The sequence below is a fragment of the Rhyacophila brunnea genome, unplaced genomic scaffold, assembly GCF_057557595.1.
Source record: "Rhyacophila brunnea isolate RB1 unplaced genomic scaffold, BYU_Rbru_1.0 scaffold_2, whole genome shotgun sequence".
NCBI lineage: Eukaryota > Metazoa > Arthropoda > Insecta > Trichoptera > Rhyacophilidae > Rhyacophila > Rhyacophila brunnea.
The window spans coordinates 5,007,171-5,079,259 of NW_028232859.1; the positions used below are offsets into that span (position 1 = coordinate 5,007,171).

Here is a 72,089-nt window from a genome sequence, read left to right on the forward strand (position 1 = left end):
GCACATGCGTATTAAAAAAATCGTGTGTGTAACTATGTACGCGCGTTAGAAGTTATACTTCTTTGGCGTAACAAAACAAAATCAAAACTTGTGATAACATAGATTCTTCGACTAGCTCTTAACCGCTTATTGGAACGCCGTTGGTTTATTTCTATACACTTTAACTTATATTACTAAATTATATAATTGTTGTTTTTATTTTTAAACTAACAACTGTCAATATTGTTTAATAGTTTGTTTACGTAAGGAATTGCAAATGGCCGACAATAATAAATTTGCTGCCTAGGCAACGGAACAATTCTAAACTATAATATTATACTGTATAATCGCCATGACTGCAGTATCATACTGTGGTGGAAAGGTAGTGCGTTCGGCTGATAACCGAACAATAGGTGGTTCGAATCCAATCGAGTGAGTTTTTTTTCGTGTGAAAAAATAAATTATGTGTTATATGTCGCACGCCAAAAATACACTCTGATCTGATTTCTCAAACGCGTCAAAAGAAGTATAACTTCAAAAATATTTTGGCTTTTAATATCGGTCGGTATTCATTCAATATCCGTTCACGTGGTATAACTCTATTATACATGAACATTACCGTTTTAAGGCTACAATTTTTTTAGGTTTCGATATGATACCGAAATTTCTCGATATGACGGCCCTACCTATAACATTACTTACCTGTACACAAAAAATGAACCACTACTATAATATAAATGTATTAATACATTAATATAACCGACTGGATAAACGAGCGCATAAAGTTCAGTGGATGTAAGTGGCAGCAAAGAACTAGGGACCGAGAAGAGTGGAGATAGTTAGAGGAGGTCTTCTACCAGCGGTGGATCGACCTTGGCTGATGATGATAATGATTATGATGATGATGAAATAATGGCAAAGGGTGGAGGTAGGCTGTTAAGATCCACCATAAATAGTGCATACTAAACTTTGTCAGTCATACGTATTTTTTTTCATTGAAATAAGACTACAATAATTTATTTACAGATAGTGTTACTAGATAATAGTAAAAAAAATCCCGTCTATCTATAAAAAATCTAAAATTATGCAAATAAATCAAACATAACTTTGGCTATTTTATAGATAGAATAATATCTATTGTAGTTTGGCTTAGGCGAACCAACAATATACTTATTGTTTAATATGTATTTTTAATCAAACGAAAACAAATAAGTATGAATGAAAATGTGTGCACGAAAGCTAATTATTTTATATCGATGTTATTAAAAACATTATTAGCTATAATACCTACCACATATATTATGTAATTTTATTAAATCTCAACTTTCTACATTAAATAAATAAATTGACGATTTAAGATACCTACGTGTAGACCACAGGCGCCGACTGATTTCGAGGCCTACTATGATTAGACCAATATATGGTTGTTGAATAATTATATTCAGATTGACGAACGTACTATGTTCCTTGTGTAAATTATATTATATACCTATAGTCTATTTAACACCCCCCACTAGGTACCTATTTACTTTTCTATGCATATGCTCTGTTCTTATCAAATGACTAAAAATAATAAAAAAAGAGATTATGCTTTTTATCTACTTATGTGTTTCTTTTTTGTATTTTGCAATGGGGCGGAGAGGCATAGAATACATAATAGCTACAATACAATAAAATAGCTTCTCTCATCCTACCATTTCTGATAGTTCCCACGGCATGTTTAGGCGGTAAAATGGCCAGTCTTCTCTCAGAGCCGTTAGATGGCAGTCGTTGTCGCTTCCCGCTCCGAGAAAATCGCTCCGAAAAATCGTGACGACTGAATTAGTATTGTTTGAAACGTAATAATGGGAATTCATCGAATGCACAGAAGTATCTTATCATAAAATGTACGTAGTCGTGTGAAAAACAATTTTACTGTTTACTCAATCGTCGTGAGAAAGCGAATTAAAAATAAAGTAAGTTGTATCATTAATACTGCTCATTACTATCATTACCAGTGGGTCTATTCTATACTTATCGAACACTAAATTGATAAATAGTATCAAACTTAGGGTAGGTTTGTATCAAAATATTAGCACTTATTGTAACAATTACACGAAGCCGGTTTTTATTGTTGCAATAAGTGCGATATTTTAACAGCAGCAAGATAGGTGCTGTTAAAATATAGCACTTATTGCAACAATAAAAACCGGCTTCGTGTAATTGTTACAATAAGTGCTAATATTTTGATACAAACCTACCCTAAGTTTGATAATATTTTTCACTTTATCACTTTAGCGGTCGATAAGCATAGAATAGACCCGCTGAATGTGTAAGTTTTCCAAATTTGAAATTGTAATATTATTATTGACAGTTAAACAAGTGACAAACGTCAGTGTATTTTCATTTGTTTCACGTACCTATTATGATTTTGACAGCTGATTCAGATACCGCTGCGAAAATCATTATGCTAGTGTTTTTTTTTTTTATTTAATTTTGATGTAGGAAATAAAAATCTGCTATTATTTTGCTGATATTGAAATAATAAATAAATAACGTCAGTGTGTTGTGTTGAAAATTTTCGTTTACCGTGATTCCGAAATTTGATAATTCGATTAAAAACGTTTTGTGATTTTAAAAATATATTAAAATTAAAGCTAAAATGTGACTAATGATACAGTAATTCAACGAATTCAAGGTAATATTAATATTATTGTAAATGTTTAGTGAGGCGCTTATTAATCTGTAACTACTTATTGGCGAATAAACATGTTTTTATGGACGGCTTTATTGTTCGCCTATTAGCCACAGCTTCGTTTATTTTGATTTAAATAAAAAATATTTATTATTCCCGCGTATCCTTATATGGTTGATTGGAGTTCGAATGCGAATCAATAATATATCGCGTTTTCCTGTTTTCAATGTATCTCAAACTTTTAAAATGAATAAATAGTGAGATATTTTGATATTAAAAGTTATGGTAATTGTGCCGCAGAGGTAGCCATGAGCTTTCATATACATTTTTTTTACGAAAACAGTTTATTCCATGTAGACAATTATAATAAATATCTTTATTTGTAGGCGCATTGGCTTTTCGATCCAAAAATCGTTAATTGAAAATTTGAAATTTTCATACATTTTGATACACCATTATCACAAACTAAGATTATATGAGGTAATATTAGGTTGTGGTAGGCTAGATTAGGTTAGGTTAGGTTTGGCTTGGTCTAAAAAGAATGTTGTAAAATCTCATGGCCACCTCTGCGGCACATTTACCAAAGTTATTTCATATTGTAATCATTGTAAGTACCTAAAGCAATCGTATAAATTATGTTTTATGCATCGAAGTAGCTAATAATTAAACTTCGTAAAACTTCTACTAATACCTCAATGGAAATTGTGTGTTTTAAAGTATTTATATTCTGTCTCCGCAGTGGAGTAGGGGTAGAACACCCGCTTCTAAAGTTGCTCGCATTGGGATTTTTAAACGTGTGTATGGATCCAAAGGAATGTCACATCCCAATAGTTTCTTTGAGTGAAAATATGGTAATTGTATAATACCTACTCCATATCAACATTGTCGTTAATGTCTTTTGAGACCAAAAACCAAACCAAATCCTAACACAACCTACTGTAACTCAAACATAAGTTGGTTGTGTTATATGGAATATGGAATACTATAAATAAAACCTTGGGTCTAATTCGTCTTTTTTCGTTGACATTTTCGTAAAAAACCGTCTCTTATGTTGCGTTCACACTGTGAGCAGAAAAAATGGGGATTTAAATACCTTTATTGGATAATATCTATTTTACTATAAACTATATGCGATATACTTATTAAAATTACCTTATTTAAGAGCCACCAATATCCACACCGAATTGTAGACAGAAATAACAATAAACAATTTAGTACCTATATGGGTATTCGAGCAATCTTGACAGTGGTGTAGCTATAAATTTAATATTGGACCGCTATACAAATATATATACATAGCATGCACGATATAAGAGGACTCCTAAATAAACATGTTGATTTTACGTTCGCAAAATCTTAATTACAATTGCATAATTAAATATGTTATGACTAAAAAAATAAAACATATTAATCAACAAGGTTTTGAATCACGGAAATATGCTAACTTTCTTGGTCATGAAAATATTTGATTCCCGGGATTTCCGATTAAAAAATCACCTTACTTTCTCGGCATCATAAATCCAAAGATATGGGTATAAGTATACAAAACTTTGTTTTTACTAAATTCAATCAATAAATTTCAATTAAAATTGATTTTTTTAGCATGGAACATGCTTTTGTCTTGACCATCGGGCGAATTTGTTGCGAAAACATCGCACACCACAGCGGTAACGAAAATGAAAATAAAGTCACGAAAGTAGCACGGGTCGCGAGTCGGCCGCAAACAGCCCATCACAATGACGTGTGATCCGCGCCTCACAATTCAAATCCTTCGATAAAATTGATTCAAAAATTACATAACTTATTTCAGCTATCATTAACCTATGCCCATTACTTCTAACGATTATGTGGAGCAAAAATAAGAAAAAAAAGAACAAAGCACCGAGTTTTATTATGACGTTATACAATAAATTAAGAATTATTTCGATTGGAATAGTAAAATGCTTTTTGATTTCATAGAATTTCATTTGTAATCAATATAATCCATCGATAAAAATATCGCACTGAGAAAGAAAGAGTTGGACCCCACTGGGTCACTATACATTTCATACGTTTAGGTACCTACGCCACTGTATCTCTGTATGCTCGGCATCTTTGCAACATGTTTTATGACACATTATAAGTACATATGTTTATATAAAATAGCACAACAATGTGACACACGCAATAATTGAATCATAAAAATACAAAATTATATTTTATTACACAGATTAAGCTTGGCTTGCTGTTTTAATTTTCATGAAATTATTTTCGTATTAAGGTCTTACAGGCTTTAACCGTCACTTAACCATTACACCACAAAAACTGAAGGTGACATGTTGATATTTTTCAAAAAAAAAATCTAATGACATAATTTTCTTGCCTATTCCAAATTACACAATATGTAGCCATTTTGTACGGACACTATGAAGAGATACCCATTACCTAGTATTAACTAATAATAAAATTGAAGTGGTGTGGTTTCTAAATCTTTGCCCTTTGATCAGCCACCATGGGAGTTTGGGGGGGGGGGTGACAGGACTCCAGCCTGGGGGGCCGGCGTGGCGTATCACAAATTTTCTCTAATAGTAAAAAAAACATTAACATTTCAAAATATATGGCTGTGCGATGCAATTATTGATTATTAGGCATATGTGTCGATATCCAACAACTCCACAATTCAAGTGGATTTATTTAGATATACAAAAAAAATCGCTAAAATTCACTTGTGACTCTTAATTTTACCTCGAACACCATTTGGAACACGCTTCTATAGAGCGTCACACTTAGAGAATATGTCATATTAAAAGAAAAGCTATCGATACCTAGTAATATATCGAAATATCTGGGTAAAAGTATCGAAAGGTATTTTTTTAATAACCATAGTCACATCGAATTTAACCTTAGCGATTGGTAGGGGGCAAAGATCCTGACCTGGGGCCCTTCTTCATGAAACTTGCAAAGCGTATGAACTACATTGTTGTTACCAATTAGGAAGCTGGGTTTCTTCTCGAAAGGAGTTGATAAAAGTCTCAAAAATAATTTTATTTAAATATTTTGAATACTAAAAATATATATATATCACGTGTCGGTAAAGTGGTCAGATAATAGTGGTGGCTTGGTGAGGGGAGATACGGGTAGAGGAGCGTTCGCCTAAATCCAACCGTTTTCTATAATTGTACATGGATAAATTACATTTAAATCGAACCAATCTAATTCTTAATTGTATATGTATATTATATCTGTCTACTTTTTGTTTCCGTCTTTCACGACGGCAAAGTCGTGGGCGATCGCTAGTAGATAATGAGACTCTAAAATAAATAAATTAAGACACAAAATCATTAAAATTTTAATCGAGCATTTTGTTTGACACAGTGTTACCTACTTACTTACCTGTTGATTTTTCTGTAAACTATTGTGATATCACATCAAATAAACCTGTATTTCGCATACGAGTCATTTCAATGTTTTATACATAATAAATAATAATATTTATTATGATCTTTTTATTTTCGACGTTACAGATTTACAAACTATGTGCTTTTTCGAAATAGCATTTTGGAAAACATAACACAATTGTTAGATTGGCGCCTCATTTGAATAATCTTATTCAACTCTTGGCTATAAATAACGAAAATTTGCATCGATAACTATGGGAAATTCTTCAACTTTATGTTGGGAACGCGTTAATTTCGACAGGGCATGTCATTTTCACAGATAGTCAGTCGTTTATCTGATCACTTCCGAAGATAAAATTATTTTAGTTTATAACATTCAATAAAATCTCGCTGCCATTGACCTTGTTTTATTTATCTTCACAGTGGGCATCTGAACTGATTTAAATATTTACAGAGATGTCAAATATATTGTGACTTTTGTGACTATATTATAAATGTAATTTCCATTTGTATTTTAAGATGGATCAAAACACTTCGCAAATATGGAGATATTTTAATAATCATTTTACAGGGACCTTTTTTAACATTCATACTACACATTCGACACATTAATTTGATCAAAACACGCGTCCTTATGATTTAAAAAAAAAAACACACCGAAAGTCCTTCATGAGGCAGAAAAATCAGTCGGTTTGTCAGAATTCGTGTGTTGTCTACACAATGTGAGTGTGAAAACTCGAAGACTTTTTTTATATCCTCAAAAGATAACTATTGCTATAATTTTAAGAGCCGATGACGATTGAATTCACAAGAAGCCTTTTTGAATGGAGGTCTCTAAACCTGACAGTGCCTCCGGCGTCCACATAACTACCTAAATCTGCCACTGAAAACACTACACGTTATTAATGTTACCCACATAGCGGATTAGAGCCCACAATCCTCGACTCAGGATAATACACTTAAATGATAATTACATTTACAGAAAGATTATCAGTCGCATGCACAATTCCTCATGAGTGATAAACAATATGTGTACCTATACATCGTAAACTACTAATAGATTATAATACTATGTAAGTGATAAGAACATTCACTTTGATATTGATCTTAGGTTCGGAAATAAGTACATACGTATAGATACTTCCTTACGAAGGTATTCGGCTACTGTTACGGCGTCTCGTGGTAGCGTTTCGCTCTATGCCCCGCGAAGGCCTCCACACTGATTGGCTTCTACATTTCCTACAGTGAAGTTAAGTGCCCTCCACCGAAACCCGCCCAACCCCACACTCGCACACACAACCCCATAATCGAGGGTATTGCGGGACTCTACAATTGGTGGTGTGGAGCATCTGAAACAATTGGACTGGGAGTGTCCTCCTGGGAGATGATGCCCAAGACTTAGGTTGCTACGCTCAAAGTAAGCTCTGACTGAGTTTAATGAGTTTACTTTAATGCAAAGTGTCGTTAAAAATGAAGTTACGTTGTGTATATCTATAGCAAAGAAAACGAAGCTAATCATACGGACATCAAAAAATATGTGAAGAGATCTTCACGCCCGCAGTAAGACGCCGCAATTTTTTTAAAAGCCTTAGTAGCTACCAAGTCGGACGGCCCGATGGGCCCAACAGCTGGTTGGACCTACTTGAGCATTTCCTGTCCTTCGGAGCACATACTCAGTCATTCCCAGAGGATGTGGTTAGCATCCTGTATTTCCCCTCCGCATGGACATGTCGGACGGCTTGCAAGTCCAAGCTCAAAGAGCCTGTCAGCGAAACCACCGTGTCCAGTCACAAATTGACTGGTGTGATGGTCAGGAGTCAGACATTTGGAGATCTTACAGTGGAACTTCTGCCGTGGAAGGGTTGACAGGCGAGCGTGGGGTCATATTATGCTTCATTCGATGGTTCTTTGACGTTTGTAAGCATGTTCCCCACATCCTGAAGCAGGCCTCCAGGCCAGGATGGATGGTGCCCCCCCTACCTATCGCTAAAGATTTTCGACAGTAGTGTTCCTCAAATGGTTTCCGCGGAACCTCAGAGTTAAGGTGATTCTGTGTATTTTCAGCGATAAATAAATCCAGTTCATTTATTTCATGTCATATTATTATGAAGCATTGATCGCGACCTCCTTTTGTAGTAGCCAAGTAACATGCAACCCTTTGCCATATTGGGTAAATAGCCATTTTTTGTAAGTCAGGAAACACACTTAAAATAATTATAAAATAAAATTCTACACATGAATTATCATTTAATTACATTAATCATCACAATATCACATTAAACTGCATCGCATAAACATGTATATAAAAATGTAAATATGTCTTGAAGGAAATAGCGGCGCATGCGCATTTTTTCTATTCAAGCAAATTTGTGGTGTGTTTCTCTCACTTACCTGGTCGACCAGCCACGCCGGGCCCCTAGACTAGAGCCCTGTCAGCCTCCCCTTTGTGAGGGCCATGTTTGTAAGTCTTCCATAGTATGTCAACTAAATTGTTGAATTTATCGCAATTATCAGAAGAATTATTACTCAATTTATTTACAGTGTCAATGGGCCATTAATAAACCAATAAACATATATATTACAACAAATTGAATAATGTGCCCTCACCATATCATTTGGCACATCATGATCGTCACATTAACGACACGGAACAATGTCACAATGAAATGACTAACGACAATAATCACATACATTATACTTTCAAAAAATTTCTATTCATGACCTGACAATAATATACGAGTATTATGTTGTACTATAATGAACCGAATGAACATCGGTTGACAGATCACGCTCACGAACTCAAAATGCAACTCTTAACACAAAGGTAGACTACCGATATACATACTAAACATACTTTTAGGTGAATAGGTGAGTACTTACCACACAATTCCAGTACCTCGTACAAGATGCTAATTTCTTAAATGATTCATTCATTATAATATTATTCTGGTAGTCAAAAATATAGATACATTGTGTTTTCTACGCATGTAATACTATAAGCCTTTATGTCGTCTATTAAAAACCTTTTTCGGATGTGTGGTAATATTCTAATGAGCTGTCGAAATTGTGCTATTTACATATTATTATAATATTGTACTCAGAATAGCTAGCCTCCTTTTACGCATTCATTGTCTGTCTATTATTATCTGTTACATTCTGCTCAGGAAGTCTTAATATTACCAAATCAATTTTATCACGTTGTGCGTTATCCAGTTTTAGTTAAAATGCAAATGTATGTTGAATTTCAAATAATGTCTGCAGATGCCTACCTCACAACAATTCTAGAAATTATTCGATTGAGTTCTACCATAAAGTGATTAGAATCTAAAAATCGGCATATTTTCACTATGTCGGATCTTTAGCACGTATATCTAGGATCGGCTTCAGCCCTAAAAGTCCGCGGATTGTAATCTCGAGCGGTATCGAAGTACATAATCCTAGCTAGGTGAAGAGCCTCTAGTGGTCACGTCCTTCGTCTAGGACTGACAAATTGCTTACGAAAAGTATCTGTGACGCGGTCGTACCAGTGTACAGCAAGATCCGGTGGAGATATCGATTTCTAAAACTCAAAAGTCGAGACCCTTGAGGCTCGGTCAGATATCACCTCTGAGGTCATGATATAGCACGTACCTGTTGGACAATTATATACATATAAGTCCTCACGGAAAACAATGACAACTTGCGATCGACGAAACGGTGTCTGTTTACTATTGCAAATAAAATAACACAAACCGTGAATTTACGAAATTGTTTAGTATCTCTTTTTATTTGGACGTAAATCATGTAACTGATTGCTTTAAACAATATTATTGAATTATATTATTATCCAATATTTCCGATTTCGTAACGTGAAAATAGATCGTAAATAAAATTGAATTGAATTCTTATATAAGTACCTAATGAAATTGGCAATCAATATTGGAAAACATTATTTCTCAAAGCATTCCCTGGGTGGTAACTAATAGTATTTTATAATAAAACAATATAACTAAAATGTATTTAAAAATTAATCTATTCTAAATTGTTATAATATAATATGTACATAATTGTCTGCCTAGTTTGCTAATAGTTATACAACATAACATATTCAGTGATTTATAACAAGAAACACTTTTGATAAAAATAATTATTTGAACACAATTAAAGTGTGAATAACAAATTCATCCATCATGCATACAAAATAAATAAATACATATTCAGATAATATTTAAACCAAAGACGTTTGTTTATGCCTTATGGAGTGTAGAGACTCATAACATAAATATTATATAAACGTGAAGTGGGAAAAAAATATTACCATGTCTGGTGATTAGGTACATTGGCTGTAAGTGATGTCGTTTTTCAGATTTATTTTTAGACAATGGTCACATAATATTATCACCCACATCTGTAAACAGTCGCAAGAATTTCAACACAATTTTAGATTCGCCCAATTAATTATTAATTCCATAAATTAATAATCAATGTAGATGATATATCGACAAGATAAATCCTGAAACTTGAATTTATCAAGAATGGATGTTTTTTTTTTAATTAATTACTACATTGATTGACCTAATTATGAATACGGAACATGTTCGCTTTGTACCGGAACCAAAATATTCACATTATAATTTAGCAGCAATATCATTTTTTTCTAACATAATATGCGAATAATTACCTAGTCTGTTAACAGTGAGACATGTTATCTATGAGTGAGACATGCTAATTGTTATAAAATTTGAAATACATTTTACCGCAACAGACATCATTGATATACGCCAGGGTTGGCGAACCTTTTTACGTGCGCGTGCCAAAATTTCCCAAATAATATTTTTCGACCGTCTGGCGTGCCAAGCAGTTTTTCAAGGTGAAAAAAAAGTTTTCTATAAAATACTTTTTAAGAATTCCATTAAAATAGCTTAAAAATTACAATTGAGTTCTTGATATTCTACCTTTCATCGTATTTCTAGCCAAAGGCATAACTTTTATTCTTTGAATATTTTGTTCCTTGTTTAAAATAAAATTCTCAAAGAGATCGTGAAAGCATTTTAAACCACTCTTCTTTCATAATAGTATATTCTCCATCATTGAACGGTGTTCCATTTTTAGAGATTATGTTTGAGGCAAAATAATAAGCAGTTTTTGAATGACTGCCGATAATTAATTTCCTAAGGTTTGTTGGTTTAATATTTCTATTTTTAATTGCCCGATCGTGAGGACAGGCCTATGCAATTGTATATTTACATTAAACGAAATGATTATTCTTGATAATGATTTCCCTGCTATTTTGTACGCAATGCGATTTGTCATTTATGCATGAATTTCGTCGTTTCTGTTTGCGCATCGACTGGTAAAACATACATATGAAAAACCTAGGGGCGGCAGGTTATATGAAAGTATGGTGGGGCGGGCTGGTAATCAATTTGTGGTAAAATTTGAACGTTAACATTATATTATATGGGTACGTTATAATGACCAAAGTAAATCCTCCGTACTGTCCTGAACTTATTTTATCGCGTCGCTATTTCTCGTAAGTTATCGGCTATTGTAGGCCAGCTTTATTCAGCTGTATGAGAAAGCCGATTCCTTGCCCCTCTTTTAATTTAATACCTTTATGTGAAAAACCGAAGGAAATACGCATGGCTATGTCATCATTATTTTTTAATATCACGTAAATAGTACTCATATTATAGGTACCTATTTAAGTATTTGTAAAACTTTTTTTTATAAAAAAATCATTTTTTAAATATATATAAAATAGTAATTTCTTTTCTCTTCAGAATGAAACATTCGCGTGCCGTGCAAAATCATCTCGCGTGCCATAGGTTCGCCATCCCTGATATACGCTGTTTTAGTGATGGGTATATCGCCGATGCTATATGTTGATGCATCGCACATAATAATATAATGACAAATGTGCATAAAATTGTAAATTTAAAAATAAACAATACAAACTTTTGCTTCCTTTCCGGAGAGAATCTATCATTATCCACGACACTTATACCGTATGCGGCCCAAAATGTATACATTGGTCATATTGATAAAAAGGTTCTACGCTATTGATTTAAATGAACGATTTACAAAAACGAATATTTCAACATACAAACTATATTTTATAGTACTCATTTTTCAATACGCCAACGCAGTGAATATTATTTTTTATATGATTGAACCAAACCGAATATGTTGTTGTTGAGGATTCGCCATGGTATATACAAAGTTCGTAGACTTCCTTTAGTTATGTCCAAACTCGTTTGACACAATCATATTTCCTGCAAAACATGGACCACGCCATTATTCGTGGTATACGAATTATAAAATTACGCGCTGTCAAGCATTAAAGGAAATTATTATCAATCTTAAAAATGAATTAGATGGTGATTTTTATTTATGTAGCAATTTTGAAAGATTTCCGTTACATCTTTTTTTGTAGAACAAAAAAAAACGTAGCCTCAATAAATTGCTCGACATGAAGCGGCTCAATTTCATGTACCTACCTACTTAATAATACGCTATAATATTACTAATGCAATCTTTAGAATTCACAGCTCGCACCATAATGCAAAAATCGTAATAACTTTAATTATATTAATATATAGGTCAGTGGCGCACCCAGGATTTAATATTGGGAGGGGGGCCCAAGGAGGAGAATGTAAATTAGTCCCATAGGCTCTTTTTCTTCTTCACAGCTTAATTTCTCGTTTATCGGTCTTTTGTCTATTGCACTCGGTGTACCTATACTATGGTCCCCACATCCTGAAACGGGCCCTCAGGCTAGGATATTTGGCGGGCCCCCTACCTACCGATAAGATTAAATGCAGTGTGAAACACTACATTAACGTTTTTCAAATTGTGTTTTAGTTCAAATTAAGGGTACTTATACAGTGAATTATTGGCGATTTTCAATACATGTACTTTAATGATGGAGCTGTCGAGTATCGACACATAATAATTAAAAAATATATTGCACAATTATATAAGTAATTGAAAATGTTCATGGCTAAGAAGTGTAATAGCACCGCAGGCGACTTTTTTACTATTAAAGCTAATTTATGATGTGTGTTTATCTCACATATCTGGTCAACTCGACACGCCGGATCCCAGGCTAGAGCCCTGTCAGCCCTCCTCAGCCATGACCTACACCACTCCGGAATTCGGGAGGACTTTGACAGTTCCCTTAGGTATTGGGTTTCTAAAAAAACCTGACATAAGTGTTTCGAAATTTTTGTGTTAGAAATTAAAATCTAAGAAATTTTATTGGCTTTCAATGTCAATGTTTAAAATCATTCTGATAATTTTCATGTTTGGGGGGTGCCAGGGCCCCTTGCCCCCCCCCCCCCCCCTGGGTGCGCCACTGGTGTACACCACTCTGAAATTCGGGTGGACACCGAGAATTTTTTGACATTTCCATTAGAGATTGAGTTTCTAAAAAAACCCGACATTAGTGTTTCGAAATTTTTGTGTTAGAAATTAAAATCTAAGAAATTTTTCTAAAGAGGGTGCTGGAGAATTTCAAATCATTTTTTTGCCGTGTTTTTATTTGTCTAATCTATTGGCTTTCAATTTCAATGTTTTTGGGGGGGGCAAGGCCCCTTGTCCCCCCCCCCCTGGGTGCGCCACTAATATAGGTATATACATAAATGACTAATATAAGAAGCGATGTCTGGCTCAATTTCATGTACCTATTTAATAATACACTATAATAATATTATTACTAATGCAATCTCTAGAATTCATAGTTCGCGCCATAATGCAAAAATAGTAATAAGTAATAACTTTAAATATATTAATACATATGTATATAAATGAATAATATATTATGACGATTAAGTTTTATAAATATGTACTCAGCAGACTAGTTAATACCATAACACTTCTTAGTTGGATTTCGTGATCCGAGATGACTTCTGGATCAATTATGTTTATAACGCGGTTATCAAAATTGCATGTTAACAAATGCTACGTGTGCGCAATGCCACTGACATTTTTTTCGTCACTTTAATGTTTGCTTAACCTAAAAAAATCGTCAAACTGGAATTATTGTGTATACGCTATATTATTATATCGAATGAATGCTGTATTATAATACCGCGTTTATAATATAATGTCAAGTTTGCTTCGTATATATTTCACTGTGTATTTAACATAGAGCAAAGGTATTTTGCCTATTCAATTTATTGAAATTATTTCGCGTACTCGATAACATTTGAGAACTTGTGAGTGTGTAATACGACAACTATAACTTGACGCGTGGCGCAGTAGTTTTAGTGTTGCGATGTGTGTTATGACCATTGTACTTTATCTTGCCTATCTAGTTAGCGCAGTTGCCGGGGTTGTTAAAGTGATGTTACATTTGATAGTTCGTACCTTGAGAAAGTTAACTCCTAGAATGCGTCGTAGCATTTTTATCACTGTTTTTATTGATTTTGGAGTTAACGGCCCACGTGCTCGTCGTAGGTCAAAATTGAGTTTTTATTGTACTTTCAAACCATGATCCTGGACACTCCTTAAACGTTGTAGATAATCTATTTATATAATTTTGAAGCCTTATTATCCTTTATAGTTATTATAAACATTTGATGACTGCATAAAGTATTTTTGTTACATAAAATAGTATTCTTTTAAACCTCTCGCTCTAATGTTTTAGAATATAGTCATTTTTTACGAGATAATTTTTGTAAAATATTCACAATAAAAAATTATATTGATAATCTCTGTGATCCCAAATTTGACAAGAATTAGGCATTTTATTATTCAAAAAATCGGCAAGATTAACACATTTGAAGATGATTCTAAAGATATTTATTATAAGCTATGTCTTTGACCATTCAAGTGTGATAAACATCTTATGAATAATGATTGCTTTATAATAATTATTGACCTAAGAATAAGGTAGTGTTTTTTTGAAAAACGCCATTTCTTTTGTCATTCCCCAGTGGTTAAGCTACAACATACGGCCGTAGCCATAAATTTACAAACTACAATTGAAGTAGGGAGTAAAATGATATTGACGCGCGTGTTTGAACATGTACCGTTAAAAAAAAAATTTAAAAAAATCGGTTAGGTACATGTTCAAACACGCTCGTTAACATAATTTTACTCCCTACTTTAATTATAGTTTGTCAATTTATGGCTACGGCCGTATGTTGTAGCTTAACCACTAGGGAATGACAAAAGAAATGGCGTTTTTCAAAAAAACACTACCTTATTCTTAGGTCAATAATTATTATAAAGCAATCATTATTCATAAGATGTTTATCACACTTGAATGGTCAAAGACATAGCTTATAATAAATATCTTTAGAATCATCTTCAAATGTGTTAATCTTGCCGATTTTTTGAATAATAAAATGCCTAATTCTTGTCAAATTTGGGATCACAGAGATTATCAATATAATTTTTTATCGTGAATATTTTACAAAAATTATCTCGTAATAAATTATACTAATGGTTTTATAAATGCGTTTAAAAATTAATAAACGTAAAAAATCTTAACACCACTGCACAGTTATGTACCGAAATATGACTATATTCTAAAACATTAGAGCGAGAGGTTTAAAAGAATACTATTTTATGTAACAAAAATACTTTATGCAGTCATCAAATGTTTAAAATAACTATAAAGGATAATAAGGCTTCAAAATTATATAAATAGATTATCTACAACGTTTAAGGAGTGTCCAGGATCATGGTTTGAAAATACAATAAAAACTCAATTTTGACCTTCGACGAGCATGTCCCCCCTTAGTGCTGGAATACAGCTGCAGATCTGCTTCCTATGTACGTGCAAAGTATTAGAGATTTATGTATTAATTATGTCGTCCATCTCTTAATCACTTGACCATTAAGATGGCAGCATTATTCAGAAATAAATAAAATAATATAACACTAATCCACGGCGTTTCTCATTTAATTAACTGTCCAATCGATTTTTTAACTTTCTAAAGGAAATACTCTACATTATCAATGGTTATTTTTTGTAAAAAATAAAGTGGTCATTACACAAGTATCGTTTTTAATGTTACAATGCAGTCGGAAGCCAACAGCGGTGGAGTGAGGTTGTACAACTTCGCTTGCGTATTCGTGTCGCTATTCGCCGGGTTACTCGCGAACGGTTATAAATACGGGATACAACAAAAATAATATTGTTTGTAAATGAATTTGACAATAAACTCAACATGTGTGGTCCCATGTGATTTTGACAATCAGTGCCAGTGCTTGAGAAAAAGTGAAAAATATTTATTGTTGCACGGATAGTGCACTTTGTGCGGGGAGTGCGTCAAACGCTGTGAAGTGAGGGGTTGTCCACACTGTTTTTTGTTCACACTGTTGCGCGAATTCCAAGACCGCGTGAACGGCAAAAACAATAAAATGGAAAACACCACAATGGAAGTGAATGAAACCAAAAAATCGAAGAAGAAAAGAAACGATGATGAAGAGGAAGTGGTTGGAGAAAAAGAAGAAGAATGGCAGACGGTGACCTCTGGAAAAAAACCCAGAAGAGACTCTGGGGTCACTCCAAAGGGAAACCAAAACATCGTCATGATAGCGACGGGAAGTAAAATTCCATTAAAGTTAAAAATAGCGCAGATGCTGCATAAGGCAGGAGTAAAAGTACAGAAAATTTACAATAAAAATTTAAAGACGTACATCCAAATAGAAGACGAAAAAGAAGCAGATAAAGTGAAACAAGCTGGAGAACTCAAAGATCTCGGTTTTGTGACCAAAGAGAATGACTCCTGCTCTTATGGAGTAATAAGAAAAGTCGATATTGATATGGACCTCCAAGAACTGCAAATGGAAATCAAAAGTGATGCAAAAGTAATCAACCTTAAGAGGTTGACAAGAAAAGGTGATACAGGAGAGCTGACAAAGACCTCGTCAGTCAGTATTAAATTTGGGGAGAAAATATTGCCGAGAACAATTTACATATATGGAGTCTCTTTTGCTGTAGAACCGTATGTATTCAGGGTTATGCAATGCTACAAATGCTGGCGATATGGGCATATCGCGAACAATTGCGGACGTACAGTAGAAACGTGCCCTAAGTGTGGTGAAAACCACAAAACCTGCGAAAAAAATGAGGAAATTACGTGCATCAATTGCAAAGGTAACCACGCGGCAAACAGCCAAAAATGCCCAAAGTGGCAAGAGGAAAAGAATTGCAAAGAAGCAATGAAAAAAATGAACATACCTTTCAAGGAAGCAAAAAAAAATATGTTAAATAATAGCTATGCTGACATATTAAAACAAAAAAAAATCGTAGGAAGAGATGAAAGCGAAACAATTCAAAAAACTAAGGAAATCAAAAAGAAAGAAGAAGCGGTGGTAGAAGCTTCAGGCTCAACAATAATAGCTACAGGTAGTAGCGTAAAGCCTACAAAAAATAAGAAAAATTCAAAGGGGAAGACAGAGGTTAACGCGATGGGAGAAATTATGAAAGTCTTGCTGAAAGGGGGAGACTGGCAGCAGATCATTAAACAACTAATAATTAAAGCAGTGGACTGGGTATGCAAACAATTCAAAGAAGGACACTTAAAGGAAATTCTAGGAGAGGTTCTGGAGCAAAATGGATAGTAAAAAACAAATTAGGATTTTACAATGGAATGCCAGAAGTATGAAGCAAAAAAAGGATGATATAGAACTCTACTTAATAAGACAAAAAATTTCAATAGCATTAATCTCAGAGACTTGGCTGAGGTCTGAATTAGACTATCTGAAATTCAATGATTACACGATGTATAGAAAAGACAGAGGGGATGGTTACGGAGGAATAGCGATTCTGGTGCATAAAACACTGGCGTCTAAAGAAAAGACCCTACAAGGCCTTCCAACTGAACTGGAGGCATGTCAAGTCGAAATCAGAGGGACACAAAAACTAAAAACAGTGACAGCAATATATTGTAAACCCAATGTTACCATTCGGAAAAACGCATGGAGCAGGCTCTTCGATCAAATGGGAGAGGGATCAATTATGGGTGGGGACTTCAATGCACACCACCCAATGTGGGATCATATACTTCGAGACGCAAGAGGAGAGGATGTCGCTGACGTATGCCTTGACTCTGACTTAGTAGCGATTAACAATGGACAAAGTACCAGGGTCGCCCCTCCAAATCAGAGAGGAGCGGCACCGGATATAACATTTATCTCCAACGAGCTGGTACTGGAAACCGATTGGAAAATAGACTCCGATACGATGGGCAGTGACCACTTACCCATTATCATCGAGTTTGTGGAAAATCAATGCCAAACAGAAATCATCCCAAGAAGAAATTACCCTAAAGCAAACTGGGAACAATATCGAGAAATAATCTCAAATGACATAGACAGACTTACAGAACCTACCAGAGATGCACAAGTAGAGTATGATAAATTGGAGGCAATATTGAATAATGGGGCAAATTCAAGCATTCCGAGACTCAAAGTATGCAGTCACCCAAACTTTAGACCAAAACCATGGTGGAACTCCGAAGTATCAAAGGCAATCGCTGAGAGAAGGCTTGCCTATACTCGCTTCAAAAAAATCAGTTCCACAGAAAACTACCTAGAACTAAAGAAAAAGCAAGCCACGACTCGAAAAGTAATCCTAAAAGCCAAAAGGGAAAGTTGGAAAACATTTTGTGACTCCGTCAACTCGGAAACTTCCTACTCAGAAATGTGGAGAAAAATGAGTTGGATGAAGGGCAAATCGGGAAACAAATTCAAAAATCAACTGGATGAAAGCATGGCGTCACTCCTCCTTCAACAACTAGCAAGTAAAAGTGACGAAACGAAGGAAGAAATCGCAGAACAGGAAACATATAATCCTAATGATACAATGAATGAAATTCTTACAGTGGCGGAACTAAGATCAGTAACCAAAAATAAAGACACTGCCCCCGGCATGGACGAAGTTTCATATTCCATGATCGCTCAGCTGCCAGAGATCGGAAAAAATAAACTAGTGGAGATATTCAACTTAATCATGGAAACCGGCAAAGTCCCTAGGCAATGGAAGGAAACGATGATTATCCCAATCCTAAAACCAGGGCGAGACCCTACCCTAGTGTCGTCAGTCAGACCAATTGCACTCATATCATGCATGTGCAAAACGTTCAACCAGATGATTGCAAGAAGAATCGAATGGTTTGCAGAGAAAAAACAACTATTTCATCACAATACTACGGGATTCAGAAGGCAAAAGTCGACTCTGGAGAACATAGGCAACCTAGTACTAGACATCAATGCAGCACAGGTCAAAAACGAAGTAACCCTGACAACATTCCTGGACATCCAGGATGCGTATAATAATGTGCATGTGAAAGAAGTGTCAAGGGTGTTGAATGAATGGGGAATCGGTGGGAAGATCACTAAATATCTTAAGCAGTATTTAAATGAAAGAAAAATCACCATGTGCATTAATAATGAAAAGAAGAGTACGGTATGCTCAAGAGGCCTTCCGCAAGGAGACCCCTTATCCCCATTACTATTCAACATTCTTACAACTGACATATTAAAGTTAATGACGAGGGTCAACATTGTACAATATGCAGATGATTTCGCACTTTTTTATTCGGGAAAAAGAGTAGATGAATGTCAAAGGTTAATGCAGAAGAGTCTTGACGAAATGAAATTATTATTGGAAACGCGAGGCCTCAAAGTAGCTCCCAGCAAAACTAAGGTGGTTCTTTTTGCCAGAGGCAAGAGACAAAACCAGCTTAACTTAAAAATCGACGGCACTATAATAGAAAGAGTAGACACTTATAAATTTTTAGGTATGAACCTGGACTATAGACTAACGTGGAAGCATCATATTAGTCATTGCGCGAATAGCCTGACACAACCTCTGAACATACTCAAAGTACTGGCGGGAGGTGGGTGGGGCGTACACCCCATTCATATGAGAAGGTTATACACGGCACTCATTAGAAGCCGATTAGATTACGGGAGCATGTTTTACCACTCCGCTGCCGAAACTAATTCGGTGAGGCTAGACCGCATCCAGTCCAAAGCATTAAGAATATGTGGAGGATTTATCAGGACAACACCCATTCACGTGCTCCAAGCGGAACTCAGCGTACCTCCACTGAATGTCAGGAGATGGGCACTGGCTACCAAGACATGGATGAAGTGGAAATCTATAATAGATAACCCCATATTGGCAAAGGTGAAACTCCTATACGAGCTTGTTGAAAGCAATACATACTATGAGAAAAGAAAGCTCCCTCTACTGGTAGGAATCCTAAAAGCCACAGAAAGTTGGGAGGTATTAAATACAAAATGCCTAGGTATGTATTCGCTGAGGAGGCCAGTTGGTACCTACGACCTCAGCTCTGTTATCCAACTAGAGGTCAAAGGAATAGACAAACCAAAACGGAGCATAGTATCCGATAAAGGAAGAGAGCGTGTCGAAAAAATGCTGACAGAGAGGTACGCAGGATGGAGCCACCTTTATACAGATGGATCCAAAGATCAGAATAGAGCAGGAGCAGCTCTTGTGATACCAGAAGTAGGTATAAACAAGAGCTGGAAGCTAAACCCAGCAATACCAATAATGACGGCGGAACTCATCGCGATAAACGAAGCAATTAAATACACTTTAATCGATGATTTCTCGGCGCAATCCGCTGTCATTTTAACAGACTCCAAAAGCGCTTTACAACATCTTGCCGCAGCAACTCGCTCACATAACAGTAAAACCATAGCATACCACATCCTTGACCAGATCGACGCCAAGAAAAATAGAGGAGGAGATCTATGCCTTCAATGGATCCCATCGCACATGGGCATTGAGGGAAATGAAAGGGCAGATGAGCTGGCAAAGGTAGCCGGCCATTCAGGGGTACCATATCAGTGGATACCAGAAAACCTGGACTGGAATGAGGCTATAAAGAAAATGTGCCATAGTATGTGGATAGATTTTCACCATAGGGCATCATTAGAAAAGGGGAAATGGAGTAAGTCGATTCTACCAACACCACGAGAGGTGCCCTGGTTTGTAGAGTCTTCTTTGACGAGGAATGAGCTTAAGTTAATACTGAGGCTAAGAACAGGGCACACCATGGGCAAAAGATTTGATGTCCTCATGGGAAGAAGCGAATCGCAGCTCTGCGATGAATGTCATGTTTTAGAGGACATTGTACATATAGCACTGCAATGCCCCAAATATGAAGTTCACAGAGTACAGCTGCGAATTGCAGATATCTATGAGAATGTCGACGAATTGAAGGGTGTCCTGGCGGTGGGTAAGACGGAAGAGCTAGGCAAAATTGTAAAGTTATTTAACAGAATAGGAGTGAGGACCTGATCGACGGATCCCCTTCTAGAAGAGAAGAGGCGATATGACAGCGAGTCGCAGTCAAAGCCTCGGTAAAATCACAAAAAAAAAAAAATGTTACAATGAAAATTATTTTACTACAATTATTAAGTAAAGCTTTTTGAACAAGCTTGTAAATCTATCAGCGAATGCAGTCGCACAATTAATACAACTCACAGTATTGAGGACCTGATGTTTTACTATTAGGTACCACATAATATCCATCATGCATTAAACATGATTCAAACATGTAATTAGTTCATATTATGTCAAGTTATAAACATTATAATCATAACATTGAAATATATTCCATGGACACCGGTGGATAAAATATTGTTAATATTTTCATAGTAACGTGTGTTGTTGGAATATTTTGCCTCGCCTATATTATTATTTCTTAGAATAGTTATAATGGATCATTTGGCAACAAAACCTAATATACAGAATATTTAAAATAGTAGTTATGTGTGTAGAGTTTTCAGTTTACAATCAAATATTTAGTTTCGAAATCTACGTAGTCAACTTGTGCTCTCTAAAAACGTTATTTTGTTTTCAAATGATGACATTGCAGTTGAATAAAACAAATGAAAATAGCGTTGCTGTCATTACGACTACGCGCGAAAAAATATTTTATCAGTTAAATTATACATGGATGTTCAATTTGAAGAGGTTCATTATAATAAAAAAGGAACATTTTGCATAACGGTTTATTGGAAGGGTTTAGTAAACATTGGGACCATTTGAATGATTTCATTAATTATACGTAAGACATTTTCCTTTGACAGTAGTAAAAAATGACGGTGGGATTGAGTGCCTACCAACTGTATAGATAGGGGCACTCTTTTTTGGCTATTTTACATAGAGTCACTTCTAAATTATAGTTGCCAACATGGCCCCCACAATGTGGGGGGGGCTGACAGGGCTCTAGCCTGGGGCCCGACGTGGCGGGTCGACCAGCTAAGTGAGATTAACACACAAATTTACTCTAATACTCTACTTCACTTCAAGGCTCTTGAATATTTTAAATTATGTGGTTGTGCGATACAATTTGATGTGATATTATTACTTAAATGATAATGTCCGTGTAGAATTTGGGAAACACTACTGTAGACCATCACACTGTTATTAATCTTAGTGGTAGGTAGGTGGGCCCGTCAAAAATCCTGGCCTGGGACCCGCTTAAAGATGTGGGGGTCATGGATGCCAGTATAAAGTTTCTAATAATTAACAATAATTTAGATATTTTCTCGTTTATCTGGGCTTTACACCCACATAATATTATGTAGTAGGTATGGCGTATAGTTGGTGAAGTGAAAACAGCTCCCAACTTTTTTTTAAATGTATCACTCGTAGTACATCCACCTCTCTACGTAGGTATCGTTACGAAACAATAGATTTTTATAAATGTGTAACTACCTACCTAATTCGCGTTGTTAATAGTTTTCCATTTTTCTTTCCAGAACAAAATCTCTACCGTGCAAACATGCGGAAAGATAAGGAGGTATCACACACAAACACATCGACAATAAGAACTTAATGCCTACAATAATACAAATACATAAGTGCTCATAATATCTTGGAAAGTATTTTTTGGAGCAGGCCTGACGTTGAAAAATATTCATTATCATGTGATAGGAGTCCGTGATGCTGTAACGTCGTGCGATCAAGAGTAGCAGATCATTCGAAACCAGCAGCGGCTATTGTTAATTAGGTAAGAAATCATTTTAACCTAACTCGTGTTAAATTGTGTCATAAAATACATGTTTTTATATATTAGGTATATGAACACCTACGTAATTACGAGTATAGTAAATCGATTAAGTATTATGAATAGTTTAGTAATTGTTTGACTTAAATTTTCTCTAATTATTTATTATTCCGACCATGTCCGATCCTAATTAGCCTCCACATAGTGGAGGTATGTATTAACAGATTTTGTTTTCACGAGAAATGGATGTCAGCCACTTGCTCAGCCTATTAGGTCCATACTCTGACTCATACACAAATTGAAAAACAATATTATGCGTACTTGCTAGACCCAGGATTCGAACCTGGGACCCACAACGCTATAAATAGGCCGACACTCGCAGCCATCGTGGATGGGCTTAAGGCGGGCATTTTAAATGTTAAATCTGGATCGCGATCCAGTAAATTTAATTAACCCATGACCGTGATCCAAATTTAACGTATGTATAATACCTGCTTACGTGTTTACTACCGAAATCATAACTAAACCATAGAGTTGACATACCTATATACAATTTTTTAAAAACAGAACGATTCGATTTGAATGTAACTTATCCACCTATTATTATTTTTCGAATACATTAGCATTAGATAAACAACGGTTGGATATAAATTTAATATCCAGTTAGTTCCTGTAGACACGTAGGTATATGAGTATCAAGGCCCCCACAAGGGGGGGCTGACAGGGCCCTAGCCTGGGGGCCCGGCGAGGCGAGTCGATCAGATAAGTGAGATAAATACACATCATAAATTTGCTTCACTAGTAAATCTCCTCTGATAATTTTGTTATTTAAAATTATGTGATTGTACGATACAATTTTTAATTGTGTAAGTATCCATATTCGACAACCCCATAATTCAATTGGATGTATTAAAATATATAAAAAAAACACACTAAATATACACATTAATTTTACCGCGTACACCATTTGGGAAACGCTACTGTTTGGAAAGCATTACACTGCCTTTATCCTTAGCGATAGGTAGGAGGGCCCGCCAAAGATCCTAGCCTGAGGGCCCGCTTCAGGATGTGGGGGCCACGATCAGTATATTGTCACTGCTACTATCTGACCACTTTACCTACTCGTGATACATTGTTGTAGGTACCCCATTTTCGATTAATTTTATTTTCACTTATGTAATTTACCTACTTCGTATGTTTATAACGGAATACCTATATTATATCAAACACCAAAATAATTGTAGTCTAACAGAATTATCGCATATTTTGTCATTCTTTTTTAATAAACTGATAAATCGTCTCTGTTATGGCAGAATACACTAACTCGAGAATACTTGTTTTGAGTAATTTGACTTTGAAGTTGTTAAAATGTTTGAAATGGTATATCATGTGAGTTTATTAAGTAATCGTTAAAAGGATAACTTTAAAATAAAGACTGTTTATTTATTAAGAAGGTTTCCAGACGGTAAAGTTTGAAATAAGGAACATTTTTGTATAACTAACTCAATATGTCATTTTTTCGAATTAGTGTCTTCTGCCAGAACAGTGACGAAATACAGATTAAAGTCATAGAAAAAATGAGCTCTATCTTTGTTGTAATAAGTATCAATTTTTAAACTGGGTTAATTTGCATTCGTTATTGTTGTTTTTATCTATCCCCAACAAGTCTGTATGTATACCAAAGCGAGGAGTTTATCTTATAAATACAAACTTAATATTGTATATTCTTTAAACTAAACTCTACCTACATTGCAATACTGGTAATTCTTACAGATTTTTGACGTTTGTAACCTCTTTTGGAAAAGTACCCATTTTATTTGTTCAGAAAATGGTATACATTATATTTAGGTGGATATTGATGAAATAGACCGTAGAACAGATTAATAAATAGAATTCAGATAGGCATGTCGCAAGGTTTTGAATGTGTGAGTGTATTACGAAAATAAAACACACATTATAGACGTGAAATAGTGTGTGTGGCAACCTTCAAATACGCCAATATTGAATGAGCGTCAGTGCATAAACCTAGAGCAGTTAGCAGAACGAAGGACAAGTTTAGAATGATATATTCTTGACACGTGTTTCAGTTCTTCCACACTTGAGATCGGTTGCTTGTTACTCCACACCCGTTAGGTATTTCAGTTCCCATTAATTATGTGTTACCTGAAATAGACCCTCACAATTATTAAAAACACTAATTACTTATATTTGGTGCTTATGTACAGTCACAGATGGAATTCAATATAATTACTTACTTTTGTAACTTTGAAAAAAAAATGTCCATGAATATAATAATAATTATTATACAGTTTAAAATTGTTATTCTCGTTGTCACTAGGGACTTAGTCATATAAATAATCATGTCGGTAATTAATGGGTAGGTACCTACGTATGACATTTACTGTACAATTCATATCATTAAAATGAATTCATTAGGTACTTTGCTTCCACCATAACTGAGTGATTCAATAATTCATCTTAGTCGTATTAATTACCTACTACTTGATATTTCTGGATGACGTATTATAATATTATGTAAATGACAATTTATTTTTCTCATAGTGTATGTAATGTATACGTACTTAATTATGCAGAAAATTATGCTAAAAAATCTCACGTATATTACAAAGAGGTACCCTTCCTACTATATATATCGTGTAGGGCAGTAATGGCGAACCATTTTATAGTTACGTGCGAAAAACTAAAATAAAATCTAACTAAGGGTGGCGTGCCTGGGCTCACCACCGCTGCACTAGAGTGTGTCATTCCGGACAGAATCTTTTCTATGTCTTGTCCATTTTTTTAGTTTTTGTAATACAATAATAATATGATTTTTCGCATATGAAAAAATCCATATTAAAAATTTCACAGTGTTGTTTTTACTATGATTCAGTAAGTAATTAGTTTAATAGTTAGGTGTTTTCTAATCTCACTATTACAGAAAGTAATACACGTAATTCCCAATAAATAGTGATACAGTTCAGTGGTGGCGAACCTATGGCACGCGTTTGAAGAGAGAGAGAAAACCCATAATAATAAGAAATAATAGATCGCATTGTATAAGAAATAGCAGGGAAATATTCTTCAAGAATAAGCATTACGTTTGATTTAAATATATTATTGCATATGTCGGTCCTTATACTTTATGCGTCACATATAATATTATCGCACTAACCTCATCAGACGGCGGGGAATGCCACGCCGTCTACCTCTAATTTTGATCGATTTACAATACTTGACACCACTGCAGCGAGAGAATGCCTCATCTGATCGGAGTAATTCTGATGTAAATTTATGCGTAATTAACCATAGTACATTAACAAGCGATTTCATATTTTCTACCCACAACAAAATGACTGCACCAAATAAGAAACAAAAGCTTGGTGAAGTTAGTAGTAGTAATTCTTAGAAATATATCCCCTTAAAATCTGTTCATATTTCCAATAGAATATTATTGCTTAGAATTCAATAGCTACATATTACAAAGATAGCTATTGTAATGAGACTATATCAGGTAATTTCGTGTTAGTAGTAGTACTAATCAATAGTAGTAGGTAGGTATTCATTATTCTCACTTCAATATATTATTATTAGTACCCGTTTCCATTTTAGTGTATCTATAGAAGATGACAGTGTCAGCTAATAAAAAAATTAATTAAATAAGTACATACTACAAAATAAATAATAATAGTTTAGTTTAACGTAAAGATATGGCGAGCCTTTCTTCTCGTGAAATACTTCTTCTCATAGCTGTGCTGTGTCACAACTTTTTATTATATTTTGTAAAACTGCTTACCTACCGAATGTATTTAATAGTATTTACAACAGGTTTTTAGAAATACTGCAAATATTCAAATTATTCAAAATATTATGTTTTTGTACTTAATCCTTTACTTAGTAGGTATCTAGGTAATAAGGTTTTTACCCTTTCTTCGTGTATTAACTTATAATCTTTTTTTATTTTATTAATAAATAATAATAGTACAAAACTTAAATCAATTAGAATTTAAATTCAAACTCCATCAAGTACCCTCGGTCGATAGTATTGATGATGATGGTATATAATAGGCTCAACAATAGGTAATTTTCAAAACGCTTTCGATATAAAACAGTCCAGCTCCAAAAGAAGCAATAGTGGGAAAATAAATGTAGGTATAATGCAATATTATGTACTGATTTTATATTGATTTATTTACCCTTGTACGCCACTGTAATGAAAGATCAATACTCTCGCAGCAGGGTGCAGTTTCAAAAAAAGGCGTTTATGAATCCCCTTGAAAACCGTGTTTTCTCTTGGACAGCATCGTCGAAATATTGACGCATTTAAAACGCAATCGGCTCGCAAACAAAACGCAAACGTCGTTTGGCGGATGAATCCGAAACTTCGCTTTGCCGTGTGCGCGCAGCCTTAGTCAATTCGTCAACTTTTCGTTATTATCTAGAATCCAAATCATCATCATCATTAGTCGCAGTCGATCCGTCGTTCCACTGCAGAAGTAATGCCTGCTGTATCGCCTTACACTCTTCTCGGTCCCTAGCTATTTTTTGCCACGTACCTATATCCAGCCAGAGCATGAGTTTGAAATGAGAATCTATAAAACTGGCACCAAAACGTGCTATAATTTGTTCAACATAACAATACAAACCTTGCAGCGATTTCCAAACTGGGAGGCGCGCCTCCCTAGGGAGCCGCAGACTAGGGCAAAAGGAGGCGCGATCAAGATGATGAATTTGGATTGAAAAGTAAAAAAATGATAGAATTATCATTCGATATTTCATTGAAACAAAAAATTCAGAGTGAAACCTTTGTTCAATTTTAGTTGAATCGAAGTGAAGAATATAATACTCTATCAAACAAAGCAATGCAAGTAATGTTGCCATTCGTAACATCATATTTTTGCGAAACGGGATTTGCTGAATTATCTGCAATTTGATAAACTTTGTGCTAATATAATAAACAAGCACATCCATCATATTAAAAATTAATATATAATTATAATTATATACTTATAGTAAAATTTTGTTATAATTTTGTCAATTGCGATTTTTTGTATTACTTAAGACATTTTTTATCATTTAAAAATGTGTGTATTATTTTATGAAATAAGAAGGGAGGCGCCAAGATAATATTTTTTTAAACGGGGGCGTAGTAACATAAAGTTTGGAAACCACCGCGTTAAAGGAAGCTGTAGTAAATTTTAGTGAATTTTGAAAAAAAAATATTAAATAACAATAAAGCCACAACACAACTATATTGTTCAATGGTTCACGTCGTTGATAGTGTTGCTATTTTTAAAAAATCTACGTACTTATATAAAATAATGTATGTTTTATTACAGTGAGAAAATATATACCTGTTACCTTGCCGCAAAGCCTTCGGGTTTTCTTAATAGAACTGGCATCGCTAATAAAACTGCCTGCAATCATTGATAGTGAATTAAAAATTTCAATAGACACTTTTTTTAATGACAGTTTGTATATTTTAATTAAATTGTGTTTTTTTATACAACTTCGTGGTATTTTTTCGGATGCATTGTTTTTCTTCCCACGTTTAATCAAAGTGTTATACAACCAAGGCTGCGTAGTAGACAAATGCCCGATTCGTTGATTCTAATCGAATGGTTTACAGTAGCCATTATACGATCTTAATGCAACAAAGTAAAGTGACCTCAGGCTCACTTTGACTAGTCCGACAGCTCGTTGGTCTGTCAGATTTTATTAGCATGGAAATAGAAGTAAGTAAAATCGATTTTCTCACGGACTAAATGTGTATCGCCGTGACCCACCGCCGTTCATAAACTTGAAATAGTTTAGTGCAGTGTTTTATTTTCTCTTCGGTCGATACAATGAGGTGGTATGTTTTAATTCAATGAGCAATGGATACGTGATCGTCTCAATAACAACTTCAATGTCAGTTTAGTACATAATATGTACCAACCTTACAATAAAATTAATACTATCCACTGAGGGTACATGGCGGAATTTGAATATGAATTCGAAATAATCTAAGTTAGGTAAGTATATAGTATTTCATTTGAATTTTTCCTTTCGACATTTCAGACAATATCCACACTCACCAATGGTAATGCACACTGATATAAACTATAGATAAAAGATAGTCCTCGCCACAGAACAGATAGATAAAAAGATAATAAATAGAATTCAGATAGGCTATACCCCCAATAAACTACATTTTGAAGCAGGGTTTTGAATGTGTGAGTGTCCTACGAAAATGAAACACTTTATCATATACGTGCAATAGTATGTGTCGCAACCTTTAATTACACCAATATTGAATGAACGTCAGTGCATAAACCGAGAGCAGTTGTCAGAAAGAAGGAGAAGCTTATAATAATTTATTCTTGAGACGACGTGTTTAAGTTTATCCCATGTTCTTCCACACTCGAGATCGGTTGCCTGTTACTCAACACCCGTTAGGTATTTCAGTTTCCATTAATTCTGTGTTCCCTGGTCTTCTCATATATTTCTAATTAATAAATAAATATATTAATTCGGTATATAGGCGAGAGCTAACTATATTATGTTCTGTCAGTGTGCATTTACCATTAGCGAGTGTAAATAGTGATTAGTGACTGAATATGCCGATGTGAGTGATAGTGAGTGGCAGTAGCGAAGGGTGGAGGTAGGCTGTTAAGATCCGCCATAAATAGTGCACATTAAACTATGTTAGTCATACGTATTTATTTTTATTGAACTAAGACTACAATTTACAGATGGTGTTGGTTAGTTTTTAAAAATCGAATAAAAATAAAAATCAATATAATCCAAATAAACATTTTTTTCTTTTTAATCAACCGCAGCACCCCCAGATATAATATCCACGAGCCGCCACTGGTTATAACAGAACAACAGACATAAAAAAATGTAGTGTGAGTGTGTAGGTAAACTATAAATAGTAGGGCGGCTCTTGAGGTGCAGAGCGTAAGGCGCTTGCCTTCCACCCGAGAGATCCTGGGTTCGATTCCGGTCAGGACACACAATATTTATGTTTTTCTCAAAGCCTGGGTGTTTGTGATTGTTCAAAACTACTAACAACCACCTTGTACGAAAATGCAAGGACATGGTTATTAATAATTCAAAAAAAAAAAAAACTATACAATAACATGAAATCCCAGACAGACACTAACTTTATCTTAGTACCTACCTATATTATTTGTAAGGGTACACAATAACCTAGCTCTGATTGATCTTGTTCTGAGATCGTAATTGTATAGAGAATTCTTCTGGTTTAAAATACTATGGTTCGAAATTGGCGGGAAAAATATAATACTAAAATTATTCAACATCTTTCAAATTTAATGGATGCAGAAGCGAAAGAGCTTGCAAGGCTTAATTTTATGAATTGTGAACAATTAGGATTGTCTTCAGCTAATTGAAACATCTCGAACGATAATTTCCTCTAAGGGCTACCACAAAAAGTTGTATTTAATCGGATGTGTGTAAAACAAAAATGCGTTTAACGTTGAGCCATAATGTATTTATTATGCGGGCTGGACATTATTATGTATGAAGGAGTTTCACGTTCTGACTAGAGATGTTATGATTTTTTTTATTAAAATATTAACTATTGATAGTGATAACAGGACGATTTAAGAATATTTCAATTGGTAACTTTAATCAAATTAATATTGTTCGCGTTGGCGTCATTTGTTTATAATTAATAACAAATAAAATGAATACATAATAATATAATGAAATAAAATAACTAGTAACAGTATGTGACTATACTTGTTATGTTAATCAAACATTGTGATTGCTAAGCAATTATATCTAAAAAGATACCTAATCATTTATCTAGTAGTTACGATATATAACTCTAGATTATTAAAAGTAGGTAGGTACCTACCAGTGGCGAAGAGTGGAGGTAGGCTGTTAAGATCCGATATAAATAGCGTACACTGAATTTTTTTCAGTCATACGTCTTTGATTTTATTGAACTAAGACTAAAATTTACAGATGGTGTTTGTTAGATTTTAAAAATCAAAACAATTTTGGTATGCTATGAGCCATCCAACAAAATAGTGCACACTTTGTCGTACATGCTTATTTGTTTTTGTTGAATTAATAATGCATACGGTGTTGGTTAGTTTTTTTAAATTCATTACGCCCTGCCTAAAGCAAACCATAATAGTTAAAAAATACTATTCTATCTACAAAATATTCAAAATTATGTATGATTTAATGGGATATTTTTATATATTTTATAGATAGACGAATATTTGTTTACTGTTATACTGTATACCGTCGTCAATGCTACGAGTACATCGGCTGCCAGGTAATTAGTAGCACTAGTAGGGGTAAACATTCGCACGCACACCATCGACCAACCGAATCATTGTTTTGTTTTTACTGTACTTATTTTATTATTAATTTATTATCGACTATCTTAAACAGACAAATACGAAAAAAATCTTTAAATTGACATACACCCAATCTACTGATAGGTAATTAGAGCATTTCAATGAAACCTACTGTCAGACAGTGGTGGTTTTATGTATGTGGAGGTATGTGGCGCTGAGGTTTGGAAGCACCCTCGTGAAAACTTTTCTATACGATATACCGCCATTACAATATGGGTATGACAGGATTTTTTTATACTAAGACGTCGATACTTCCCAATGAAGTGACCACAACTTCTGCTTCATTGAAAATCGCCACTGCTCTCAAAAGTTGTAATATTTGTATTTGTTCCTTCATTCGCCGCCCTTTATAATGTGCCGCCTCTATGCAACGCGTGACCAGCCTATCTCCATGGGATGTCACTGAATATGAGACTAAAACTTGTGCAAAGATTTTTGTTTACATATTGTGTAGGTAGCAGTGGCGAAGACTTCATACTAGGCGATTATTTAAAGCCTACCTTCTTAAGAAAAATAATGTTTAATTGCATATTGATGTTTTTAAATAATCACCTATACTATAAAAATAATTTAATTTACCAACGACATCTGTTGTACAATAATATGTAAGAATGTATTATAACTATGTACATACAGATTACAGCATCGTCTCTCAAAGGTTAACAAAAATATGCCACAAATAAATATCTCTCTTCAACTATACTTTGTATCGAATTATTCACCGAGGAATGCTAATGTTTTTTTGTATCAACTTTATGTCAGGTGACCTCAGCATGTCTATCGCAAAATATGCACTACAATAAGCTCTGACAGTTCGCCTAAAACGTTTGCACATTAAGTATAGGTATTATACGATTGCAACGCCCACGGTGGCCACGCGGCTTAAGCGTTGGACTATCACGCCGTGGGTCCCAGGTTCGATTCCTGGGTCTGACAAGTACACATATTGTTTTTCAATTTGTGTGTGAGTCAGAGTATGGACCTAATAGGTTGAGCAAGTGGCTGACATCCATTTCTCGTAAAAAACAAAATCTGTTAATACAAACCTCTATTCTGTGGAGGCCCATATGATCCTATTAGAATCGGACATGGTCGAAAGAAGAAGAATTATAGGAATGCAGCTTTATTCAAAATAATTTATAATTAGATAGGTACTTAATTTAAAAAAAAAAAATTCTATGGCATTCAATCACATACAATAATATATACTTGCTTAAATAAAAATAAAAAAACAATTTTATCTAATGATTTTTGATGTGGATAACATACATAATTTAAACTCATCGCTCACTTTTATGTCGTCAGTAAGCTATTGAAATTTCATCGAATTAGTGTGTCGTTGTCATTAGTGTGTACCTATACCTGACAAGTGTGCTCTTTTTCTCTTATGTCCACAACCTACCTCATTCCAAAAGTCACCCTTCGCCACTGGTATGTACATAGGTACATCATTGCTAAATTATATAGAAGATAATATACCTCACAGGGAATACTAAAATCAAATGACAGTTATAAGTGTTATAACAACTATTGTAGATTAAACGACCCATTCAAGGAATATTGGTTATGTATAAATGTCGACTGATACTAAACCTTCGATTTATTGCAATAATTAAACACATTGACATTACTTTGAGAAAGTTAGTATTTATCACTAATGGTGAGTTATCGTTATGTATAATCGTTATTGCTTATTGCAAAAATTCAGGTGTGGAAATTACATTTCATTCATATTTATAATTATAATATCGATTGCGAAGTAGTAACTCCTCTACTAATATATTGTCATGGTTGCGATGTCATAGTACTATAATATGTATGATTGGAGAATAGTGGGTATGTATTTGAAAGAGCAGGTAGGATTAATAGTGTCGCAGATAATGCTAAAAGAGTACGAAACAATTTTACTGTGAGATTTTTGAAGTTATACTTCTTTTAAAAAATCCGAATAAATACCTTGTGTAATTCGGTCCTGTAAAAATACAACAAGTCTGGAACGATTGGACACCAAGAAAAATTGACGACGGACATCTAGGCGCCGCATAGATTAATGAAATGTTACATCTCGACCTAGCAAGTAGGCAAGTGAGTCTAATGTCAAATGTCTACCTTTTATAATGTGAGGATTATTGTTGTTGCATTGATTGCTAGTGTGCTTTCACAGTTGAATCTTGCACTGAACTGCAACGATATTATGTAATACCATTTACCAGTGACGTCCCGTGGGGGTAGGCAGATTGAGCATCGCTTGGTGGCGGCAGTTACTCGAAGGGCGATTCAGCTCACTGGTTGGAAACAAAATGTATTAACTAGCATAAAAGGTTTAACAAGACTGTATTTTTTCGTCGGGTTCGCGATGTCTGGTTTACTTCCGTTGTCTTTGGACATCACTCCTTGATGACCAGCAATGACACGTGCAGATTTGCGAATTATAGGTAGGTACCTAATTAATTTATCTAAATATTTTTGCCAGTCATTCGCAAGTTTTGAAAGTTGTCAGGTGTATTTTTAAATATATCTGAAACCGTGGACTCGCAATATTATCTATTGAAGTAGAGATGACATTTAAATGAAATTTCGTGGTACTTATATATTTTGTTAATAATGTATATCTTAGATATTGAAGACATGGAAGGATAATAAAAACTACTGTATAATGGGGTGGCATTTTGACGCTGCCTAGGGGCGGCATTTTGTCTAGGGACGTCACTGCCATTTACAAATTGGTCGATACATATTATACAATAAAGATTTTTATGGGGAATGGTTGTAGGTCATTCGTTACTCTATATTCAAATACACGTTGAAAAATTCGCCCTCCTGGGCCCCTTAGATGATGGTTTCTTAAACCCTGACGGCTAAAATGATTAAACATGGAACATGATTTGCCTACTAATTCTCTGTATGCTGGTTGTCCAAATTCGAAAGAAAATTTATTTGTCAAAGTAACCGAATCCAAAGGATTCAAACAATTTTACTTTTCTGAAAATTATGTAATTACAATAATAAAACTAAAGAATGAATAATAACAGACGAACAATACGTCGTACTGAATGTAGGCTACTGAACGTAAAATGAAAATAATCAGCGCGCATAAGTAATCGGGGCGGGGCGCGGGCCGCGGGCGGGCTGCGCGTCTATAGTTATTCTACGTATATTTTTCGCAACACTTTTGCGTAGGAGATCATGAGTAAAACATGTTCCATGTTAAAAATTGAATTTGCCAGACGCAAGATTCGAACCCACGGTTACCGAAGTGAACATTCAGTTGCTCGTCAGTACATACCAATCAGTAAACTGATTAAAACCGAGACCTAAAATTCTTAAAAAAAAAAAAAACCGATCTGTACCTGTGGTAACCCTATCATATTATTCATTACTCCATTTAGCAATATTTGAACAGTTTGTAACCATTTGGTATCAGTTGCCATCTCTCTCACTCCTTCGAAACACTAAGCCTAGAATATTACCTGTATGTAATTGTTAGTGAGTACACCTGTACACCTATCTCGGCTGATTAGGCACTGATTAGATACCCCAAATATAAAATAACAGATAACAACAGTTAGGTGTAATTTTCGATTCACCCAATCAGTACATAATATAGTTATCAGTTTCATTGTGTGCTGAAAATCGTTAAAGCTAGTAACGTGTTCTGTGAACGTTTAATTAATTCCCTGTGATTAAAAGAGTGCAAATATTTTTACCTGTTTGTTATTTATAATTTCGAGGTGCGTATTTGCCAGATTCTACAGTGTTGGGACATTGTAAAAATGTTTGATATTTCAAGCATGCGTTTTTCGTTCTAAATTTGTTCCATGTTACCTAAATAAATATTTTATAATTGAAATAATAATGCTTTTTTTATAGTAGGTTAGTCTGTTTTCATCTTGCAGTGTCAAAACAATGTGATGTGTGAGTTAAGTGTGAATCACTTGTGTCCAATGTACCTACCTAAATGTTTGTTTATTTCAAGCTTTTTTCAGTAGGGCTCTTCTAACTACTACGATTAATGAATTACTCGCCTAAGTATAGTCTGCATCACGCTCATAACGCCCACGACGGCTGAGCGGCTAACGTGTCGGTTTATAATGTCGTAGGTCCCAGGTTCGAATCCTGGATCTGGAAATACGCATATTGTTTTTCAATCTGTGTTTCAAGACAGACTATGGATCAAATAGGTTGCGCAAGTGGCTAACATCCATTTCTCGTAAAAGACAAAAACAAAAACAACTCCACTCTGTGGAGACCCATATTATGATCGTATTAGGATCGGATATGGTCAAAAAAATAGTTATGTTTATTATTAAAATTTGATTTGTTATTATTATATTATGACCGTTTCGAAATTACTTTCGATATAAATAAAAAGGATTTCACGTTACACACATTTAATTTTTTTAAGAAAATTCGATATTTTTAATTAAAATATAAAATACGTCATTAAAGCTATAAATTATAAAAAAAAATCTTTAACATCTACAACTACATAGTATGCATTTCCGTCACATTCACATGTGTCGATATGCTGTGATCGGACAGATAGGTTTAATGTAATTAGAATTTACTTAATTTTACTAAAAAAAAAACTATATTCATATTTGCATTGAAAAATGAACTTCGAGCGTTCACACAATACAGACCTATAAACTTATCTGTAGAATGGCGAAAAATGGAACTACGAACTACCATAGAGCGCAATTTTAAAAATTTTATTCGTAAGTCAGATTTTGTCCAGTTACAAATCTTGATTGGGTAGTTTTCGACCATAGAGGTATAAAATAAAAAGAGGGGCAAGGAATCGGTTTTCTCATATAACTGAATGAAGCAGACCAACAATAGCTGACAACGAGAAATAGCGACGCGATAAAAAAAATGCAGCGCACTACGGAGGATTTATTTTGGTCATTATAACGTACCCATATAATAATATAATGTTAACGTGGAAATTTTGCCACAAATTGATTACCAGCCTGCCTCACCATACTTGCCTGCTTCACTTGCATATATCCTGCCGCCCCTAGTTTTCGACAGTGGCTCCCCCATCCCATTCTTCAGATAAGTTTGTAGGTCTGAACTTGCTCTTGTTGCACACTGCAGTGCCGCCACTAGTAGATTGTAACAAAATGAATATTTCAAAACGTACATGTGATCTTCTTACATAATCAATTTAATTTTGTAGAGTAGGTAGTTAAATTAAGTCAACGTTGACACTATTTGTTTTTCAATATTTGCCATCTGAAATATAATCTATTATACCTAGTTGTTATCCAATATTTCTTAGTGTGAGTCTAGGATGGAAGACACATAGACAATAATATGTTACTCAATGCCATTACTATTATAAAAAATATGCAAATAGACACCTATATACACATTATCTATGTAGGATAGAAAAGACCTCCACATCAAAACATTATTGACATAATTAATAATTATACATACTAACTCTAAAAAAAACTATTATCTTGAATTTAGCCATAATTTTTAGATATGTAGGCATAGTTTATTTATGGTCTCGAGAAAGAACCTCGATTCGATATAATTAAAAAAGATTTCACGTTATATACATTTTAATTTTTTTACTAGAAAATTTCATAAATCTCTGTAACTACATTTTTTTAATGATAAAATAAGCATAAGATACTATCTACTAGTAAGAGGAGCCTGTTCAATGATCACACATTTTAAAAGGTTTTTTATAATAATCTTAAAAATATTTATTTTTATTTTTAATAATTTTAGTTGTCTATGTAGCCATGGTCTCCACAAGGGGTGGCTGATGGGGCCCTAGCCTGGGGGCCCGAGGTTAGGGTGGCCCGGCGTGGCGGGTCGACTAGCTATGTGAAATAAACATATATCACAAATTTGCTCTGATAATAAAAAAAAGTCGCGCGTGGTACAATTTTACTTCACATATTATATTAACATTTAAAAGTATGTGGTTGTGCAATGCAATTTGATATGATAGGTATTTTGATGCTTGATATACTAAAATTAAATGATACGTCATTTGTAGAATTCCATTATATAATTATTTTCAGTGTGTTTCCTGATTATAATAAAAATGGCTAATTACCAAATATGGTGAGGGGTCGCATGTTACTTGGCTACCACAAAAGGGGGTCGCAATCAGTGCTTCATATTCAACTAGATTTATTTAAAAATACAAAAATTCACTATAAATATACGGAATACCTTTAAATTTACTTAGCGGAACAGTTGGGTTCCTCAGAATACCATTTGGGAAATGCTGCTGTAGAGCATAACACTGCTCTTAACCTTAGCGATAGGTAGAGGGCCCCAGCAAATATCGTGGCCTGGGGCCCGCTTCAGGATATGGGGGCCATGACTGTAGCACTGTATTTTGCCTTAAAGAGACTATTGAGTAATAGTCTAATAGCTGCTCATTTATTTCTTACCAATACAGGTTTCAATACCAGTTTGATAAATAGGTACCTATGTTATAATAAATAATTAATGTCGATCCTATTTTATTTCAGGAATAAAATGAAATTTCCAAGACAGCACCTAACAACTTCAGTGTTGGGTGCATTCCTGCTGGTGCTGTTGGTAGACCTTCCCCAATGTCAGTCCGATGAAATCTTAAGACGTAAGTATCATAGAATATTCTTACAGTAGATTGTAAAGCCGCATTTAGACCAAGCAAGCGGATGTATTTTCTTCCCCCACTCCAGCGAAATTATTATGCTCGCTCAACAAAAAGCGAGAGAATTGACTAGGAAGCTTGGTCTAAATGCGGCTTAAGAAAAATTATTAAAATATTTATGTAAATTCTAAATGGCACCTACCTATATATGTACATAGAATATATTTAAACATCTGAAAAAAGTGTACTAAAACATAATACGCCCAACATTGTAAATGCTATTTTGAGCGTTGTTATTTATTTTTCCAACATAGTACCTATATTACAAACAATTTGTATTTGGATCCTATAAACGTAATCAGCTATCTTCTTACAACAAACCAGGGTTCCATTTATTATGCAGGTCGTCACTTCAACTGTCAGATTCACTTGCAAAGAGATAAATGATTATTAGTAGGTAGGTAATACGATCATATTATGAAAGTGCAGCGCTTGAAATGGAAAATTTTACGAACCAGACTGCTCGATAATTTTATGAAAATATTAACCTACATTTTATGGATATTTATAGAAATAAGTGTGTTATGAACCGGAACGGCGATCTGGTGGGCTCCGTTCATTTTTAGCCCTGCGACAGTGCCAAAATGTGTTTACATTAATTTACACTCAACATAACATGTGCATTCTATACCCACAATAATTAATGAGATAATTATTCAGCATTCAAAAATTTTTTGGCATGTCTGATTGATTACTTTAAATAATGTGAGATAAGTTTATTTCATTATCATCATCTCAACCACTCTGAATCCATTCACTCCTTGCATTCTCTACCGTTCTTGGTCTTAAGTCTCTCGTTGCCATCCACTTCGCTAAACTTGATTGTCTCATCGATCCAGCTTCCAGCTGCAAATTTTTTAATATCTCTTGGGTACCGATGAATGATGAGACTTATCCAACGACGATCTGTCTGCCCATCTCCATTTTAATTTCTTTATAGTTTGTATTATGTCAAACATTTCTTTTTTGCACCCTTTACACTCGACCCGACTCGACGATTTTACGACCCCTACACGTTATGTTGAATATGCATATCTCCTTACCGCATTGGGTTACTTTTATTGTTGAATCTCTTTTCAATTTAAGATTTATGATTCGCACCCATAATGTTGGCATGTATTGGAAAGCGTTGCCAACTTATCATTTTTCTTGCCAGATCTAGTATTTTTTTAAAAGATATCTAGCTTGCAAAATTCGCATCTGGCTTATGGCATTAAATCTGGCGTTTTTTGACACGGCAAACAGATTAAAACTTTTTATTACGCTAGAAAATTTAACCTGATTTTCTTGAAAATTAACATGCTGGTCTTTTGTACCTTATGTCTTATAATAAATTAATAAAATAAATATTACATACAAAATGAAAACTAAATTTCTTACGTGCATTGATTTTTATTTTTATTACTTGTAAAATACTGAATTATTCTTCTTTATACTTCTTTATAATTATACTTAGCTTATAGACATTTTTTAAACTTAAAAAAATCCAACATTTTGTTTCTGCCATCTAGCTTATTTTCTTACCCAATTTGGCATATTTTTGTGAATGACATTTGGCAATACTGGTGCTGGAAGAACACGTCATCGGCTTAACAGTTTAAACGAAACCAGAAAAGTGTGAGATCACTTCTCAGACGTCTAAATGTACTCCCATCCCAGCTCTGATCTCCGGACAATGTTGTTAGAAATCCTATTTATTTTCAGTTATTTTAATAACCGAGCAATATAGTTACTTTTAATTACTATATTATCTTTTAACGCGTTTTAATTATTAACTGTGGCAAAATTCTATTTTGATTAATTTTGAGCTGCTCATAATCAACGTTTCCTGTAATTTTTCTATTGTGTGTGCGGATCATCAACGCATCTGAGCAGTGACATAACTAGAGTTGGTGTCACCTGTCACCCGTTGCAGTAAATTTATTCCCCCCACCTCCTCACAAATACACACATACAATTTTTCATTAAACTTATATTTTCAGGTATTTATTAATTTCAGTGATTTTATATAATAATAACACTAACAACGATGATTTTTGAAGTAAATAAAAAAATAGGAAATAAAGGGAAAAATGTATTCGTTGATAAAATATATTAAATATGTACGAAACTTGCAGAACGTTTTTTTATATTTAAATTAAATCTATATATTTGTAATAAGAAATGTTGTTAGAACTCTATTGTTTTCACAATAAGGACTACTATGAGACTGTACTGACGACAATGTTACTTGCAAGTTGAAGACTAAGAAATGTAGAGGTCCCGGCACATGGGTGGTCATTGATAAACACTAAAGTACGTGTCTTCTTTTCGTATACTTTGGCACGCGATAGAACGGGACGGATATAGTGATCCCACTCAACGTAAAATTTCACTTGCGTGCTCGCGTTAATCGCACTTGACCTTTTACCTTCCTAGAAAGAATTGTGCATGTGATGGTTTCGTGCATTCGAGCAAAACTAAAATCTGGCAAAGGAAACTTTCTTTTACAATATTTTTGTCTGAGGACTGTGCGGGGGATAAAAACATGTGTGCGGACACAATTTGGTAGGTGTGCACGCGCACACCTTACAGGGAACATTGCTCATAATTCCAATGCCCATCACAATCGACTCTATTTGTTTGCGCATGTGTGTGTGTGTGTTCTGCGCAAGTGAACGGGTTATTAATTAATTACTTAAATGCGGGAAATAAATAATTATTCTCTATTGTTATTTACAAAACTAATTCTCTCCTAACCTGCGGGTCTATTCTATACTTATCGACCGCTAAAGTGATAAAATGATAAATATTATCAAACTTAGGGTAGGTTTGTATCAAAGTATTAGCACTTATTGTAACAATTACAACCAACGTATTGTAATTGTTACAATAAGTGGTAATACTTTGATATAAACCTACCCTAAGTTTGATAATATTTATCACTTTATCACTTTAGCGGTCGATAGGTATAGAATAGACCCACTGGAGAGGTCGTTGTACCAGTATGTACATAAATTTGTACAATTTTGTTATTAGTTTTAAAATCAACAGTATCAAATACCAATAACAATCTTTCTTATCTTCCTTATGGTGATATGCTATTTACTTTATCAGGTGTTGATTAAATATAAAAATAATGAAATATATATTATTGATAAATAGATAGACAACTACTGCTATCATTCGAGTTATGACTCAGCTAAATAATATGTGGGTGTTCCGCCAGCTTATTGTATAATATCCTAAAATATCACAATAACTAATAGAATGTATTATCTATTAATAATATAATATACCTACTGTGATAAGTATAATGCCTGTGAAATAGAGGATACTACAAACCATGGGTTACGGGTTCCAATCTAACAGCTTGTTTTTTTTTTCAATAATGTGTATTTCTTTACCATGTTTTTATTAGCTCGTATTCTTGTTTGTCCCGTACAGATTTTTTCTAGTTTGTCTAAGATTTTTAACTAACTTCTCGACTAGCTAGACATTTGAAACTTTTAGAATAAATCAGAACACGAGGGGAATGCATTTTTTAAATACTTTTGGCCATCTTTAAGCAGAATTGAATTCTTTTTCAGTTAATTCTGTTTTGTATCTTTCAGAAAAAAATCGTTAAAAGTAATATTTACTAGGTACTCACTATTATTGGTTGCTAAGGGGGTCCTAGCAGCTAAATTATTAATATATACGTGCGTTACTACGGAAATCAATATGAAATGTCAAAATGACATTTCAGTATTTTATATTTATTAATACGTAGAATTGTCAAGTTTATATGATTCAACAGAAAATTTAAAAACCTGGTATATAAAAAGTTCTTTTAATCTTGTAATTATTTTGTACCCAGCTCATGTATTCATCCTTCCCTCACCTTCCAGTGCATGCCATTCACAACCGGGGTCTTGGGAAATTCTTCCTGAGTTGCTCTCAATTCAACTTTAAAGAGCACATCTTATTCGCTATATCGTGGTAGACGCGTGAAAATGTGTGGAGGAGGTATGGCAGTGGTAGTAAAGTCGATGTGGTAAAACAATGATAATATAATATTATAAAATTCAAAAATTAATATTTTATGACGTGGATAAGCTAATGATTGCAAACAAGTCCAGAGATGACCTTATTAATGTAGATATTAACCTGTTTAATAATCCTCCTTAAACTGTTTTAATACTCAATAATATTTTAATCCATATCAATATAATATATAAAGTAGAAAGCCCTGAAAACTATATGATATATAGGATGGGTACAAATCTGTTTACTGGAAGCCAGGCGGGAACAGCGGCAATATTTATGAATCGGCAAAATTCATGAATCAAAGAATTGTAAACTAACTTAACAAATAATCCACTACATCGGCTATTTTCAAAATTTGTTTGACCCTGGCTTTCACTAAACAAGACAAGAACCATAAAATGTTTACAAGTTTTGACAACAAGATAATGAATTTGATAAATTAGATTAGTTTTATTAATGTCAATATAGAGATACCTAATTCATTATTACTGATCCACTATCTAATCATAAATCCTCTTATCTTCCGTGAGTATGTGTGACTATATACAAAAAAGAATCCGTTTTTACTTGGAATTTAATTCTTTAGGGAGAACTGGCAACACGTGCACGACGGATAACAACTGTCCAGACAATGCATTCTGCAGAGTTTCCGGCACGAAAGGATACTGCGAGTGCAAAGACAACCACATCATTCAGCCGTATAACAACACGCATAGAGAATGCCTTAAAGGTAATAATTGTTGACATATAATATATTCCACCATAGAAACTAAAAATCCAACATCTGTAGCATATAGGCAACAAATTGCCTAGTGATTCTAGGTGGTATGCATTCAATTTAACATTCATTTATCCTTGCTTCTAAGGGTCAGGAGATTGCAATGTCTAGTCAAACCAGCAGGACTTCTACTATTTCCCCCGGAATGCCAGTGTTAAAAGAACTTCTGTTAATGGTATCTTTCCCTCAGCATCTCTGATCGAATCAAACACATATGAATACGTGTGTTAATTAAGGCGCTACGTACCCAAAAAAAACTGACATTTTTATAGAAAAATGTTCTACGTACCAACGCCAATAACGTCAACTATGGTCTAAGTGCCTCAAGCAAGCTAAAAAAATACAGCAAAATATTTTAATCTGGCGACGTTGTAAGTCGTTGGCGTGTTTTATTTATAATGGTGTATGTACCACTGCAGTGGTCAACGGCATTCAATATAAAACGGCTGTCGACAGTGTGTTGACACTCTCGAGTTCTTAATTCCTAAAATTATGGAAGCTCCCGAGATTGCATCACACTGTGAAACCACATTTTTCAAAATGTCTGCTTCGTACAATTTTACTGCAATGACTCAGTATTTTGTAACCACAGGCAATACTACTTTTTGGTTCTTAGCACCAAAGATTTGGCAATAAGGGCTAGTACGGCCTTGAGAAGAATAATAGAATAACCACAGAAAAATTTATAAGATCATACTTCCGAATTCAAATAACACAATACCAAAATAAATATTTCAAGTTTGTTTCTCAGCATTTCAATAACTATATATAGATTTTGTGAGATTCTCTAATGATATTAAAATTATTATTTTCAGAGGCTACCAATTTAGGCGATAGTTGCAAAGTGGACGTACAATGCATGTCGAGGCTCTCGTTAAATTCACAATGCGTTGAAAACGCCTGCAGGTGCAAAGAAGGAGCGCATTTAGACGAGGGCCGATGCTATACAACTGCATGTAAGAATAATTATTAAAATAACCTCGACTGTAAATAATATATCTGTTGATACCGAGAAGAATGAATGGACTCACATGTGGACTGGCAGGATTCTTCGTCAGCGTTATTTCAGTTAGGGGTATGTGGACATCGCGGGATATAATTATAGATAACACATATTTTTGATTTATTATCCTGCGCAGGACAGCAATTTATTCAGGCTAACACATAGAAAAACAATGATAATTTACAATAGAGGTTACATCAAAAATCTTTATATTGGACGTGTTATTATTACGAGTCTATCGCCGCGGCACTATTAATTTCTACTGCGCCGGCATTTCAAGGGTGGGTTTGTTTTTGTCACATTTCACTTTGCATTTTATTTCACAGTATTCACTCTTTGTTTCACTGGAGAACTTTTATTTATTACGATTTTTGCATGGCAGGGGTTATACGAATATTTATTAACACGGGAATAATCAAAAAGAAAGGATTCACTAATTTATAATACGAAACAAGCACGACTGGCATTTTTGTGTTGAGGAAAGGCCGCGTGGCCTGTGGGCACGCCGAGGCGCAACACGAGGTACCTTCTGCTTTCACCGGAGAATCTCCACTGTCCGACAATTATCTACAGCGAATCTATGGGGGCTGAAACAGCGGAGAGGCGCAAAGGGAAGGTTTTCGGCAGACTGTCCTTTTGTGCTCTCCAGGTACACAACACGAACCCCGTCCTTGACTCGAAAAGCGCATTTGGCGGACGTGTGTTTTGCGATAACATTATCTTAGGTTTTTCAGGGGTTGTGAACTTTCTTCAGGGGGGCCAGATATTTTTGTTGTTAAATTCCTGATACGGCATTCGAGACATTTTTCTGGAGAAGGGTTGTATTTGGTAATACCGTATACCTCTAAGAATATTTTATAGGTTCTTGTAATACAGCGTTTTATAATTGATTGTGTGTGACGTTTCCAGTGATTGGCCAAAGTTGCCTTGTCACACAGAACTGCTACTTAGGCCCCGATGACTCTCGGAGTAACCAGGCATACTGCGTAAGGGGTATCTGTCAATGCAACATGCTGCACAGTCCAAGAGATGGAGGCACCAGGTACTTGTAATTAACACTAATTTAATATGTAAGTTGGATATATCATCATTCAATATATGGACTGATGAAATTTGACTCGGATTCTACCGGAGGTCTACCTTTACTTTAAATCAACGATATCCTAATAAATTAATTACATATTGAAAAGTTATCTTCCACCAAAGAGACTAAAATGACTATTTTATTATTAACTATGGACTATATTAATACGTCCAGTACTCAAAACACTATACACTCAAAACAAATTATTTGTTGAATAAAAAAAATAGTTGATAATGTATTAAAATCAGCATTCCCGACATAGCGTTTTTTCTTGCCAGATCTAGCATTTTTAGATAGGCATCTAGCTTGTAAAATTTCCATCTGGCGTATGGTGTTAAATTTAGCATTTTTTGACACAGCACACAGCTTAAAACTTTTTGTAATAAAGATAGATAAATACTCCAGAATTCCTTGAAAACCAACATGCTGGTGATATATACTTTAAAAATCTTACTAGTCAAAAACACCAGGTGGCAGTGTCACCGGTCAACATTCTCGTCATTCAGTGTGTTGAATGCGCTGCAGATATAGAAAAAAACAGTGTGTGCTTCTGTATATTTTGTCTTGTGCAACGTTACAGACAGATAAATCTAGACAAATATAATATATATATTATCTTATAATTATACGTCTTATAATTATATACATCTTATAATTAATACACTCAATGTTACATCCAAAATGACGACTAAATTTCATACCTACATTCATTTTATATTCTATAAAATACTAAATTCTTTTTCGATCTTTGATTTTGTAAAAGCAATGTTTATAAAAAATTATTATGACAAATTTTGAAATGAGTTTTTCAATTTTGAAAAAAATCTAGCATTTTATTCTGCCATCTAGCTTATTTTCTTACCCTATCTGGCATATTTTTGTGAATGCCAGTTGGCAACACTGATTACAATAAGTATTACAATACAATATCTAATAGTTATAGCGCCTATACACGTGCATGGATTTACTGGCAGCAATGGTGCGCATTTTAAACTATGGTGACAATAACTGATTACACATAGTCCTGACTCTCTCCAATCTCATTCTTTAAGAGTGAGTTGTCATTTTATGGTACTATATTTTGAGAGGTAGTGAAAATTAGTTAACCTCAAAATTCGTTTGTAGTTTTTTTTTTTTGCCGGCTGGTTTGCCACTATCGTTCTACTGCGCAGGCGCAGTTTAGAAACTTTCGAAGTTTTTTGATTCATGCATACAATCCTGCAACTGTATGATAATACATGTTTACACATACATTTTCTTGTTATGGCCGCGATAATACGTACTGTCAGCAGTAAATCCATGCATGTGTAAACGGGGTATTATGTTGTCAGGATTTTTATGCTTAGACTATTGATACTACCTAATGTAGCAACCGCATTATCTGCTTCATGATCATGATCATCAATTATGAAATCTTGATGAAGAACAAGAAGGATGCCTATTATATTATCAGTTCATACTTTTTCAATTGTTCAGGATGAGACGTATTAATGATGTTGTATGTTTTTAAGATGTCTGAAAGACGCCATGCTCGGTGATAGTTGTGAAGATGATCAACACTGCTCAGGTGACAACACTCGCTGTCACAACGTCTGCAGGTGTGTGGACGGTCATGTCATGCACCCTGAAGAACAAAGATGTCTTAAAGGTTTCTAAAACTAATGTTTCTTTGATATCTTATACTCCAAATTGTATAAAATATGCACCGATCCTATAAATGTGAATGTTTCTCAATCCCAAAAATAATCCAAAACGGCTAACTCTAGCGACATAACCTTTTCTCTGAGGGTTCATTGAGCGATTTCTAAGTCAATGTAACTATTTTGAGCTCATGGTGCAGTTCCGTTCACAAAATATGAGTACTTCAAGTTGCCATTTATTCGGTAAAATTTGGAATAAAATTTTAATTTATTGATGTAATTTTTATATTCTTTTACTAATCGGTAAGTTGGTGATGACATTATTTGAAGATTCCAACAAGAAAATCTCGATTTGAATTATGGAATTCAGTGATTATATCTGCTGGTAATAATTAAAATCAATGCACCGCAATTTAACCGCGTGTTAATCGCAGGGGATACGTTTTGGACACGGTCGTGTTAAGCAAAATATCACATATTGAAAAACAAAATAATTTAAATAGGAAAACACTAAATAAAATTAATTTAAAAATAAATGTCAAACATAAAATAAAATCAATAGGTATAATATCTTTGCAATAATGTAAAAAAAATCATTCATTATGTTCCGTATTGCAAAAAAGAATTTACATAGTTTAACCTGCTTAGTCTGTCTGCACTTATTATGTAAAATTTGTTGATAACTGTCAAATAATCTGATCCTACGAGCGTGGTTTCACTCATAATGATGATTCCATGGTACATGTCAAAATAAGTGCGGGTCAAAAAATATTATTAAACATCAGTCGCGATACGGTTATTTGCACTCTCCAGGATCACGATAAATGAGGGGTACCTGTATTATATATATTATATACATGTTAATAGAAAATTTAACTCGACTAATACTTTCCTATAATGCTGACAAATTGCTGAATTGAATGAACCACTTCTAAATGCAAAAACAATGAGAAATGTATAAAAAAATACTTTGATGGCTCCGGTGAAACTAACACGACGTGCATGCTCTGGGATTATAAATAAAATTATTTCACTGCTGCAAGTGATAATTAAACTGTTTGTTGATAAAAAAAGCAATGTGTTTAATATAGGCTTAACCATATCGTTTTCAGCCGCGACCACCTTGACTGAAATATGTGAAATGGAAGAGCAGTGCACCTATTTAATGAACGGCACAACATGCATCGGAGCACAGTGCCAGTGCCTCTATGATCATCACGAACAAGAAGGCCGCTGCTGGATAACCAGAAACATGGGACAGAGATGTACCGCCAATCAGGTCAGTTATTTCCACAAAGAAATATATAATATTTCTTTTATCTTTATAAGAGATTTCCTCTCACTTTATGCTTGATGTAGAACGAGGATCCAGCGGGTCAGGCAACAATTCCCCATTTAAAAGTCTGTAAAGTTAACCTAGGCATATAACAAAGAATTTTGACTATAAATAGGAGTCTCATACGTTACTTCTATCATGACATTTGAAATTATTTTGCAAGCGCATGAAGCATGGTTAAGTTGATAAACTCCACAAATATTAAGATCAGTTGCCTTCCGATTTTATTACATACGTGCAATGGTGGCCATTTTTCATGTTCATCGTGATTACTTACTCAAATGCAGTTATAAACGGTTTCACACATTTTACATGATTTTTCAACTAAATAATAATTTCGAATTATCTACTCATTATTATGGATTGTCTTTATATTATAAGCCCAGCAAATTGGCAAATAAATGTGATAGCAGTAGTGTGAAGTTCTTTGTAAATGAACCTGCAATCCAAAGTTTCTCATAGCTAACTTAATCAGTTGAGTATTAAGACGAAAACTCCATCTGGGCCGATCCATCGGCCGAAAGTTTGGAACCAAATTTACGATTTATTCCAAATTTTTTCCCGTCATATTTCGTTCATGTAGCCGAAGCATTATATTCACTGTGTGTTGGGTGGTGAGTAACATTTATTTTAGTGTCGGCATTGTTTATAATTATGCCATACCCTAATAACTCACAAGTCATAATTGCTCTGCTGTCGAACTTGAGACCAAAGAGGGTCATAAAAATAATAAAACATTATTTTTATGACACATTTTAAATTCTGATATTTCTTTTAGTTGTTTTATGATTCATATATCACATTACAAAATGAAATTTGTAATTTTTGAACTAACAATGGATGCCACTGTATTTTTGGTAAGATGGTGAAAAAATACATGAATATAAATATTATTATAAATGATTTAGTGCTTTGAGACTTATTTTTTGAAATTACTTCATTCCATATCAGTTAGTCGTCGATACTGTATCGAATTCTCTTGCGATTTCGTGAATTGAATAATATTCTTGAATACCTTGACACTATACGATTTTTTTTGATTACTTTATAAAAATTCTATTTCATAGAGAAATAATAATATGTTTATTTTTTTTTCTGTTACTACATAAGGATAGATTATATTATAAAATTTGATATATCAATTATAAATAAAAAAATGTTGTCACACTTGTTTTGTTGTTCAAACATAGTTTTATCCGTTCATTTCTAAATAAATATTGATACATTATTTTTTTCTTTTGTTTTATTGATGTAAACTATCAATATTATTACTTATTATTGCTTTATACACCATTGAGAACACACAAAAAAAGTTTCAAATTTTTAAAACATATGTAGAATTAGTTATTTAAAAAAAACTAAATCGACGATTTGTTGTCAAAAAACGCTTGGGAGTTTTCGCATATGCTAGGCTAAATCAGCTGGGAGTAAAAGAGTTAATCCAAAAATAACGAACATTTTTCTTGCATAATCTTTAAGTTGGTCGAATTTGTCTGAATTAAGGGCATTGTAAAATTTGGAGATTTCTTCACGACGATGCAATTCTCTTAGATCAGTGTCACACTACAGATCAATAATCTCAAGTTGTAGCTCTGTCGGTACACTATCAATATCTATTGAAATCGATGTTCAACGTAGAAAATAGTGCTTACATAGTGCGAGACGAGACGCAAGGAAGATGTACTGAGATAATACATTTACGAAACAACAAATTCTTCAAATTTTAATCTATTGTCAATATTTTTTAAAAAAGTATAAAAAAAGTTATTCGTAATCAAAAGTACAATTAATGATGGCGGGCCGCAAAAAATACCCGGCGGGCCACATGCGGCCCGCGGGCCGCAGTTTGCCCTCCCCTGGCCTATATGCTCTATTTGGTATGATAATAATATTTTACCTTCACCTACCGCAAAGAATTAATTAAAATAAAACACAATAGTTTTCAAACTGTTCAAGAAATTCAGAGTTTACTTGGTGGTAGATAATTTATATGAGTGTACATATCTCTTGGTGATATTCAACTTCCTTCACTTACCTTACTTTAAAAATGAACGGTTCAAAATTCCTAAAAATAAAAATTGATTGCAATTTATACATAACATATTAATTAACAATATTAAATATTTTTAGCAAATTTTGCTTTCCACTCCTCACACTTTTCCCATTAAAACTCCCACCCCCTCTATCCAATTATTACTTTTACCAGTTGAATCTTTCCCACATTACATAGCTCCTTTTCTACCCCCACCAATACGGTGATAATAATTATAATATTACATAAACTCAAACCTAAATTTCAGTAGGTATATCACAATATGTGTGTCCACAAAGTGAGCGAAACATGTGCTGTGAAGCAAAATTTATATGTGGTGAAAACCAAGTGATAAATTCATTTCATAAACAATATATACTACTTATTACACATTACTTAGTAAATATCAGGATCAGTTCCGTACTCGTAGCAACGTCTCGCTATTTATTAAATAACTCGGAATACCCAATTTTATTTTAATTAATACAGTACCTTTCCACCAAGAATTGAAAGTTTGTAACACCATTAAAGCGTGTACAATTAAGTATTTGTTTCATTTTTAGGAGTGTATAAGTGATGGCGGTGAAAAAGGCAAGTGCGTCAGGAACAAATGTACATGCCCGGGATGCGCTCCAGGAGCAGACGGACTCGGCGGTTCTCAATCTCGAATCACGCCCTTCCTGACATGGATCCAAATAGCCATCGTTTCAAGTCTCGTTGCAGCCGTTTCCTTTTCATAGTGATTCTATGACGAATCAGTACCTAATTTTTTAATAAGAATTATTTTCTTATATTGAGAAGTTGTTATGAGGCTAAATATCGTCAACTTAATTCATTTTGTATAATCGTATACAATCTTCATAATTCTGACGATTTTTTTCCAAATTAGACACTAATAATATTTGGTATAACTCGATCAAAAATACATACAACGATTTTAATGTAGAGTTTTTGCTACAAGTACTACTTATTATAATAAAATAAAAGAATACGTACTTATTATCACCCATGTATCATTCTCGATAAGGAAAAAAAATTAAGTACCTACATTAAAAAATTAAAACATGTCCTATGCCAAAAATTCAAAAAGAATAATGTAAAAAAAATCTGTACATAAAAAAATTGTAGATTTATGATTTAATTGTTAAAATAAGACTAAGAAGATCAATACCAAAACATTAATTTTAGAGTACAAATCAATACTACTTATCTAAGATTTTTAATTCACTACAATAATATTATTATAATTATTATGCAAGATAATTTTGATGTTTTAATTATATAATTAATTAATTACCTACTACTTCTTGTATATTTTATAACATTTCGATAGGTAGTTACTTAATTAAAATAATAGTTACATACATTAATATATAGGAATTATTTGATAAAAGCGTCATCTTTTCACTTAATAGAAACAGTATCCGTCAGTAATAAATAATATGTACCTAATTCAAAACCAAAATAGTATTTTCCATTTTGAAAATGTTAATTTATTTAGATTATTATGTAAATATATAGGAAGCCATCACAATTGGATTTATAATAAATTTAAACCTATGAAATAAGAGATGTATGCCTGTTCAATAATTAGAAACACTAAAATTGTTAAATTTGAATTGAAGTCAGAATGATAAATTGTTTGTATTTATTTTTTTAGGTTTGTAAGATATAGTTGAATTTTTTAGCAGTACAGTTTAGAATGGTTGGGTTTTATTGTTATCCTAGGGAAGTTCATATATTTCGTAAGTTTTTAAATAAAATTTGACGGCATTGTATATTGAGACAACTACTGTTGACTTGTTGTAGAAATGGACGTCTGATTTTTTTAGTCATTGAAAGGGCATTGTTTAAAAAAAACATGATTTTGTATCATTGAGAGGAGTGTATGGATGAATGTATGAATTAATAGAATATAAGATCACATCATTATTACTAAATATGAACCCGTTAAAGCATATTATGTACACTTGGGTATCTAAATAAAATAAAATTAAACACAGTTTGTATTTTTGCTTGATTGAACTAAACTTGTGAATATGTTTTATTTTAATTCTAACATAATATTGGTATAATTTATTGGCATTGTAAATGGTGTACACAGCCATATTTATTAAATTTGTACTATAATTTGTGAATAGAACAACATATTTTTGAAGCGTTGTATTTTTTAGAAAATAAAAACACAGAAAAACTATTATGGCAATCTTCTTTATTAACAAAAATTTCTGTGAAAAGTTTCCTTTCATATCAGATCATAAACAATAATTTTTTTATGATCTCATAGAAATAAATATATTATGCGGTATTGCTAGGTGTAGTGGAAAATAATCCAATTAACCAGCGTATTGTCTTTTCAGAGAATTATTAAAAAATTTGATTCTACAATGATAATCTTATCCGTAGACTTCAAATAAGTTAAAATATTATGGTATATTTCAGAACATTATGACATTTCAGTACATTTCGTATCTTAAAAGATTTGATTCTACAATGATAATCTTATGCGTAGACTTCCAACAAGTTAAAACATTATGGTATTTTTTTCTAAACAGTTTTTAAAAAATCAAATGTATTCCAAAATGTGGTTATACATTTACAATATAATTATTATGCCGATAAATTTAGACAATAAATTTCAGTACGGTTGGTTATAATCACAGGTATTCTTATGCACTACACGTCTGTCACTAGCGATAATTTGTTCTGGAAGATATGACTTTTTCTTTGCCTACGCATCCGTCAGAGCGGCAACGCCCGGCAACACTTTTCCTAAAATTAAAAATGGAAAATACATTTAAACGCTATAACTGTGGATGGAAATTAGCCAAACAAAATACGGAAGAAGTATTATTTAGATTCGATATATAGGTAGTTCATGCTCTAGTCAGGCCTGTACCCGTAGCCATAGTACCAGTTATTGGTTATAGTACCGTGACCTGACTATAGCTGCTATACTTGCTATTATTTATATATGGATTGTGTTTTTTACGAGAAATGGATGTTAGCCACTTGCTCAACCTATAAAGATCATGTTCTGGGTCCAAAAACACATTGAAAAACAACATGTGAATTTTCTAAACACGAGATTCAAACCAGAAACCCACGATTTCACAAACGGTCACGGTACCACTCACCAATCACTTTAGTAGCTAAATGGATATGTATAACATGAGACATTTTACTATTGGTCCATAAATTATGACAGAAAAATGTACCCATCTTGCAATCACTCGTATTTGTCACGGGGCTTTTTATATATCTAAACAGGGTATGTATTATTGATAGACATACCTTCGAGAAGTTCCAGTGATGCTCCGCCTCCAGTGGACACGTGAGACACTTTTGATTCTGTGTTCCACTTTGCACAGCACGTTGCAGTGTCGCCCCCTCCTGAAAAAAACCAAATAAGAAAATATTTTACTCTAATTAATTTCCTCATTTATATCGTATGTTGGTTCATGAGAGAATTGAGGTAGACAGCAGTCTGTTAACAAATGTTACTTCGGTATATTAAGACATTTTAAGTCATTCCTACTATTCAACCGAACTAAAGGCAAGCTTTACAAGACATTGTAAAACACGTGTCCACCTACGACTCAGAAATGTAAACATTATCTCTGCAAAATAAACAAGCCTTAAAACGTATCTATGAGCTAATCCGGGATGGCAACAATTGAAGGAGAAGATACAATGCTGAGCTGTACAACCTATACCAAGTGAAGTTCTATCAATCAAGAATGGTAGACTGGTTGGCTAGATCAAGTACACCATATAAACGAGAATGAAACAGCAAAGAGAGTAATATCGGGCAATCGGGAAATAGGGCTCCGAAGAAGAGGTAGGTTAGAAATTTGGTGGCTAGATGGAGCTACCGATGACTGCCATGTGCTTAGGTTACCGAATAAAGCAGCTACTTTAGATATTGACATGCGGAGAGAGTTGTTGGAGGAAGCCAGAACTCAACCTAGGTTGTCGTACTTCTGATGATAATGATGAACTTGCAGTGAATTGAATGAAAATGTAATTTACCGATGATTGTGATGGCTCCTTTGGCAGTGGCGGCAACTACGCCGTCCATCAAAGATCTGGTGCCTCCGGCGAACTTCTCAAACTCGAACACACCAGCAGGTCTGAAATAAATAGTGATTTAATCTTTTTAGCGAATATCATGCACTACGCACTGAATTAGTAACAGAGTACTACAATCGAGCTATTCTGAAAAGCTGCAATATAATTCACTGACAATTTAAACATAAATACATATATAATTGGGTCTTACCCGTTCCAAACAATAACTTTAGCTCTAGCAATAGGTTCAGCAAACAGGGCTTGCGATTTGGGTCCAACGTCTAAACCCAACCAACCGTCGGGAATGCCAGAAGCTACATCAGCAGTACCAGCCTGGAATATGACAAAATTATGATTAACAATTCTTATTATTTTTCTGCAAAAATTCCATCCATGGTTCTTACGCTACCTGTGCATTCTCGTCAAATTTATCAGCAGTTACAAAATCGACTGGCAGATGAATTTGAACATTATTTTTCTTTGCTTTATCCAAAAGCTGTTGAACGATCTTGGCTCCTTCGGGATCATACAGGGAACTGCCAATCTGAAAAAAATATAAAGTAGAATTTTAACAACCAGTACCTACATCGACCCTGATCATTATAGATAGATACAAAATTAAAAATTGTAATTGAAGAGTGACATTCCAAACCGGACTTAGTCCAGAATTACAAATTTTCATGTTTTGATGGAATCCGATAGAGTGTGCTGAGATCTATAGTCTCACTAAAACTTATATTTTACAAAAAATCCTAAGTCTCTTCAATTTGATATCGAAATGTGCCTTTTTTTTCAAAACAGCACTAAGGTAACGGTTGATTCTTTCCAAACTCGCCTAACGATATATGCGCATGCGCAGTTGAACTCTTTTTGCTACATTTACGCTGCAAGCGGCCATAATATAATATTGTAGTAACACATCAGATTAGAAATGTCACACAAAATATTAGAGAATTTGTGTTTTATAAGTTCATGTGCACATCAGTAAACTATTTTTTTTATTGAAGATGATCCTACATTGTAGTATTATTATATAATATATTATTATGCAGTAAAAGTTACAATGTTTACCTTTTTATCAAAAAATGCAATAAAGTGAAAGAAATTAAATATTATTTTTATTCAATAATCATCCCAACAGACCTGTCCATGACCACATTCTATTAGACAATCATAATTGTACACACAAAAGACACTCAACTTTACTTTATTGTGTTCCAAACTGTACTTAATACAGACTTAGGGCCATTTTGAAAAAAAAGTCAGTTTTTGAATGAATTTTTTTGAAGTTTTATTATACTTTTTAATGTTATTTATATATTATGTTTTCAAGTCTTTGAATTTTCTGTGAAATTGCCAAACATTATAGTACCGAAAAATTAAGAGGTAAATTGCAAATCACAAAAATATGATTATCTCAAAATCAGTTTTTTAGACTTCGACCGGTTTGGAATGTCACTCTTCAATTGCAGTATTATGGTACAGGAGATTACATTTAGGCCAATATTTTTATTAAAACAGTGGACATTATTGGATATTTCCCTGTGTGACGATTTAATGGTAATTTTTTTATTATATATTCTGACCAATTGAAAATTTTCTCTTTATGATCAGATTTGAGATCTTTTTATACCTTTAAGTGGCCAATCAAAATTTTCCCTTATCACATGGAGGCCTTTTTACAACGAACATCATGTACAAGTTTCAAATAAATAATGGACAAAAGTGGGTTTCTGAAAATAAATCAATAAAGACTGTCCTATAACTTAAAGAATGGACAGTCACCATACTGTAATTTTATAATAAAATTATACATCTGATCCTGTAATCCCATATTATCCCGCAAATTTGTTTTTTTGAAAACATGTCTTTTTCTTTTTTCAAATTCATATAAAAATAATCCTGAGAATCTAACATTGTCAATATCAGAAGTTCAAGATCAAGAAATCGAGCAGGATTGCGAACCCAAATTACAACAATGACTGCCGACACTCAACATTTAAGTATTGCTAATATCTCAAAAACTGTGGCAAATAAAATAATAAAACTTTCCAATAACGTGAGCAATGCTATATAGACCGGTTTTAGTCAATAAAATCACTTTTTGACCCCTTTTCGGGGGGCGCCTTCAATTATCGATCAACTATTGTGTGGAACTGTTTATTATAAAAATGAAAATATTTGGCCATATCCCTACTGTATCCCTACCATTTCAGAAGTATAATATAAACTATATACCTATTATAAAAAATTACATACCTTCATTCCAGAGCACTCCTTGAGGAAAGTATATGCCATCCCTCCGCCGATGATCATCTCATTAACTTTGTCGAGGAGATTTTCAATTAGCTGAATCTTATCGGCAACTTTAGCACCTCCCAGGATGGCCAAGAAGGGCCTATAACATAATATTTTTAAATACTATGTATTTAGGCAAACATAATTATCAGAAAAAAACTAATGGTAGATTAATTTTAGAACCTTGCGGTCGTACTCGATCAAAGATATATCGCCGATGACAAACGACAATTATTATATAATCATAAAACCTTCAATAAAATTTGGTATATGTGTACCACAGCTAAATTTTGTTGTATGAATGCATTGTAACCAAAGAATTTCAACTATACCTGAAGGGAATCAAATAAACTTTCTTTTATTAATTACATTTTTAATAAACAGGCAAATGGCGAGGTGTTTTGACATTTTGCTTTGGTTTGCTTGTAAAGGTTTTTTATGCCCTGGTCAATAAATTTCAGAGCAATAAATGTAAACTTTGCTACAAATTAATCTACAACATGAAAAGATTTGCAGCTAATTTAATCATTAACTGTAGTAACTCTTTCTTTTAGCTTCACTTTTCACAGATAAATCAAGTTATAACAAACCTTTCCGGTTCATGGAGAGCCTTGGCAAAGTATTGCAACTCTTTCTTTAGTAAAAATCCGCTAGCTCTCTTGTCAAAACCCTCTCCCATCATTGAGCTGTGTGCTCTGTGGGCCGTACCTGTTAAACAATGAAATATTGTATCGTTAATTTAAAAACTGGAAACAAGATACTAAATACTGTATAAATTAAATTAATATTTGAAGTTACCGAAAGCATCATTCACGTAGAGGTCACCCAACTTTCTGAGGCTTGCTCTGAATTCTTTCACCTTTGCAGGATCCGCTTTAGCCTAAAAACATACATAAAAATAATAATTTACTACTTCATTTAACATTAACATTGGCTGCAGAACCATACATAAGTATCTATGCTTAAGAATTCTTTCTTAAAGAGTAAGCAAGCTTTGTTGAAACAACAGCAACTTTGTTGAATTACAGCAACTTCTTATAATATAGAAAATATGTAATGAATAAAACAAAATGTGATTCTACAGGAGAATCCTTTCTGTAAATGGTAACTAAATATTTTTTCAAATTTTCGGATAGTTATCAAATAACGAACAGAGATTTTTAAAAATGTAAAATGAATTATTAAAAAAAAAATGTTAAAAATCAAAGAAATAAATGCAGTAATCGTTTTTCGTAATGTTTTTTTTAATACCATTATACTATATTGAGCAAGGTATAAAATTATTTTGTTTTAAGATTTATTCAATTAGTTAGCTTAAACATTATTGATTATAACTTACTTTAGCTCCGGATGCATCGACCCCTTTGCCTTCTTCTTCAAGATAGAAGCGAACATTCTCTAGCAAGATGACAGAGCCAGTGGCGGGGCTAGCACATGCTGTCTCCACCTCAGCACCAATGCAGTCCGGGAGGAACGTCACTTCCCTGGAAATAATATTACATTATTTAGTGTTCGACAAACATCCTGTATACCCATGTAAAAATATATTTTGCATAGAATATCTATTATTTTAATATAATTTTCTTTGATCGACCAATATTGTCATTTTAATATGATTTTATTTAATCGCGCAATTGAATTAATGAAAAAAACACCATTAAAATACATTATACCGTAAATGCTACCAATTTTTTAAATTAATACAAACCAAATCAACAAAGAGCTGCTCAATGAAAATTATATTTGGTTTAAATACTTTTTGCCTTTTGTGAACCAGCTTTATGGTTTTGGCCTATTCTTCATGCAAGTATTTTCATACAATTGACAGGCCGCATCTGACATCACAAGGCTAATTTAACTACATTATATTTAAGTTAGCCATCAAAGAGCTTCATAATTCGAAAGTGAATTAATTACGTTTGATTTTAAACATGTGAATTTATACTATAGTCCAGTTTAAAACTATTTTGTTTCACGTGTGTAAAAATCCTTTTAACGGCACCCTGTTTTTTTTAGCTCTTCCTTACAAAATAAAAATTCTCGGTGGTGTCAGATTTTAGGCAACATAACGATTGCTATATCTTTAAAACCTAACGGCGGTTTATCGAACAGGCGAAAAATTTGCAAGAGGAGCTCCTAACTCGAGCCTCCGTGTACCTAAAACCGCCACTGACTATAAAGAATATAGAGAATCTCGATTATTCGGACTAATCGGGGACAATGATAGTCTGGATAACGATAAATCCAGATAATCAAATTGTACTTTTTACCACGTTTTTATTAGCTCGTATTCTTGTTTGTCCAGTACAATTTTTTTCTTGTTTGTCCAATACAAATCTTGCAATCGATTTTTAACTAACTTCCCGACTAGCTAAACATTTGAAAATTTTAGAATATACCAGAACACGATAAATATGCATTCTTTTAATACTTTTAGCCATCTTTAAGCAGAATTGAATTCGATTTCAGTTAATTCTGTTTTGTATGGAAAGTTGTTTCAGAAAAAATTCGTAAAAAGTAAAACACTATTATTGGTTGCTAAGGGGGTCCTAGCAACAAAATTATTAATATATACGTGCATTACTATGGAAATCAATATGAAACGTCAAAATGACATTTCAGTATTCAATATTTATTCAGTATTTTTATCAAGTACAAAAAAAGTATTTATTAATACATAGAATTGTCAAGTTTATATGATTCAACAGAAAATTTAAAAACGTGGTATATAAAAAGTTCTTTTTATCTTGTAATTATTCCTTATAATTATACAAAACTGCCTGTCCACTCAAAAGGTCCTGATAACCGAGGTTCTACTGTATACAAAATTAATATGTCAAGCAGACGATTGAAATAACAAATATACAAGCCAAAAAATAGCAATATGTGTTGTACCTGTTGAGAAGTTTTTTAAGTTCTTCTGCAACGGGTTTGAGGGTGTACTTGAGATTCTTTTGTCCATCTGGTCTTCCTAGATGTGACATCAGTACCACTGATTTGGCTCCTTTCTCAACTGCATATTTGATCGACTCCAGCGCCGCCACTATCCTCTGATTATTGGTGATCACTCCATCTTTTAATGGGACATTGAAGTCAACTCTACAATTTGGAAAATAAAACATTAAATATTATCACCGTTGTTATTATTCGCATGAAATTATTAAGAATAGTGGAACCAGGAAAAAATTGTCGGCTCTACAAAACTTGACATTATAAATAATACTTACTTGGGTACTTACCTACCTAATTGACATTATAGTATTTTTTCCTGCATGACAATCATATTGTGTAAAAACCAGATGACTGAATATGCTAGTAATATGTTATTAAATTGTATTAAGTAGGTACTTACCTATTTACAAAGTTGGGTGTGAAATTAAATTCTTTTCCCAAATAATAAGTAATATGTACTTTTAACGTAAATACTGATTATTTACTGTATCGGTAAGTAATGTTCGAATACAAGAGCAGTTATATAGAAATCAAACTGGAAACTGAAAAGTGTTTCTAATTTAAGTAAATAAAAATACAAATTCATAAATTAAGGTGTTCACCAATTTACCTCATTAAAACTCTTTTATCGGCCAAATCCAGACTGTCAATACTAAGCTTGTTTAGAGTCATTTTAATCGAATAAAATTTACTCCTCAAATAAATAAAGTTGACGTGTACCCGGTGTACTTTGCAGAGGGCAAAAATTTTGAATGACAACTATGCCCTTCAAAATCTAAGGTCAAATAATATTTGGCATATTTCAATGTTGCCATTGCAGATCAAACGAACGCACTCAAAAATACTTGAAATTTCAAAGTTGGGTGATCCAGTGGGTCTATTCTATGCTTATCGACCGCTAAAGTGATAAAGTGAAAAATATTATCAAACTTAGGGTAGGTTTGTATCAAAATATTAGCACTTATTGTAACAATTACACGAAGCCGGTTTTTATTGTTGCAATAAGTGCTATATTTTAACAGCACCTATCTTGCTGCTGTTAAAATATCGCACTTATTGCAACAATAAAAACCGGCTTCGTGTAATTGTTACAATAAGTGCTAATATTTTGATACAAACCTACCCTAAGTTTGATACTATTTATCAATTTAGTGTTCGATAAGTATAGAATAGACCCACTGGTACGTATATTATCTATGGTACAGACCAACAAACTTAGGCCTACCGCGCATGAACGTTTACATAACCGGCCGAACGCATTCGGCCAATCGTTGGTTTGCCCGCGCATGATCCAATTTTTTACTGGCCGGCATGTTTGAGCGCGCATGGCCCGATTTATATCGGACGGAGGCAATGCGCACGCAGCCAGTAAACACGTGCACGGAACGACGAATAATGAATAATGAAATGATGCCGATGCGCATCGATGAAGCCGTCATGTGCCATGTGGTTTCATAGCGGTTCGATGTAATAGTATGTGTGCGCTTCATACCATACGCGTCACTTGGTGCGCTTGTGTGAGTGCACTCGGCCGGCGAAACAATACATGCGCGCGCTCTCATTTGAAAGCATTGCCAATGGGCCACCGGCCGGTTCGAATCGGTGTAAAATTTTGTGTCTGAACACAGATTTTCAATTCGGCCGTTCGCTCGATCGTCCATGCGCGGGGTTGCATTGCAATACAATGGTTACAACTCCTCGATTGTTGACCGTACGATAGTAAATCGTTCATGCGCGGTAGGCCTTAGTGCTCGGCCGTAGTCAATTGGCGGGCGCGGCGCGGCGGCGTCTTGCGAAACTCAAACGTATAACCGTGTGTATTATGCCCCAAAAAACACACTGTCTGCGAACATTTTACACACGGTTATACGTTTGAGTTTCGCAAGACGCCGCCGCGCCGCCCCCGCGCGACCACTACGTTCTTGCACTTAGAATGGTTGGGGGGGCCACTGTCGAAAACTACCCAATCAAGTCTCGCAACTGGACAGAATCTGATATTAAGTGCGTAGTTCCATTTTTGACCGTTCTTTAAATAAGTTTGTAGGACTGTCGATCATCTGTGGGTCTTGCAATACAACAGTCTCATTAATTCTTTACTACAATGACCTCTTCAATGCAAACCTGTGAAAAGGTAGGTAGGTAAATTATTTATTATTTTATAGTTTCGTTCAAAATAGAAATAAAGAATTTAGATAGATATTATATAGGTACCTAAAAGTATTATTTGAATAAATAGAAACGGTTGCTTAAGGTAATTTTCACACTCGGAGAATATTTAACAGCCAATTAAAAAAACGTGGTACCTACCTACCTATATCGAGATAATAACAAAATAAATAATGACTGTCGTCTAATCTCTTTGGACTGACATCATTAATAATAATTACATCGTGACACAGAGAGATTGGACTCTTCCAGTCTTCGATCAGTTCGATCTCTTTGTCGTGACAGGATTACAATAAATTGAAATCTGAAATTAACGAGAAATTAAAGAATATACATAGGTAGCCAATATTATAACAAATAAATGATTTATAAAATATTTTGTGAACATCGGAAAACTTAAAATGTAACAATAAATTGTTCGTATATTGTTTCATACATGCGTAATATAAGTACCTAACCTACGTTGAGTATAAAACAATACCGAATACCGTCTCTGTTCTGGCAGAACACACTAACTGAAGAATACTAGTTTTGAGTAATTTGACTTTGAAGTTGTTAAAATGTTTGAAATGGTCTTTAAGAGGACGTTCTACAGAATTGGCCTTGAGAATTGAAAATATGATTTTTTAACATGTGGTCCATAATATCTGGTCTACTAGTTAATATAAAAAGGTCGCGTGAAAGTTGTTTGTGTCAATAAATTTGCTCTATGACTGATCAGACTCATATTTCACATTTATTTCATCAGGGCTGTCGAAGACATAAATCATAAATAATTATAATTTTAAATTTTTATTTATAATATGTATTATTTAAGTTTTGTGCATCTAATGCCGGGTCCACACTGGCAACAAGCTAAGTTGCTGGCAACCTCGTTAGATTTTACGATAATTATGATGATTATCGTAAAATTTCTTAAGCAATTATGGTAAGTATCGTAAAATTTAATGAGGTTGCCAGCAACTTGTTGCCAGTGTGGAAATGGCTTAATATCCACTGTGGTTCACGTAGTGGCATGGACCTGGGGTTAACTAATTCAGGAAGTCAACACCCATGATAGAATTTTTTCCAGTTTTGGTTGCATTATACCTATTCCAAAACTCTTCTTTAAAATTCGTTTCCGATTTTATAAATGGAAATTTCTCGGTGTACATAGTAAACAAACCTACGAATAAAAAAAGACAAGAAGGAACATACTGATTCATCGCAGTAAAATCTGGCAATCAAATTCGCCATTTTGAAAAGCGACGATTTTGCGTAAACAAATATCACGTGGTCTGTACGTGTGCGGCAAACTTCGAATATGTTTGTAATTTTGTGTATTTTATGTTTGTGTATCAAGCATTGTCAGCCATATTTTCCGGCCTTTCTGATTGCCGTGATTTGTACACATCTTCCTTCCTGTCTTTTTTTATTCGTAGAAACAAACAGTATTTTTTATTAGTTATATGAAGTTGGCATTGAATTTGTTATAAAATAATACACAATTAAAAGATTTTGAAATAGAAAAAAACACATTTCCAAGCTTTCAGCCGTGCTCACTCATGCATGTCATTCGTCATTTAGATAAGTATAATATTATACACATTTTGATGTTATCTTTGCAAAGTGCGAATGTAATGTTTTCAAATAATTGATATGGATTAATTATACCATCGTATTATTTTCTCGAAATCATAAACATACTATAATAGTATTTGAGTATCAACCTATGTTCAATTTGAATTGGGTTATAATACTAATATACCCGTATATATATCAATAGTATGTTTGCTACAAAATCCACCCAAGTTATCAGTATGTACTTGCACAGGTTTGATTAAAAACTATGATGAAATTAACATTTTAAAAATATTAATGCTTAATATTATTTTGACAGCCCTGTTTTCTGATCGGCTTCATCTCGCAGGTGTTCATAAAATAATAATAATGCTCCGCGCGGCAGACAATATCAGTAATAATAATAATGTTTCTTGAAATAAAATCTCCGATGATTAGTGATTTTTGCGAAAAGATCGATTTAAATTAACGTAGTTACGACGCCGAGGTCCTTTTCATACTGAATTATATTTGAATGTCGAGCTCTTCAGCGGCCGTAATCAGCGTAATCGTAAAAAGGATGACTTTAATAAAGACGTTTTTTCCAGATGGTAAAGTTTGAAATAAGGAACATTTTGGTATAACTAACTCAATATGTCATCGAATTAGTGTCTTTTGCCAGAACAGTGACGATATATTTTAGTAGGTACCCATTATTTTCATTTGAATTTAAATACCTACCATTTTATTCGGATTGATTTTAACAAAAAACGCACTTTGCACAATACGTAACATCGAGAAAAGTAACCCATGCTTGCTTTATTCCGTAATTGTGATTGTGAAGTGGTACCCCTGATCTGCGAAGTTGTAACATGTGAGACGCTCCGGGTGTACTTTAAAAATTGGCTTACGTTTTCAGTTAAAATATCAGTGTATTTTCGCCGAATTGTTTATAAATTGTTCTGAAACGTTTAAAAATCTTGCGTGCTACTCATTAACGAATCTGACATAAATGGTGAACCTCAAATAGAGTGATAAAGAGTCGTGAAACATGGTGCCGCTGGGACCCGCGCCAGGCCATCCTGGCTCTCACCAGACCCACAGCGGCCCTACTTCCAATCCTTCGGGTCCAAATTCTCTTTCACAAGGTCCTCCGTCGACTACCAAGCCCACGGGAGCGGTAAATGCATTGTTTACTTGGTGCCGTTCGTATTGCGCGGGTCTAGCATCAGGCCGCGCTACGCACAATTTACATAATACACCATCACGTTGCTATTCTCGGTTTCACATATTCAAACCCCTTCGTTTGTTTCAGAAGTCAAACTATGCGTTGAAATTCACATTAGCCGGCCATACGAAAGCGGTGTCTTCCGTAAAGTTCAGTCCGAATGGAGAATGGCTGGCCAGTTCCTGTGAGTACAATATTCAATTTCAAACATTCAAAATAATTCATAACAGTGGATGAAAGTGTGATCAGATGTTGATGTTACTACTCCATGTCGCTGGATAAAACACCCGGTGTCAGCGTAAATGCTTGTTTACAATCAAAGTTAGCAGATTTACACGATTTATGAGAAGTTTATTATGTCCCCCCATCCATGATTGCACAACCAGGAAAAATAATTAAATTTATCTTATCAAGGGATAAACTCCACAGCTATTTATTCCTTGTGTGTGCAGAAACTTGACAATAAACATAAAACTTTATATTGCATCACTTTCAGTAAAATTTGTGTTAAACTATTTTTTACTCTTGATTCAACCCTGTGACCTTGTCAATAGATATTTTTTGTTATTTTATGCATAGCTGCTGACAAATTGATAAAAGTATGGGGAGCATACGATGGAAAATTTGAGAAGACAATTCCTGGACACAAAATGGGCATCAGCGATGTTGCCTGGTCTTCCGATAGCAGACTCATCGTCAGTGCCAGTGATGACAAAACACTGAAGGTATCAAAACACAATTTCTTCGGTTATTATCATCACCAACACATTCATTGCATATTGTGCAAATGTGTATTTCTACACCTAACCAAACCAATAATGTTTATAAACAACTTAAGAATGGAAGGTGTTGAAAAAATTAATTGTTTATCAAACAATCTTTAGAAAACCACTAGCCACGGCTCCAGTAGGCAGAAGAGGATCTGGGGTGAATTTAGAGATTCTTAATCCATCCTCCTTTATGTTGGTTGTTCAAAAAGCTTCCTCATTATTCATCTTCCATCTCAGATGCACCTAAACATTGACCGTGTCATTGGCTTCTGACCTGTTCTTGGTGATACAGCTTGTTACATTCATAGTCTGTGGGATCATTGAGAGTATCCCCGCTTCCTCGTAGTGTCCTTGGTTTTCATTACTCCTGTCCCAATGAATCATACATAACTCTGAAAGCTTTTCCTTTAGCACTATTTGAGAAGGCTGTCTGGACCCATGACCCCCTATTACAGAATAAGAATTAAACAGATTGGAAACACGCCACGTGTGGAGTGATATATCTTACCATTTTTGCAATTTGTCCACGCCATGTGACGCAATCAATCCGGTTCAGCGTGTTATCAGTGTTGTGGGAAAACACGCTACCCGATGCATTGTGGGCAACGTGTCTGTAGTCAACATGTGATCCCATGCGCCAGTTACCAATGTATTAAATATTTTGAATTAATATTATTAAAATATATACTCGTGTGTGTCTTTAATAATATATAACACAGTCGAACTTGGTTATTACGATCACGGAAATAGCGAGATATCGGATGTAATGAGCAAACATTCGTTGACATTTTAGTTTATGATTTTCTCCATACATTTATTCACTTTTATAACTAGCTACTAACTTCTCGGGTATACCGAGCAAAACTGTTTATGTGTTGATTGTTTAAAAACAACATTTTCGACCCTATGCAATTAAATCCTACCTGAAAGTTAACAAGACCGATGCCGCCGTGATCGGATTACGTTTATGACACTAGTGAAGTGTCTTAAGTACCTACCTAATTGGTGTTTTCGCCGACAACATTGAAAAAGTCTCCACGCCTATGGTTGAAATTGCATGTAAAAAATCCAAGCTTTGTGAAGTCACTAGATACCTACCAGCGCCGGCGGCTCATCACTTCATTACAATAAACAACTTCTTTTGTAGTTTATGAATACCATGCTTGTTTCGAGGATTTTTACGATAGTTTTGGAGATTTTTTATGTTCTATGCTTAAATAGAATGTGGCGCGAAAAATGTTATATAACGATATAACGAGGAATGCTTATAACGAGCAAATTCAGTCGGTCCCATCTTCCTCGTAATAACCAAGTTCGACTTATATATCTTTTCAGACTGCGATTTGTCGGCTCGAAAATGCATCTAAAATCGCCAAACACATTTATTTGTTGATTTTATCAACCCAATATTGTTGATGTATTTCTTTTTTTACACAATTACTAGGTGATATATTGTAGAGTTCCGTGTGTGTGATGTCACACATCATATGGCGTGTTCCCAATAAGTTCCCACCATTATTCAATTCACTCGCCAATGGACTTTTGTTACTCATCAATGGTGAACAGACGAGTAAAATTTTCAAGGATTGATGTTATCATAGCATACATTCAATGCTTCCTAATACATCCCTACATTTTGAAAATAATAGTTAGTATAATTAATGTATTCAAAATACTTTCAGGTATGGGAACTCAGCTCTGGAAAATGCCTGAAAACCTTGAAAGGTCATAGTAACTATGTGTTCTGCTGTAATTTTAATCCACAAAGTAATCTCATTGTATCGGGAAGCTTTGACGAAAGCGTCAGGATATGGGATGTCAGAACCGGTGAGATATTTCAATTATATCATCCCTATATTGCAAAGTTCTCATAAACGACATTAGTTCTATTTAGTCTAATTAAATCTACACTTTAAGTAGAGCATTCTCAATGAAGATGCCACTTGGCGTGGAAGGCACAGCCACAAATTATATGATGCTCGCCATGTTAGCTCACGCATGATAGTAGGGCGTTATCAAGAACAGAAGACACTCAAACACCCTAAAGGCTAGTGCCTAGTCCTTATCAAGATCCATCTGTGCGTGAACAATGAACGTTATATAAAAATTTAAGCGTAGCGTGTGAATGCCATGTGACCCCAAAAGTACTTGAATGTGCAAATCTTCTTAGGCCTTTACAAAATATCATACCAATATCTGACAATTAGACCATAATCATTCTATCGTTGCGGATAAATTTTCAGTCTTACAGATAGTCAGAATGCCACCAAGTTAGGAAAAATAACTTAGCTAAATGGCAGCACTTTATATTCTTCATTAGTAGGGCTTCGTTCCTGCCGGAGGCTCTACCCGGTTTTTCATAAACGCCCTCTAATGAAATCTATCTATAGTTATATCATATAATAAAGTTCTATCATCTCAAAAAGTAGATCGATGACACTTATGTTTTTTTTTACACATCTCAAAAGCGTCCATACGAAATGTATTAGTGAAAGCTTCAGATGGACAGGATTATAAACAAACTGCCTCCAAATTTTAATAGAATGGTCGCTATATTAGCACCTGTGAACCGAATTTTAAGTCTCTAGGTATACAGGAAAGAGACAGAAAGACTTTTTATGCGGGACAGAAAATGTGACCCCATAAACGTAATCAAAAAAGCTGCACATTTTAGCTTATATTTTTATATTGTACGCTAGATATACACACAGCATCCTAAAGCATCCATTACACAATATGTGTCATGTTATAAATGTCTTGGAAATGTTACAATGGAAAAGTATATAAGATTTTTTTTTTGTTTTTCTGTGAATGTTGATACACACGTATTTTGGTTTACCAATATTAACTGTTTGGTATGTTCTTTCAGGAAAATGTTTAAAAACTCTCCCAGCGCATTCTGACCCAGTATCGGCAGTTCACTTCAACAGAGACGGTTCTTTAATAGTCTCCTCCAGTTATGATGGATTGTGGTAAGCAAGAATATTGTAGAACTAAAGCCATCCTCTCACGTGAATACTCAAAAAAGACGAAACTGAAACTCCAGTATCTAGCTAATGTATTTCAATGGCGGCTCGCTGACGGCAAGACTGGAATCTCTCAGTTTCAAATCGCCCGCAACTGAAAGAGACGCGATATGCTAGTCTCTCAGTTGCCAGTCACCCATTAAACAGTGGTACCAATATCAGTAGATTCGATGAAAAAATCATAATTTCTCACCAAAATTGGTGGTAGCACTGAACTGAAATACACAAGCAATAACAAGTCAAGACACGTCAACATTTAAAGATGGGCGAACTGATTTTTAATTTTAAATATGTGGCAGATGTTGAGAAATACTCCTGCCTGTATAATTACAGGTTGCCAAAATATTCCCGTAAAGATATTACGGAAAAAACTTGGAATGAAGTAGGAAAGACAATGGGTTTGACAGTTTGAGGTTATGTGATTATTGGGTTTCAGTAGCTCCGTGTGCGAAGCATCAGTCACTGGCCAGTTTATGAATTCCATCAGGAACCAGTTTGTCGGATTTTAGTTTCTGCTTGAGAGGATGGCCTAAACCCTCTTCTGGGTGGCGTACGTACCCTCCCTTTAATTCCCTCTATTTCCAACCTACACGGGAGTTGAGCGAATATCACACAACTAGCCCTTGTAAAATTAAATAAATCACAAATTGTATAAACTTGATGAAGTATAATTTCCATTTAATACAATATCTGTTGTCACCAATACAATAGTAATACACTATTAGGGCGCATATGAGGCAATGTTGTACATAGTAATGTTGATTCGAAATATGAAATACAAAATTTATGCCTTACTGGCAAACTATTTTGTTACAATTTTGTACCTAACATTGTTTCCGATACAATTTCTTTCAGATTAATATCAGCAGTTATTATTAAACTCCCACGGTGGCCGTGCGGCTTAAGCGTTTGACTATAATGCTGTGGGTCCCAGGTTCGAATCCTGGGTCTGGCAAGTACACATATTGTTTTTCAATTTGTGTGTGAGTCAGGGTATGGACTTAATAGGTTGAGTGGCTGACATCCATTTCTCGTAAAAAACCAAATCTGTTAATACAAACCTCTGTCGAGGCCCATATGATCCTATTAGGATCGGACATGGTGGGGGAAAAAAAAATGGTTCATTCATCGAATTAGTGGAAATCACTAAATAGGTTTTATGTATTTTAGCAAATATTTCAATTTACAGCGAACTTCAAATTAACCGTGTTCATATTAACAAGGTTTTACTGTATTGTGTTTTGGGACTGTCTAGTTGACCAAAAAAGTCAGTATGTAATTTCATATGTCATGTAGTTTCGAGACAAACAAGGTTAGACTAAAAACTAATAGACACCACCCCCATCTCAATGATTTGGTTCATCCAACCATCTGAAAACACACATACATAATATCTAGCTCACGTAATATTCGTCCATCTGATTACTAATAGAAACTAAAATCTGGATTTATTTTAATAATGTAAACCAGGGGTGGTCAACCTTTGTATACCTACCGTCCACTTTTGTATCTCTGTTAGTAGTAAAATTTTCTAACTGCCCACCGGTTCCACAGTAATGGTGATTTATAAAGTAGGGAAGTAACTTTACTTTATAAAATTTATAAAGCAGTTACAGCAAGTTAAAGCATATAATAATAATTACTTACCAAATACTTTATTGTCAGACTTTCTCTAAATTTGGCTGAATAAATCTTTATAAAACAACTTACTGTGGTTAAATTTATCTTTTTTATTTATACATTGCATCCATAGAAGCATGAAGTCTGATAAAATTATATTTAATTAATTAAATTATTAATGAGATCCCTGAGGCTGATGCTGCGAAGCTAAATACTGGATACCCCTACCGCCCACCATGAAAGCTGGAACGCCCACTAGTGGGCGGTAGGGACCAGCTTGACTACCCCTGATGTAAACCATTACATTTTTATTGCCTCGAGGCAAGGGGAATTTTCTAATTATGTTTCTGTTTAATGTAAAAATTATCGAAGTAAGATGAAAGTAGATCTCAACTGTGTATTAATTACGTGTTATCATTTAAAGTAACATTCTCCAAAAAAAATTAAATCACAACCCATAGGTCTCTGTCGTCCATTAGTAAGAAACCCGAAGTCTGAATGGTTATACTATTAAAATATATTATTTTAAATCATCAAATTATCACTTGCCGATTGGAATAGCCATACATACGTAGCTATGTTTATCCAAATTGCTTTGAATATCAATATACATACGTACATATTCCTCTAACGCAAGGTGAATATAGATGGATGTACGAGGGTGGGTCAATAATTCCTTAGAAAAAAGCATTAAAACAGTTTTTATTTTTGTATTTTTTTTTTATTTCTCAACATAATCTCCTTGGAGCTCAATACACTTGGTTAGACGTTTCTCAATTTTTTTTAAACCGTCAGAAAAATAAGTTTTCGGAAGGTCCTCAAAATAAGCATTTGTCCGATCGATGACTTCTTCATTTGAAAAAAACGTTGTCCACTTAGCCATTTTTTTAAGTTTGGGAAAAGGAAAAAGTCACTGGGGGCTAAATCTGGCGAATACGGTGGGTGGTCGACCAATTCGAACTTCAATTCTTCAATTTTAGCCATTGATCGTAAACATGTGTGAACACGGGCATTGTCCTGATGAAAGAGGATTTTTTTCCTGTTTAAATGAGGCCGTTTTTCTTCAATTTTGTTTTTTAGCTGGTCCAATAAAGATGCATAATAATCCCCTGTTATTGTTTTTCCTTTTTCCAAATAGTCAACGAAAATAATTCCACGTGCATCCCAAAATACAGTAGCCATAACCTTACCAGCTGATTTTACGGTTTTCGCCTTCTTTGGACATGGTTCGCCTTTCGCAATCCACTGCTTTGACTGTTCTTTCGTCTCGGGAGTATAGTGGTGTATCCATGTTTCATCTACAGTCACAAAGCGACGAAAAAATTCATCCGGATTGCGTTGCATGAGCGACAACAGGGCTTTAGAGGCCACCACCCTATTGCGTTTATTGTCGACTGTGAGCAAACGCGGCACCCATCTTGCAGAAATTTTTTTCATGCCCAATTTGTCATGTAAAATAGAAATGACGCTACCTTTTGAGATCCCTGTAACCTCAATTATCTCGCTCAACTTTAATCTTCGGTCACTTAACACCATATCGTGGATTTTATTGATCATTTCTGGTGTAGTCACCTCTACAGGACGTCCTGAGCGTGGTTCATCCTTTGTTGATGTACGACCACGTTTAAATTCATTTAACCAGTTATAAATAGTTGCAAGTGAAGGAGCAGATGTGCCGTGAACTAAATCCAACTCATTTTTTATTTCCTTTGCTGTTAACCCTTTTATATTAAAATGTTTAATAACAGCTCTAAACTCAATTTTCTCCATTTTTGTAAACAAGCAAATTTTTTTTTTAAATGTACGAGAAACACAACAACCCGACCAATCTGATTGAAACTTCGCAGCATACTGAATCGGTAGTGCCGCTGCATGAAAACAAACCGCTTACAGTACTAGTCGCGCCACCTGTCGGCTTTTCTAAGGACTTATTGACCCACCCTCGTAGCATCTTTTTAACTTATTCAGTAGACTCCTCAATGTTCTCACTATTCACTGTATATTTTTATACATTCTACGTGAACGTCTCAAATTAATAATATTTTGCTATGTCCATGATATGTTATAATTAATAAATTGAAATTATTTCAGTCGTATCTGGGACACAGCATCTGGGCAGTGCTTAAAAACCTTGATAGATGATGATAATCCTCCGGTGTCATTTGTGAAATTCAGCCCCAACGGGAAGTATATCTTGGCAGCTACGCTCGACAATACTCTCAAGCTGTGGGACTACAGCCGAGGAAAATGTCTCAAAACGTACACGGGACACAAGAACGAAAAGTACTGCATATTTGCCAACTTCAGTGTCACAGGAGGAAAGGTTTGTAAATACTACTATACCTGTTTGGCAATCACCCGTTTCAAACTAGCGAATATTATCGCACGATAATTTTTAATCAACACAAACATAGACCCCTCCAAACCAACCCGCCCCGCACCACAATCGGTCTTAATCGAGCGTATCAA

General features: G+C 34.2%; 3 protein-coding genes across 8 annotated transcripts in view; 2 read left to right on the top strand and 1 right to left on the bottom strand.

Moving 5' to 3' along the window:
• The first annotated feature begins 1,805 nt into the window (after window positions 1-1,805).
• LOC147071723 (prion-like-(Q/N-rich) domain-bearing protein 25) lies at window positions 1,806-51,034 on the top strand. 5 transcript variants are annotated; one of them, XM_085947177.1, is made up of 10 exons: window positions 1,806-1,975; window positions 2,278-2,656; window positions 22,771-23,021; window positions 37,903-38,012; window positions 42,664-42,807; window positions 43,671-43,811; window positions 44,768-44,900; window positions 46,454-46,590; window positions 47,695-47,861; window positions 50,514-51,034. In XM_085947177.1, the coding sequence occupies exons 4-10, from the start codon at window positions 37,910-37,912 to the stop codon at window positions 50,688-50,690; spliced, it is 1,002 nt and encodes a 333-aa protein (XP_085803303.1). In that variant the 5' UTR covers window positions 1,806-1,975; window positions 2,278-2,656; window positions 22,771-23,021; window positions 37,903-37,909; the 3' UTR covers window positions 50,691-51,034. The 5 variants fall into 5 exon arrangements, with proteins under 5 accessions (XP_085803303.1, XP_085803302.1, XP_085803304.1 ...); XM_085947176.1 differs by lacking the exon at window positions 2,278-2,656 and having other exon boundaries at window positions 1,806-1,934; XM_085947178.1 differs by lacking the exon at window positions 2,278-2,656 and having other exon boundaries at window positions 1,806-1,865.
• Window positions 51,035-52,142: 1,108 nt separating this feature from the next.
• Window positions 52,143-60,009, bottom strand: Pgk (phosphoglycerate kinase). The gene is made up of 11 exons (XM_085947181.1): window positions 59,882-60,009; window positions 59,215-59,418; window positions 57,659-57,803; window positions 57,118-57,199; window positions 56,910-57,027; window positions 56,281-56,419; window positions 54,431-54,565; window positions 54,233-54,354; window positions 53,983-54,083; window positions 53,245-53,343; window positions 52,143-52,722 (listed from the first exon to the last, which is right to left on the bottom strand). The coding sequence occupies exons 1-11, from the start codon at window positions 59,941-59,943 to the stop codon at window positions 52,682-52,684; spliced, it is 1,248 nt and encodes a 415-aa protein (XP_085803307.1). The 5' UTR covers window positions 59,944-60,009; the 3' UTR covers window positions 52,143-52,681.
• A 3,788-nt stretch (window positions 60,010-63,797) lies between these two features.
• wds (WD repeat-containing protein wds) overlaps window positions 63,798-72,089 on the top strand; it is an 11,310-nt gene continuing 3,018 nt past the window's right edge. The window contains exons 1-6 of one of the 2 annotated variants that reach the window (XM_085947052.1): window positions 63,798-64,156; window positions 64,292-64,388; window positions 64,784-64,929; window positions 66,657-66,801; window positions 67,844-67,946; window positions 71,712-71,943. In XM_085947052.1, coding sequence (XP_085803178.1) covers window positions 64,028-64,156; window positions 64,292-64,388; window positions 64,784-64,929; window positions 66,657-66,801; window positions 67,844-67,946; window positions 71,712-71,943 — 852 coding nt within the window. In that variant the 5' untranslated portion in view covers window positions 63,798-64,027. The remainder of the gene's footprint in view (window positions 64,157-64,291; window positions 64,389-64,783; window positions 64,930-66,656; window positions 66,802-67,843; window positions 67,947-71,711; window positions 71,944-72,089) is intronic. The other variant, XM_085947053.1, reaches the window with a different exon arrangement.

Coding starts and splice junctions, on each gene's coding strand:
- LOC147071723 (XM_085947177.1), top strand. CDS start 37,910: ATGAAATTTCCAAGACAGCACCTAACAACTTCAGTGTTGGGTGCATTC. Junction 43,812..44,767: donor CCGATGCTATACAACTGCAT/GTAAGAATAATT, acceptor TGACGTTTCCAG/TGATTGGCCAAAGTTGCCTT. Junction 44,901..46,453: donor CCAAGAGATGGAGGCACCAG/GTACTTGTAATT, acceptor TATGTTTTTAAG/ATGTCTGAAAGACGCCATGC.
- Pgk (XM_085947181.1), bottom strand. CDS start 59,943: ATGACTCTAAACAAGCTTAGTATTGACAGTCTGGATTTGGCCGATAAA. Junction 57,200..57,658: donor TCGATGCATCCGGAGCTAAA/GTAAGTTATAAT, acceptor GTATGTTTTTAG/GCTAAAGCGGATCCTGCAAA. Junction 54,084..54,232: donor AAAGTTATTGTTTGGAACGG/GTAAGACCCAAT, acceptor TATTTATTTCAG/ACCTGCTGGTGTGTTCGAGT.